Below are 72089 nucleotides of genomic sequence, written 5' to 3'. Positions count from 1 at the left end.
TAAATTTCTAAAAACTAAACTTGAAATCTAATTGAATGAAACAAAATAGTGCATAATGAAAGTAAATAGAACAATAATATAATCAATGGAAAATTAATTACACAAACTAATATAACATAACATAATTACCAATATAGAGAAAAGAAATGTATAAGAGTTAGAAAAACGATATTGAAATGTGGATTGAAAAGTAGTAAATATCTTTCACTACTACTTCTTGACAAACCTGCAGAAATGGAAATAAACAAAAACAGATGAAAATCAAATGTTAGTACACTAGACTGGTAAGAAGATAATAATAAAAGAGTACACATAGCAAACTGGTTATGTTTGTAAAAATTAAACTTCAAATCTCATTACATAAACAAACATAATGCAAAATTAAAATTACCCAAACCAAAATCTAATCAATGAAAATTAAACACACACTATAATAGAAAAAAATTATCAAAATAGACATAACGGTAGAATATAAGAGATAGAAAAACAAAACCAAAAAATATATAGAGAGGCATGAATAATGTGTGACAACTTCCTGTCGACAAACCTGCACAAACAGTATTAAAACAAAACATATGAAAATGAAATATTAGTACATTGAAGTAAGGAGAAGTGAATACCAAAGAAGATTAGTAGAAGGAAAAACTAGTTAAATTTCTAAAAACTAAACTTGAAATCTAATTGAATGAAACAAAATAGTGCATAATGAAAGTAAATAGAACAATAATATAATCAATGGAAAATTAATTACACAAACTAATATAACATAACATAATTACCAATATAGAGAAAAGAAATGTATAAGAGTTAGAAAAACGATATTGAAATGTGGATTGAAAAGTAGTAAATATCTTTCACTACTACTTCTTGACAAACCTGCAGAAATGGAAATAAACAAAAACAGATGAAAATCAAATGTTAGTACACTAGACTGGTAAGAAGATAACAATAAAAGAGTACACATAGCAAACTGGTTATGTTTGTAAAAATTAAACTTCAAATCTCATTACATAAACAAACATAATGCAAAATTAAAATTACCAAAAACAAAATCTAATTAATGAAAATTAAACACACACTATAATAGAAAAAAATTATCAAAATAGACATAACGGTAGAATATAAGAGATAGAAAAACAAAACCAAAAAATCTATAGAGAGGCATGAATAATGTGTGACAACTTCCTGTCGACAAACCTGCACAAACAGTATTAAAACAAAACATATGAAAATGAAATATTAGTACATTGAAGTAAGGAGAAGTGAATACCAAAGAAGATTAGTAGAAGGAAACACATAGAAAAACTAGTTAAATTTCTAAAAACTAAACTTGAAATCTAATTGAATGAAACAAAATAGTGCATAATGAAAGTAAATAGAACAATAATATAATCAATGGAAAATTAATTACACAAACTAATATAACATAACATAATTACCAATATAGAGAAAAGAAATGTATAAGAGTTAGAAAAACGATATTGAAATGTGGATTGAAAAGTAGTAAATATCTTTCACTACTACTTCTTGACAAACCTGCAGAAATGGAAATAAACAAAAACAGATGAAAATCAAATGTTAGTACACTAGACTGGTAAGAAGATAACAATAAAAGAGTACACATAGCAAACTGGTTATGTTTGTAAAAATTAAACTTCAAATCTCATTACATAAACAAACATAATGCAAAATTAAAATTACCAAAACCAAAATCTAATCAATGAAAATTAAACACACACTATAATAGAAAAAAATTATCAAAATAGACATAACGGTAGAATATAAGAGATAGAAAAACAAAACCAAAAAATCTATAGAGAGGCATGAATAATGTGTGACAACTTTCTGTCGACAAACCTGCACAAACAATATTAAAACAAAACAGATGAAAATGAAATATTAGTACACTGAAGTAAGGAGAAGTGAATAGCAAAGAAGATTTCTAGAAGGAAACACATAGAAAAACTAGTTAAATTTCTAAAAATTAAACTTGCAAAATAATTGAATGAAACAAAATAGTGCATAATGAAAGTAAATAGAACAATAATATAATCAATGGAAAATTAATTACACAAACTAATATAACATAACATAATTACCAATGTAGTGAAAAGAAATGTATAAGAGTTAGAAAAACGATATTGAAATGTGGATTGAAAAGTAGTAAATATCTTTCACTACTACTTCTTGACAAACCTGCAGAAATGGAAATAAACAAAAACAGATGAAAATCAAATGTTAGTACACTAGACTGGTAAGAAGATAATAATAAAAGAGTACACATAGCAAACTGGTTATGTTTGTAAAAATTAAACTTCAAATCTCATTAAATAAACAAACATAATGCAAAATGAAAATTACCAAAACCAAAATCTAATCAATGAAAATTGAACACACAAAATAATAGAAAAAAATTATCAAAATAGACATAACGGTAGAATATATGAGATAGAAAAACAAAACCAAAACAACTATAGAGAGGCATGAATAATGTGTGACAACTTCCTGTCGACAAACCTGCACAAACAGTATTAAAACAAAACATATGAAAATGAAATATTAGTACACTGAAAGAAGGAGAAGTGAATACCAAAGAAGATTAGTAGAAGGAAACACATAGAAAAACTAGTTAAATTTCTAAAAACTAAACTTGAAATCTAATTGAATGAAACAAAATAGTGCATAATGAAAACAAATAGAACAATAATATAATCAATGGAAAATTAATTACACAAACTAATATAACATAACATAATTACCAATGTAGAGAAAAGAAATGTATAAGAGTTAGAAAAACGATATTGAAATGTGGATTGAAAAGTAGTAAATATCTTTCACCACTACTTCTTGACAAACCTGCAGAAATGGAAATAAACAAAAACAGATGAAAATCAAATGTTAGTACACTAGACTGGTAAGAAGATAATAATAAAAGAGTACACATAGCAAACTGGTTATGTTTGTAAAAATTAAACTTCAAATCTCATTACATAAACAAACATAATGCAAAATTAAAATTACCAAAACCAAAATCTAATCAATGAAAATTAAACATAAACTATAATAGAAAAACATTATCAAAATAGACATAACGGTAGAATATAAGAGATAGAAAAACAAAACCAAAAAATCCATAGAGAGCCATGAATAATGTGTGACAACTTCCTCTCGACAAACCTGCACAAACAGTATAACATATGAAAATGAAATATTAGTACACTGAAAGAAGGAGAAGTGAATACCAAAGAAGATTAGTAGAAGGAAACACATAGAAAAACTAGTTAAATTTCTAAAAACTAAACTTGAAATCTAATTGAATGAAACAAAATAGTGCATAATGAAAACAAATAGAACAATAATATAATCAATGGAAAATTAATTACACAAACTAATATAACATAACATAATTACCAATGTAGAGAAAAGAAATGTATAAGAGTTAGAAAAACGATATTGAAATGTGGATTGAAAAGTAGTAAATATCTTTCACCACTACTTCTTGACAAACCTGCAGAAATGGAAATAAACAAAAACAGATGAAAATCAAATGTTAGTACACTAGACTGGTAAGAAGATAATAATAAAAGAGTACACATAGCAAACTGGTTATGTTTGTAAAAATTAAACTTCAAATCTCATTACATAAACAAACATAATGCAAAATTAAAATTACCAAAACCAAAATCTAATCAATGAAAATTAAACATAAACTATAATAGAAAAAAATTATCAAAATAGACATAACGGTAGAATATAAGAGATAGAAAAACAAAACCAAAAAATCCATAGAGAGCCATGAATAATGTGTGACAACTTCCTCTCGACAAACCTGCACAAACAGTATTAAAACAAAACATATGAAAATGAAATATTAGTACACTGAAAGAAGGAGAAGTGAATACCAAAGAAGATTAGTAGAAGGAAACACATAGAAAAACTAGTTAAATTTCTAAAAACTAAACTTGAAATCTAATTGAATGAAACAAAATAGTGCATAATGAAAGTAAATAGAACAATAATATAATCAATGGAAAATTAATTACACAAACTAATATAACATAACATAATTACCAATATAGAGAAAAGAAATGTATAAGAGTTAGAAAAACGATATTGAAATGTGGATTGAAAAGTAGTAAATATCTTTCACTACTACTTCTTGACAAACCTGCAGAAATGGAAATAAACAAAAACAGATGAAAATCAAATGTTAGTACACTAGACTGGTAAGAAGATAACAATAAAAGAGTACACATAGCAAACTGGTTATGTTTGTAAAAATTAAACTTCAAATCTCATTACATAAACAAACATAATGCAAAATTAAAATTACCAAAACCAAAATCTAATCAATGAAAATTAAACACACACTATAATAGAAAAAAATTATCAAAATAGACATAACGGTAGAATATAAGAGATAGAAAAACAAAACCAAAAAATCTATAGAGAGGCATGAATAATGTGTGACAACTTTCTGTCGACAAACCTGCACAAACAATATTAAAACAAAACAGATGAAAATGAAATATTAGTACACTGAAGTAAGGAGAAGTGAATAGCAAAGAAGATTTCTAGAAGGAAACACATAGAAAAACTAGTTAAATTTCTAAAAATTAAACTTGCAAAATAATTGAATGAAACAAAATAGTGCATAATGAAAGTAAATAGAACAATAATATAATCAATGGAAAATTAATTACACAAACTAATATAACATAACATAATTACCAATGTAGTGAAAAGAAATGTATAAGAGTTAGAAAAACGATATTGAAATGTGGATTGAAAAGTAGTAAATATCTTTCACTACTACTTCTTGACAAACCTGCAGAAATGGAAATAAACAAAAACAGATGAAAATCAAATGTTAGTACACTAGACTGGTAAGAAGATAATAATAAAAGAGTACACATAGCAAACTGGTTATGTTTGTAAAAATTAAACTTCAAATCTCATTAAATAAACAAACATAATGCAAAATGAAAATTACCAAAACCAAAATCTAATCAATGAAAATTGAACACACAAAATAATAGAAAAAAATTATCAAAATAGACATAACGGTAGAATATATGAGATAGAAAAACAAAACCAAAACAACTATAGAGAGGCATGAATAATGTGTGACAACTTCCTGTCGACAAACCTGCACAAACAGTATTAAAACAAAACATATGAAAATGAAATATTAGTACACTGAAAGAAGGAGAAGTGAATACCAAAGAAGATTAGTAGAAGGAAACACATAGAAAAACTAGTTAAATTTCTAAAAACTAAACTTGAAATCTAATTGAATGAAACAAAATAGTGCATAATGAAAACAAATAGAACAATAATATAATCAATGGAAAATTAATTACACAAACTAATATAACATAACATAATTACCAATGTAGAGAAAAGAAATGTATAAGAGTTAGAAAAACGATATTGAAATGTGGATTGAAAAGTAGTAAATATCTTTCACCACTACTTCTTGACAAACCTGCAGAAATGGAAATAAACAAAAACAGATGAAAATCAAATGTTAGTACACTAGACTGGTAAGAAGATAATAATAAAAGAGTACACATAGCAAACTGGTTATGTTTGTAAAAATTAAACTTCAAATCTCATTACATAAACAAACATAATGCAAAATTAAAATTACCAAAACCAAAATCTAATCAATGAAAATTAAACATAAACTATAATAGAAAAACATTATCAAAATAGACATAACGGTAGAATATAAGAGATAGAAAAACAAAACCAAAAAATCCATAGAGAGCCATGAATAATGTGTGACAACTTCCTCTCGACAAACCTGCACAAACAGTATAACATATGAAAATGAAATATTAGTACACTGAAAGAAGGAGAAGTGAATACCAAAGAAGATTAGTAGAAGGAAACACATAGAAAAACTAGTTAAATTTCTAAAAACTAAACTTGAAATCTAATTGAATGAAACAAAATAGTGCATAATGAAAACAAATAGAACAATAATATAATCAATGGAAAATTAATTACACAAACTAATATAACATAACATAATTACCAATGTAGAGAAAAGAAATGTATAAGAGTTAGAAAAACGATATTGAAATGTGGATTGAAAAGTAGTAAATATCTTTCACCACTACTTCTTGACAAACCTGCAGAAATGGAAATAAACAAAAACAGATGAAAATCAAATGTTAGTACACTAGACTGGTAAGAAGATAATAATAAAAGAGTACACATAGCAAACTGGTTATGTTTGTAAAAATTAAACTTCAAATCTCATTACATAAACAAACATAATGCAAAATTAAAATTACCAAAACCAAAATCTAATCAATGAAAATTAAACATAAACTATAATAGAAAAAAATTATCAAAATAGACATAACGGTAGAATATAAGAGATAGAAAAACAAAACCAAAAAATCCATAGAGAGCCATGAATAATGTGTGACAACTTCCTCTCGACAAACCTGCACAAACAGTATTAAAACAAAACATATGAAAATGAAATATTAGTACACTGAAAGAAGGAGAAGTGAATACCAAAGAAGATTAGTAGAAGGAAACACATAGAAAAACTAGTTAAATTTCTAAAAACTAAACTTGAAATCTAATTGAATGAAACAAAATAGTGCATAATGAAAGTAAATAGAACAATAATATAATCAATGGAAAATTAATTACACAAACTAATATAACATAACATAATTACCAATATAGAGAAAAGAAATGTATAAGAGTTAGAAAAACGATATTGAAATGTGGATTGAAAAGTAGTAAATATCTTTCACTACTACTTCTTGACAAACCTGCAGAAATGGAAATAAACAAAAACAGATGAAAATCAAATGTTAGTACACTAGACTGGTAAGAAGATAACAATAAAAGAGTACACATAGCAAACTGGTTATGTTTGTAAAAATTAAACTTCAAATCTCATTACATAAACAAACATAATGCAAAATTAAAATTACCAAAAACAAAATCTAATCAATGAAAATTAAACACACACTATAATAGAAAAAAATTATCAAAATAGACATAACGGTAGAATATAAGAGATAGAAAAACAAAACCAAAAAATCTATAGAGAGGCATGAATAATGTGTGACAACTTCCTGTCGACAAACCTGCACAAACAGTATTAAAACAAAACATATGAAAATGAAATATTAGTACATTGAAGTAAGGAGAAGTGAATACCAAAGAAGATTAGTAGAAGGAAACACATAGAAAAACTAGTTAAATTTCTAAAAACTAAACTTGAAATCTAATTGAATGAAACAAAATAGTGCATAATGAAAGTAAATAGAACAATAATATAATCAATGGAAAATTAATTACACAAACTAATATAACATAACATAATTACCAATATAGAGAAAAGAAATGTATAAGAGTTAGAAAAACGATATTGAAATGTGGATTGAAAAGTAGTAAATATCTTTCACTACTACTTCTTGACAAACCTGCAGAAATGGAAATAAACAAAAACAGATGAAAATCAAATGTTAGTACACTAGACTGGTAAGAAGATAATAATAAAAGAGTACACATAGCAAACTGGTTATGTTTGTAAAAATTAAACTTCAAATCTCATTACATAAACAAACATAATGCAAAATTAAAATTACCAAAACCAAAATCTAATCAATGAAAATTAAACACACACTATAATAGAAAAAAATTATCAAAATAGACATAACGGTAGAATATAAGAGATAGAAAAACAAAACCAAAAAATCTATAGAGAGGCATGAATAATGTGTGACAACTTTCTGTCGACAAACCTGCACAAACAATATTAAAACAAAACAGATGAAAATGAAATATTAGTACACTGAAGTAAGGAGAAGTGAATACCAAAGAAGATTTCTAGAAGGAAACACATAGAAAAACTAGTTAAATTTCTAAAAATTAAACTTGCAAAATAATTGAATGAAACAAAATAGTGCATAATGAAAGTAAATAGAACAATAATATAATCAATGGAAAATTAATTACACAAACTAATATAACATAACATAATTACCAATGTAGTGAAAAGAAATGTATAAGAGTTAGAAAAACGATATTGAAATGTGGATTGAAAAGTAGTAAATATCTTTCACCACTACTTCTTGACAAACCTGCAGAAATGGAAATAAACAAAAACAGATGAAAATCAAATGTTAGTACACTAGACTGGTAAGAAGATAACAATAAAAGAGTACACATAGCAAACTGGTTATGTTTGTAAAAATTAAACTTCAAATCTCATTACATAAACAAACATAATGCAAAATTAAAATTACCAAAAACAAAATCTAATCAATGAAAATTAAACACACACTATAATAGAAAAAAATTATCAAAATAGACATAACGGTAGAATATAAGAGATAGAAAAACAAAACCAAAAAATCTATAGAGAGGCATGAATAATGTGTGACAACTTCCTGTCGACAAACCTGCACAAACAGTATTAAAACAAAACATATGAAAATGAAATATTAGTACATTGAAGTAAGGAGAAGTGAATACCAAAGAAGATTAGTAGAAGGAAACACATAGAAAAACTAGTTAAATTTCTAAAAACTAAACTTGAAATCTAATTGAATGAAACAAAATAGTGCATAATGAAAGTAAATAGAACAATAATATAATCAATGGAAAATTAATTACACAAACTAATATAACATAACATAATTACCAATATAGAGAAAAGAAATGTATAAGAGTTAGAAAAACGATATTGAAATGTGGATTGAAAAGTAGTAAATATCTTTCACTACTACTTCTTGACAAACCTGCAGAAATGGAAATAAACAAAAACAGATGAAAATCAAATGTTAGTACACTAGACTGGTAAGAAGATAATAATAAAAGAGTACACATAGCAAACTGGTTATGTTTGTAAAAATTAAACTTCAAATCTCATTACATAAACAAACATAATGCAAAATTAAAATTACCAAAACCAAAATCTAATCAATGAAAATTAAACACACACTATAATAGAAAAAAATTATCAAAATAGACATAACGGTAGAATATAAGAGATAGAAAAACAAAACCAAAAAATCTATAGAGAGGCATGAATAATGTGTGACAACTTTCTGTCGACAAACCTGCACAAACAATATTAAAACAAAACAGATGAAAATGAAATATTAGTACACTGAAGTAAGGAGAAGTGAATACCAAAGAAGATTTCTAGAAGGAAACACATAGAAAAACTAGTTAAATTTCTAAAAATTAAACTTGCAAAATAATTGAATGAAACAAAATAGTGCATAATGAAAGTAAATAGAACAATAATATAATCAATGGAAAATTAATTACACAAACTAATATAACATAACATAATTACCAATGTAGTGAAAAGAAATGTATAAGAGTTAGAAAAACGATATTGAAATGTGGATTGAAAAGTAGTAAATATCTTTCACCACTACTTCTTGACAAACCTGCAGAAATGGAAATAAACAAAAACAGATGAAAATCAAATGTTAGTACACTAGACTGGTAAGAAGATAATAATAAAAGAGTACACATAGCAAACTGGTTATGTTTGTAAAAATTAAACTTCAAATCTCATTAAATAAACAAACATAATGCAAAATGAAAATTACCAAAACCAAAATCTAATCAATGAAAATTGAACACACAAAATAATAGAAAAAAATTATCAAAATAGACATAATGGTAGAATATATGAGATAGAAAAACAAAACCAAAACAACTATAGAGAGGCATGAATAATGTGTGACAACTTCCTGTCGACAAACCTGCACAAACAGTATTAAAACAAAACATATGAAAATGAAATATTAGTACACTGAATGAAGGAGAAGTGAATACCAAAGAAGATTTGTAGAAGGAAACACATAGAAAAACTAGTTAAATTTCTAAAAACTAAACTTGAAATCTAATTGAATGAAACAAAATAGTGCATAATGAAAGTAAATAGAACAATAATATAATCAATGGAAAATTAATTACACAAACTAATATAACATAACATAATTACCAATGTAGAGAAAAGAAATGTATAAGAGTTAGAAAAACGATATTGAAATGTGGATTGAAAAGTAGTAAATATCTTTCACCACTACTTCTTGACAAACCTGCAGAAATGGAAATAAACAAAAACAGATGAAAATCAAATGTTAGTACACTAGACTGGTAAGAAGATAATAATAAAAGAGTACACGTAGCAAGCTGGTTATGTTTGTAAAAATTAAACTTCAAATCTCATTACATAAACAAACATAATGCAAAATTAAAATTACCAAAAACAAAATCTAATCAATGAAAATTAAACACACACTATAATAGAAAAAAATTATCAAAATAGACATAACGGTAGAATATAAGAGATAGAAAAACAAAACCAAAAAATCTATAGAGAGGCATCAATAATGTGTGACAACTTCCTGTCGACAAACCTGCACAAACAGTATTAAAACAAAACATATGAAAATGAAATATTAGTACATTGAAGTAAGGAGAAGTGAATACCAAAGAAGATTAGTAGAAGGAAACACATAGAAAAACTAGTTAAATTTCTAAAACTAAACTTGAAATCTAATTGAATGAAACAAAATAGTGCATAATGAAAGTAAATAGAACAATAATATAATCAATGGAAAATTAATTACACAAACTAATATAACATAACATAATTACTAATATAGAGAAAAAAAATGTATAAGAGTTAGAAAAACGATATTCAAATGTGGATTGAAAAGTAGTAAATATCTTTCACTACTACTTCTTGACAAACCTGCAGAAATGGAAATAAACAAAAACAGATGAAAATCAAATGTTAGTACACTAGACTGGTAAGAAGATAATAATAAAAGAGTACACATAGCAAACTGGTTATGTTTGTAAAAATTAAACTTCAAATCTCATTAAATAAACAAACATAATGCAAAATGAAAATTACCAAAACCAAAATCTAATCAATGAAAATTGAACACACACAATAATAGAAAAAAATTATCAAAATAGACATAATGGTAGAATATATGAGATAGAAAAACAAAACCAAAACAACTATAGAGAGGCATGAATAATGTGTGACAACTTCCTGTCGACAAACCTGCACAAACAGTATTAAAACAAAACATATGAAAATGAAATATTAGTACACTGAAAGAAGGAGAAGTGAATACCAAAGAAGATTTGTAGAAGGAAACACATAGAAAAACTAGTTAAATTTCTAAAAACTAAACTTGAAATCTAATTGAATGAAACAAAATAGTGCATAATGAAAGTAAATAGAACAATAATATAATCAATGGAAAATTAATTACACAAACTAATATAACATAACATAATTACCAATGTAGAGAAAAGCAATGTATAAGAGTTAGAAAAACGATATTGAAATGTGGATTGAAAAGTAGTAAATATCTTTCACCACTACTTCTTGACAAACCTGCAGAAATGGAAATAAACAAAAACAGATGAAAATCAAATGTTAGTACACTAGACTGGTAAGAAGATAATAATAAAAGAGTACACATAGCAAACTGGTTATGTTTGTAAAAATTAAACTTCAAATCTCATTACATAAACAAACATAATGCAAAATTAAAATTACCAAAACCAAAATCTAATCAATGAAAATTAAACACACACTATAATAGAAAAAAATTATCCAAATAGACATAACGGTAGAATATAAGAGATAGAAAAACAAAACCAAAACAACTATAGAGAGGCATGAATAATGTGTGACAACTTCCTGTCGACAAACCTGCAGAAATAGTATTAAAACAAAACATATGAAAATGAAATATTAGTACATTGAAGTAAGGAGAAGTGAATACCAAAGAAGATTAGTAGAAGGAAACACATAGAAAAACTAGTTAAATTTCTAAAAACTAAACTTGAAATCTAATTGAATGAAACAAAATAGTGCATAATGAAAGTAAATAGAACAATAATATAATCAATGGAAAATTAATTACACAAACTAATATAACATAACATAATTACCAATGTAGAGAAAAGAAATGTATAAGAGTTAGAAAAACGATATTGAAATGTGGATTGAAAAGTAGTAAATATCTTTCACCACTACTTCTTGACAAACCTGCAGAAATGGAAATAAACAAAAACAGATGAAAATCAAATGTTAGTACACTAGACTGGTAAGAAGATAATAATAAAAGAGTACACATAGCAAACTGGTTATGTTTGTAAAAATTAAACTTCAAATCTCATTAAATAAACAAACATAATGCAAAATGAAAATTACCAAAACCAAAATCTAATCAATGAAAATTGAACACACAAAATAATAGAAAAAAATTATCAAAATAGACATAATGGTAGAATATATGAGATAGAAAAACAAAACCAAAACAACTATAGAGAGGCATGAATAATGTGTGACAACTTCCTGTCGACAAACCTGCACAAACAGTATTAAAACAAAACATATGAAAATGAAATATTAGTACACTGAATGAAGGAGAAGTGAATACCAAAGAAGATTTGTAGAAGGAAACACATAGAAAAACTAGTTAAATTTCTAAAAACTAAACTTGAAATCTAATTGAATGAAACAAAATAGTGCATAATGAAAGTAAATAGAACAATAATATAATCAATGGAAAATTAATTACACAAACTAATATAACATAACATAATTACCAATGTAGAGAAAAGAAATGTATAAGAGTTAGAAAAACGATATTGAAATGTGGATTGAAAAGTAGTAAATATCTTTCACCACTACTTCTTGACAAACCTGCAGAAATGGAAATAAACAAAAACAGATGAAAATCAAATGTTAGTACACTAGACTGGTAAGAAGATAATAATAAAAGAGTACACGTAGCAAACTGGTTATGTTTGTAAAAATTAAACTTCAAATCTCATTACATAAACAAACATAATGCAAAATTAAAATTACCAAAAACAAAATCTAATCAATGAAAATTAAACACACACTATAATAGAAAAAAATTATCAAAATAGACATAACGGTAGAATATAAGAGATAGAAAAACAAAACCAAAAAATCTATAGAGAGGCATGAATAATGTGTGACAACTTCCTGTCGACAAACCTGCACAAACAGTATTAAAACAAAACATATGAAAATGAAATATTAGTACATTGAAGTAAGGAGAAGTGAATACCAAAGAAGATTAGTAGAAGGAAACACATAGAAAAACTAGTTAAATTTCTAAAACTAAACTTGAAATCTAATTGAATGAAACAAAATAGTGCATAATGAAAGTAAATAGAACAATAATATAATCAATGGAAAATTAATTACACAAACTAATATAACATAACATAATTACCAATGTAGAGAAAAGAAATGTATAAGAGTTAGAAAAACGATATTGAAATGTGGATTGAAAAGTAGTAAATATCTTTCACTACTACTTCTTGACAAACCTGCAGAAATGGAAATAAACAAAAACAGATGAAAATCAAATGTTAGTACACTAGACTGGTAAGAAGATAATAATAAAAGAGTACACATAGCAAACTGGTTATGTTTGTAAAAATTAAACTTCAAATCTCATTAAATAAACAAACATAATGCAAAATGAAAATTACCAAAACCAAAATCTAATCAATGAAAATTAAACACACACTATAATAGAAAAAAATTATCAAAATAGACATAACGGTAGAATATAAGAGATAGAAAAACAAAACCAAAAAATCTATAGAGAGGCATGAATAATGTGTGACAACTTTCTATCGACAAACCTGCACAAACAATATTAAAACAAAACAGATGAAAATGAAATATTAGTACACTGAAGTAAGGAGAAGTGAATACCAAAGAAGATTTCTAGAAGGAAACACATAGAAAAACTAGTTAAATTTCTAAAAATTAAACTTGCAAAATAATTGAATGAAACAAAATAGTGCATAATGAAAGTAAATAGAACAATAATATAATCAATGGAAAATTAATTACACAAACTAATATAACATAACATAATTACCAATGTAGTGAAAAGAAATGTATAAGAGTTAGAAAAACGATATTGAAATGTGGATTGAAAAGTAGTAAATATCTTTCACCACTACTTCTTGACAAACCTGCAGAAATGGAAATAAACAAAAACAGATGAAAATCAAATGTTAGTACACTAGACTGGTAAGAAGATAATAATAAAAGAGTACACATAGCAAACTGGTTATGTTTGTAAAAATTAAACTTCAAATCTCATTAAATAAACAAACATAATGCAAAATGAAAATTACCAAAACCAAAATCTAATCAATGAAAATTAAACACACACTATAAGAGAAAAAAATTATCAAAATAGACATAACGGTAGAATATAAGAGATAGAAAAACAAAACCAAAAAATCTATAGAGAGGCATGAATAATATGTGACAACTTCCTGTCGACAAACCTGCACAAACAGTATTAAAACAAAACATATGAAAATGAAATATAAGTACACTGAAGTAAGGAGAAGTGAATACCAAAGAAGATTTGTAGAAGGAAACACATAGAAAAACTAGTTAAATTTCTAAAAACTAAACTTGAAATCTAATTGAATGAAACAAAATAGTGCATAATGAAAGTAAATAGAACAATAATATAATCAATGGAAAATTAATTACACAAACTAATATAACATAACATAATTACCAATATAGAGAAAAGAAATGTATAAGAGTTAGAAAAACGATATTGAAATGTGGATTGAAAAGTAGTAAATATCTTTCACTACTACTTCTTGACAAACCTGCAGAAATGGAAATAAACAAAAACAGATGAAAATCAAATGTTAGTACACTAGACTGGTAAGAAGATACTAATAAAAGAGTATACATAGCAAACTGGTTATGTTTGTAAAAATTAAACTTCAAATCTCATTACATAAACAAACATAATGCAAAATTAAAATTACCAAAAACAAAATCTAATCAATGAAAATTAAACACACACTATAATAGAAAAAAATTATCAAAATATACATAACGGTAGAATATAAGAGATAGAAAAACAAAACCAAAAAATCTATAGAGAGGCATGAATAATGTGTGACAACTTCCTGTCGACAAACCTGCACAAACAATATTAAAACAAAACAGATGAAAATGAAATATTAGTACACTGAAGTAAGGAGAAGTGAATACCAAAGAAGATTTCTAGAAGGAAACACATAGAAAAACTAGTTAAATTTCTAAAAACTAAACTTGCAATCTAATTGAATGAAACAAAATAGTGCATAATGAAAGTAAATAGAACAATAATATAATCAATGGAAAATGAATTACACAAACTAATATAACATTACATAATTACCAATGTAGTGAAAAGAAATGTATAAGAGTTGGAAAAACGATATTGAAATGTGGATTGAAAGGTAGTAAATATCTTTCACCACTACTTCTTGACAAACCTGCAGAAATGGAAATAAACAAAAACAGATGAAAATCAAATGTTAGTACACTAGACTAGTAAGAAGATAATAATAAAAGAGTACACATAGCAAACTGGTTATGTTTGTAAAAATTAAACTTCAAATCTCATTAAATAAACAAACATAATGCAAAATGAAAATTACCAAAACCAAAATCTAATCAATGAAAATTGAACACACACAATAATAGAAAAAAATTATCAAAATAGACATAATGGTAGAATATATGAGATAGAAAAAGAAAACCAAAACAACTATAGAGAGGCATGAATAATGTGTGACAACTTCCTGTCGACAAACCTGCACAAACAGTATTAAAACAAAACATATGAAAATGAAATATTAGTACATTGAAGTAAGGAGAAGTGAATACCAAAGAAGATTAGTAGAAGGAAACACATAGAAAAACTAGTTAAATTTCTAAAAACTAAACTTGAAATCTAATTGAATGAAACAAAATAGTGCATAATGAAAGTAAATAGAACAATAATATAATCAATGGAAAATTAATTACACAAACTAATATAACATAACATAATTACCAATGTAGAGAAAAGAAATGTATAAGAGTTAGAAAAACGATATTGAAATGTGGATTGAAAAGTAGTAAATATCTTTCACCACTACTTCTTGACAAACCTGCAGAAATGGAAATAAACCAAAACAGATGAAAATCAAATGTTAGTACACTAGACTGGTAAGAAGATAATAATAAAAGAGTACACATAGCAAACTGGTTATGTTTGTAAAAATTAAACTTCAAATCTCATTACATAAACAAACATAATGCAAAATTAAAATTACCAAAACCAAAATCTAGTCAATGAAAATTAAACACACACTATAATAGAAAAAAATTATCAAAATAGACATAACGGTAGAATATATGAGATAGAAAAACAAAACCAAAACAACTATAGACAGGCATGAATAATGTGTGACAACTTCCTGTCGACAAACCTGCACAAACAGTATTAAAACAAAACATATGAAAATGAAATATTAGTACACTGAAAGAAGGAGAAGTGAATACCAAAGAAGAGTAGTAGAAGGAAACACATAGAAAACCTAGTTAAATTTCTAAAAACTAAACTTGAAATCTAATTGAATGAAACAAAATAGTGCATCATGAAAGTAAATAGAACAATAATATAATCAATGGAAAATTAATTACACAAACTAATATAACATAACATAATTACCAATGTAGAGAAAAGAAATGTATAAGAGTTAGAAAAACGATATTGAAATGTGGATTGAAAAGTAGTAAATATGTTTCACCACTACTTCTTGACAAACCTGTAGAAATGGAAATAAACAAAAACAGATGAAAATCAAATGTTAGTACACTAGACTGGTAAGAAGATAATAATAAAAGAGTACACATAGCAAACTGGTTATGTTTGTAAAAATTAAACTTCAAATCTCATTACATAAACAAACATAATGCAAAATTAAAATTACCAAAACCAAAATCTAATCAATGAAAATTAAACACAAACTATAATAGAAAAAAATTATCAAAATAGACATAACGGTAGAATATAAGAGATAGAAAAACAAAACCAAAACAACTATAGAGAGGCATGAATAATGTGTGACAACTTCCTGTCGACAAACCTGCACAAACAGTATTAAAACAAAACATATGAAAATGAAATATTAGTACACTGAAAGAAGGAGAAGTGAATACCAAAGAAGAGTAGTAGAAGGAAACACATAGAAAACCTAGTTAAATTTCTAAAAACTAAACTTGAAATCTAATTGAATGAAACAAAATAGTGCATCATGAAAGTAAATAGAACAATAATATAATCAATGGAAAATTAATTACACAAACTAATATAACATAACATAATTACCAATGTAGAGAAAAGAAATGTATAAGAGTTAGAAAAACGATATTGAAATGTGGATTGAAAAGTAGTAAATATGTTTCACCACTACTTCTTGACAAACCTGTAGAAATGGAAATAAACAAAAACAGATGAAAATCAAATGTTAGTACACTAGACTGGTAAGAAGATAATAATAAAAGAGTACACATAGCAAACTGGTTATGTTTGTAAAAATTAAACTTCAAATCTCATTACATAAACAAACATAATGCAAAATTAAAATTACCAAAACCAAAATCTAATCAATGAAAATTAAACACAAACTATAATAGAAAAAAATTATCAAAATAGACATAACGGTAGAATATAAGAGATAGAAAAACAAAACCAAAAAATCCATAGAGAGGCATGAATAATGTGTGACAACTTCCTGTCGACATACCTGCACAAACAGTATTAAAACAAAACATATGAAAATGAAATATTAGTACACTGAAGTAAGGAGAAGTGAATACCAAAGAAGATTAGTAGATGGAAACACATAGAAAAACTAGTTAAATTTCTAAAAACTAAACTTGAAATCTAATTGAATGAAACAAAATAGTGCATAATGAAAGCAAATAGAACAATAATGTAATCAATGGAAAATTATTTACACAAACTAATATAACATAACATAATTACCAATGTAGAGAAAAGAAATGTATAAGAGTTAGAAAAACGATATTGAAATGTGGATTGAAAAGTAGTAAATATCTTTCACCACTACTTCTTGACAAACCTGCAGAAATGGAAATAAACAAAAACAGATGAAAATCAAATGTTAGTGCACTGGACTGGTAAGAAGATAATAATAAAAGAGTACACATAGCAAACTGGTTATGTTTGTAAAAATTAAACTTCAAATCTCATTAAATAAACAAACATAATGCAAAATGAAAATTACCAAAACCAAAATCTAATCAATGAAAATTGAACACACACAATAATAGAAAAAAATTATCAAAATAGACATAATGGTAAAATATATGAGATAGAAAACCAAAACCAAAACAACTATAGAGAGGCATGAATAATGTGTGACAACTTCCTGTCGACAAACCTGCACAAACAGTATTAAAACAAAACATATGAAAATGAAATATTAGTACACTGAAAGAAGGAGAAGTGAATACCAAAGAAGATTTGTAGAAGGAAACACATAGAAAAACTAGTTAAATTTCTAAAAACTAAACTTGAAATCTAATTGAATGAAACAAAATAGTGCATAATGAAAGTAAATAGAACAATAATATAATCAATGGAAAATTAATTACACAAACTAATATAACATAACATAATTACCAATGTAGAGAAAAGAAATGTATAAGAGTTAGAAAAACGATATTGAAATGTGGATTGAAAAGTAGTAAATATCTTTCACTACTATTTCTTGTCAAACCTGCAGAAGTGGAAATAAACAAAAACAGATGAAAATCAAATGTTAGTACACTAGACTGGTAAGAAGATAATAATAAAAGAGTACACATAACAAACTGGTTATGTTTGTAAAAATTAAACTTCAAATCTCATTAAATAAACAAACATAATGCAAAATGAAAATTACCAAAACCAAAATCTAATCAATGAAAATTAAACACACACTATAATAGAAAAAAATTATCACAATAGACATAACGGTAGAATATAAGAGATAGAAAAACAAAACCAAAAAATCTATAGAGAGGCATGAATAATGTGTGACAACTTCTTGTCGACAAACCTGCACAAACAGTATTAAAACAAAACATATGAAAATGAAATATAAGTACACTGAAGTAAGGAGAAGTGAATACCAAAGAAGATTTGTAGAAGGAAACACATAGAAAAACTAGTTAAATTTCTAATAACTAAACTTGAAATCTAATTGAATGAAACAAAATAGTGCATAATGAAAGTAAATAGAACAATAATATAATCAATGGAAAATTAATTACACAAACTAATATAACATAACATAATTACAATTGTAGAGAAAAGAAATGTATAAGAGTTAGAAAAACGATATCGAAATGTGGATTGAAAAGTAGTAAATATCTTTCACCACTACTTCTTGACAAACCTGCAGAAATGGAAATAAACAAAAACAGATGAAAATCAAATGTTAGTAAACTAGACTGGTAAGAAGATAATAATAAAAGAGTACACATAGCAAACTGGTTATGTTTGTAAAAGTTAAACTTCAAATCTCATTACATAAACAAACATAATGCAAAATTAAAATTACCAAAATCAAAATCTAGTCAATGAAAATTAAACACACACTATAATAGAAAAAAATTATCAAAATAAACATAACGGTAGAATATATGAGATAGACAAAAAAAACCAAAACAACTATAGAGAGGCATGAATAATGTATGACAACTTCCTATCGACAAACCTGCACAAACAGTATTAAAACAAAACATATGAAAATGAAATATTAGTACACTGAAGTAAGGAGAAGTGAATACCAAAGAAGATTAGTAAAAGGAAACACATAGAAAAACTACTTAAATTTATAAAAACTAAAGTTGAAATCTAATTGAATGAAACAAAATAGTGCATAATGAAAGTAAATAGAACAATAATATAATCAATGGAAAATTAGTTACACAAACTAATATAACATAACATAATTACCAGTGTAGAGAAAACAAATGTATAAGAGTTAGAAAAACGATATTGAAATGTGGATTGAAAAGTAGTAAATATCTTTCACTACTACTTCTTGACAAACCTGCAGAAATGGAAATAAACAAAAACAGATGAAAATCAAATGTTAGTACACTAGACTGGTAAGAAGATAATAATAAAAGAGTACACATAGCAAACTGGTTATGTTTGTAAAAATTAAACTTCAAATCTCATTAAATAAACAAACATAATGCAAAATGAAAATTACCAAAACCAAAATCTAATCAATGAAAATTGAACACACACTATAATAGAAAAAAATTATCAAAATAGACATAATGGTAGAATATATGAGATAGAAAAACAAAACCAAAACAACTATAGAGAGGCATGAATAATGTGTGACAACTTCCTGTCGACAAACCTGCACAAACAGTATTAAAACAAAACATATGAAAATGAAATATTAGTACACTGAAGTAAGGAGAAGTGAATACCAAAGAAGAATTGTAGAAGGAAACACATAGAAAAACTAGTTAAATTTCTAAAAACTAAACTTGAAATCTAATTGAATGAAACAAAATAGTGCATAATGAAAGCAAATAGAACAATAATGTAATCAATGGAAAATTAATTACACAAACTAATGTAACATAACAGAATTATCAATGTAGTGAAAAGAAATGTATAAGAGTTAGAAAAACGATATTGAAATGTGGATTGAAAAGTAGTAAATATCTTTCACTACTACTTCTTGACAAACCTGCAGAAATGGAAATAAACAAAAACAGATGAAAATCAAATGTTAGTACACTAGACTGGTAAGAAGATAATAATAAAAGAGTACACATAGCAAACTGGTTATGTTTGTAAAAATTAAACTTCAAATCTCATTACATAAACAAACATAATGCAAAATTAAAATTACCAAAATCAAAATCTAGTCAATGAAAATTAAACACACACTATAATAGAAAAAAATTATCAAAATAAACATAACGGTAGAATATATGAGATAGACAAAAAAAACCAAAACAACTATAGAGAGGCATGAATAATGTATGACAACTTCCTATCGACAAACCTGCACAAACAGTATTAAAACAAAACATATGAAAATGAAATATTAGTACACTGAAGTAAGGAGAAGTGAATACCAAAGAAGATTAGTAAAAGGAAACACATAGAAAAACTAGTTAAATTTATAAAAACTAAAGTTGAAATCTAATTGAATGAAACAAAATAGTGCATAATGAAAGTAAATAGAACAATAATATAATCAATGGAAAATTAGTTACACAAACTAATATAACATAACATAATTACCAGTGTAGAGAAAACAAATGTATAAGAGTTAGAAAAACGATATTGAAATGTGGATTGAAAAGTAGTAAATATCTTTCACTACTACTTCTTGACAAACCTGCAGAAATGGAAATAAACAAAAACAGATGAAAATCAAATGTTAGTACACTAGACTGGTAAGAAGATAATAATAAAAGAGTACACATAGCAAACTGGTTATGTTTGTAAAAATTAAACTTCAAATCTCATTAAATAAACAAACATAATGCAAAATGAAAATTACCAAAACCAAAATCTAATCAATGAAAATTGAACACACACTATAATAGAAAAAAATTATCAAAATAGACATAATGGTAGAATATATGAGATAGAAAAACAAAACCAAAACAACTATAGAGAGGCATGAATAATGTGTGACAACTTCCTGTCGACAAACCTGCACAAACAGTATTAAAACAAAACATATGAAAATGAAATATTAGTACACTGAAGTAAGGAGAAGTGAATACCAAAGAAGATTTGTAGAAGGAAACACATAGAAAAACTAGTTAAATTTCTAAAAACTAAACTTGAAATCTAATTGAATGAAACAAAATAGTGCATAATGAAAGCAAATAGAACAATAATGTAATCAATGGAAAATTAATTACACAAACTAATGTAACATAACAGAATTATCAATGTAGTGAAAAGAAATGTATAAGAGTTAGAAAAACGATATTGAAATGTGGATTCAAAAGTAGTAAATATCTTTCACTACTACTTCTTGAGAAAACCTGTAGAAATGGAAATAAACAAAAACAGATAAAAATCAAATGTTAGTACACTAGAGTGGTAAGAAGATAATAATAAAAGAGTGCACATAGCAAACTGGTTATGTTTGTAAAAGTTAAACTTCAAATCTCATTACATAAACAAACATAATGCAAAATTAAAATTACCAAAACCAAAATCTAGTCAATGAAAATTAAACACACACTATAATAGAAAAAAATTATCAAAATAGACATAACGGTAGAATATATGAGATAGAAAAAAAAAACCAAAACAACTATAGAGAGGCATGAATAATGTATGACAACTTCCTGTCGACAAACCTGCACAAACAGTATTAAAACAAAACATATGAAAATGAAATATTAGTACACTGAAGTAAGGAGAAGTGAATACCAAAGAAGATTAGTAAAAGGAAACACATAGAAAAACTAGTTAAATTTCTAAAAACTAAAGTTGAAATCTAATTGAATGAAGCAAAATAGTGCATAATGAAAGTAAATAGAACAATAATATAATCAATGGAAAATTAGTTACACAAACTAATATAACATAACATAATTACCAGTGTAGAGAAAACAAATGTATAAGAGTTTGAAAAACGATATTGAAATGTGGATTGAAAAGTAGTAAATATCTTTCACTACTACTTCTTGACAAACCTGCAGAAATGGAAATAAACAAAAACAGATGAAAATCAAATGTTAGTACACTAGACTGGTAAGAAGATAATAATAAAAGAGTACACATAGCAAACTGGTTATGTTTGTAAAAATTAAACTTCAAATCTCATTAAATAAACAAACATAATGCAAAATGAAAATTACCAAAACCAAAATCTAATCAATGAAAATTGAACACACATAATAATAGAAAAAAATTATCAAAATAGACATAATGGTAGAATATATGAGATAGAAAAACAAAACCAAAACAACTATAGAGAGGCATGAATAATGTGTGACAACTTCCTGTCGACAAACCTGCGCAAACAGTATTAAAACAAAACATATGAAAATGAAATATTAGTACACTGAAAGAAGGAGAAGTGAATACCAAAGAAGATTTGTAGAAGGAAACACATAGAAAAACTAGTTAAATTTCTAAAAACTAAACTTGAAATCTAATTGAATGAAACAAAATAGTGCATAATGAAAGCAAATAGAACAATAATGTAATCAATGGAAAATTAATTACACAAACTAATGTAACATAACAGAATTATCAATGTAGTGGAAAGAAATGTATAAGAGTTAGAAAACGATATTGAAATGTGGATTCAAAAGTAGTAAATATCTTTCACTACTACTTCTTGAGAAAACCTGTAGAAATGGAAATAAACAAAAACAGATGAAAATCAATTGTTAGTACAGTAGACTGGTAAGAAGATAAAAATAAAAGAGTACACATACCAAACTGGTTATGTTTGTAAAAATTAAACTTCATATCTCATTACATAAACAAACATAATGCAAAATTAAAATTACCAAAACCAAAATCTAGTCAATGAAAATTAAACACACACTATAATAGAAAAAAATTATCAAAATAAACGTAACGGTAGAATATATGAGATAGAAAAACAAAACCAAAACAACTATAGAGAGGCATGAATAATGTGTGACAACTTCCTGTCGACAAACCTGCACAAACAGTATTAAAACAAAACATATGAAAATGAAATATTAGTACACAGAAAGAAGGAGAAGTGAATACCAAAGAAGATTAGTAGAAGGAAACACATAGAAAAACTAGTTAAATTTCTAAAAACTAAACTTGAAATCTAATTGAATGAAACAAAATAGTGCATAATGAAAACAAATAGAACAATAATATAATCAATGGAAAATTAATTACACAAACTAATATAACATAACATAATTACCAATGTAGAGAAAAGAAATGTATAAGAGTTAGAAAAATGATATTGAAATGTGGATTGAAAAGTAGTAAATATCTTTCACCACTACTTCTTGACAAACCTGCAGAAATGGAAATAAACAAAAACAGATGAAAATCAAATGTTAGTACACTAGACTGGTAAGAAGATAATAATAAAAGAGTACACATAGCAAACTGGTTATGTTTGTAAAAATTAAACTTCAAATCTCATTAAATAAACAAACATAATGCAAAATGAAAATTACCAAAACCAAAATCTAATCAATGAAAATTAAACACACACTATAATAGAAAAAAATTATCACAATAGACATAACGGTAGAATATAAGAGATAGAAAAACAAAACCAAAAAATCTATAGAGAGGCATTAATAATGTGTGACAACTTCCTCTCGACAAACCTGCACAAACAGTATTAAAACAAAACATATGAAAATGAAATATTAGTACACTAAAGTAAGGAGAAGTGAATACCAAAGAAGATCTGTAGAAGGAAACACATAGAAAAACTAGTTAAATTTCTAAAAACTAAACTTGAAATCTAATTGAATGAAACAAAATAGTGCATAATGAAAGTAAATAGAACAATAATATAATCAATGGAAAATTATTTACACAAACTAATATAACATAACATAATTACCAATGTAGAGAAAAGAAATGTATAAGAGTTAGAAAAACGATATTGAAATGTGGATTGAAAAGTAGTAAATATCTTTCACCACTACTTCTTGACAAACCTGCAGAAATGGAAATAAACGAAAACAGATGAAAATCAAATGTTAGTACACTGGACTGGTAAGAAGATAATAATAAAAGAGTACACATAGCAAACTGGTTATGTTTGTAAAAATTAAACTTCAAATCTCATTAAATAAACAAACATAATGCAAAATGAAAATTACCAAAACCAAAATCTAATCATGAAAATTGAACACACACAATAATAGAAAAAAATTATCAAAATAGACATAATGGTAGAATATATGAGATAGAAAAACAAAACCAAAACAACTATAGAGAGGCATGAATAATGTGTGACAACTTCCTGTCGACAAACCTGCACAAACAGTATTAAAACAAAAATATGAAAATGAAATATTAGTACACTGAAGTAAGGAGAAGTGAATACCAAAGAAGATTTGTAGAAGGAAACACATAGAAAAACTAGTTAAATTTCTAAAAACTAAACTTGAAATCTAATTGAATGAAACAAAATAGTGCATAATGAAAGCAAATAGAACAATAATGTAATCAATGGAAAATAAATTACACAAACTAATGTAACATAACAGAATTATCAATGTAGTGAAAAGAAATGTATAAGAGTTAGAAAACGATATTGAAATGTGGATTCAAAAGTAGTAAATATCTTTCACTACTACTTCTTGACAAACCTGCAGAAATGGAAATAAACAAAAACAGATGAAAATCAAATGTTAGTACACTAGACTGGTAAGAAGATAATAATAAAAGAGTACACATAGCAAACTGGTTATGTTTGTAAAAATTAAACTTCAAATCTCATTAAATAAACAAACATAATGCAAAATGAAAATTACCAAAACCAAAATCTAATCAATGAAAATTGAACACACACAATAATAGAAAAAAATTATCAAAATAAACATAATGGTAGAATATATGAGATAGAAAAACAAAACCAAAACAACTAAAGAGAGGCATGAATAATGTGTGACAACTTCTTGTCGACAAACCTGCACAAACAGTATTAAAACAAAACATATGAAAATGAAATATTAGTACATTGAAGTAAGGAGAAGTGAATACCAAAGAAGATTAGTAGAAGGAAAAACTAGTTAAATTTCTAAAAACTAAACTTGAAATCTAATTGAATGAAACAAAATAGTGCATAATGAAAGTAAATAGAACAATAATATAATCAATGGAAAATTAATTACCTAAAGTAATATAACATAACATAATTACCAATATAGAGAAAAGAAATGTATAAGAGTTAGAAAAACGATATTGAAATGTGGATTGAAAAGTAGTAAATATCTTTCACCACTACTTCTTGACAAACCTGCAGAAATGGAAATAAACAAAAACAGATGAAAATCAAATGTTAGTACACTGGACTGGTAAGAAGATAATAATAAAAGAGTACACATAGCAAACTGGTTATGTTTGTAAAAATTAAACTTCAAATCTCATTAAATAAACAAACATAATGCAAAATGAAAATTACCAAAACCAAAATCTAATCATGAAAATTGAACACACACAATAATAGAAAAAAATTATCAAAATAGACATAATGGTAGAATATATGAGATAGAAAAACAAAACCAAAACAACTATAGAGAGGCATGAATAATGTGTGACAACTTCCTGTCGACAAACCTGCACAAACAGTATTAAAACAAAACATATGAAAATGAAATATTAGTACACTGAAGTAAGGAGAAGTGAATACCAAAGAAGATTTGTAGAAGGAAACACATAGAAAAACTAGTTAAATTTCTAAAAACTAAACTTGAAATCTAATTGAATGAAACAAAATAGTGCATAATGAAAGCAAATAGAACAATAATGTAATCAATGGAAAATTAATTACACAAACTAATGTAACATAACAGAATTATCAATGTAGTGAAAAGAAATGTATAAGAGTTAGAAAACGATATTGAAATGTGGATTCAAAAGTAGTAAATATCTTTCACTACTACTTCTTGAGAAAACCTGTAGAAATGGAAATAAACAAAAACAGATGAAAATCAAATGTTAGTACAGTAGACTGGTAAGAAGATAATAATAAAAGAGTACACATAGCAAACTGGTTATGTTTGTAAAAATTAAACTTCAAATCTCATTACATAAACAAACATAATGCAAAATTAAAATTACCAAAACCAAAATCTAGTCAATGAAAATTAAACACACACTATAATAGAAAAAAAATTATCAAAATAAACATAACGGTAGAATATATGAGATAGAAAAACAAAACCAAAACAACTATAGAGAGGCATGAATAATGTGTGACAACTTCCTGTCGACAAACCTGCACAAACAGTATTAAAACAAAACATATGAAAATGAAATATTAGTACACTGAAGTAAGGAGAAGTGAATACCAAAGAAGATTAGTAAAAGGAAACACATAGAAAAACTAGTTAAATTTCTAAAAACTAAAGTTGAAATCTAATTGAATGAAACAAAATAGTGCATAATGAAAGTAAATAGAACAATAATATAATCAATGGAAAATTAGTTACACAAACTAATATAACATAACATAATTACCAGTGTAGAGAAAACAAATGTATAAGAGTTAGAAAAACGATATTGAAATGTGGATTGAAAAGTAGTAAATATCTTTCACTACTACTTCTTGACAAACCTGCAGAAATGGAAATAAACAAAAACAGATGAAAATCAAATGTTAGTACACTAGACTGGTAAGAAGATAATAATAAAAGAGTACACATAGCAAACTGGTTATGTTTGTAAAAATTAAACTTCAAATCTCATTAAATAAACAAACATAATGCAAAATGAAAATTAACAAAACCAAAATCTAATCAATGAAAATTGAACACACACAATAATAGAAAAAAATTATCAAAATAAACATAATGGTAGAATATATGAGATAGAAAAACAAAACCAAAACAACTAAAGAGAGGCATGAATAATGTGTGACAACTTCTTGTCGACAAACCTGCACAAACAGTATTAAAACAAAACATATGAAAATGAAATATTAGTACACTGAAGTAAGGAGAAGTGAATACCAAAGAAGATTAGTAGAAGGAAACACATAGAAAAACTAGTTAAATTTCTAAAAACTAAAGTTGAAATCTAATTGAATGAAACAAAATAGTGCATAATGAAAACAAATAGAACAATAATATAATCAATGGAAAATTAATTACACAAACTAATATAACATAACATAATTACCAATTTAGAGAAAAGAAATGTTTAAGAGTTAGAAAAACGATATTGAAATGTGGATTGAAAAGTAGTAAATATCTTTCACCACTACTTCTTGACAAACCTGCAGAAATGGAAATAAACAAAAACAGATGAAAATCAAATGTTAGTACACTAGACTGGTAAGAAGATAATAATAAAAGAGTACACATAGCAAACTGGTTATGTTTGTAAAAATTAAACTTCAAATCTCATTACATAAACAAACATAATGCAAAATTAAAATTACCAAAACCAAAATCTAATCAATGAAAATTAAACACAAACTATAATAGAAAAAAAATTATCAAAATAGACATAACGGTAGAATATAAGAGATAGAAAAACAAAACCAAAAAATCTATAGAGGGGCATGAATAATGTGTGACAACTTCCTCTCGACAAACCTGCACAAACAGTATTAAAACAAAACATATGAAAATGAAATATTAGTACACTGAAGTAAGGAGAAGTGAATACCAAAGAAGATTTGTAGAAGGAAACACATAGAAAAACTAGTTAAATTTCTAAAAACTAAAGTTGAAATCTAATTGAATGAAACAAAATAGTGCATAATGAAAACAAATAGAACAATAATATAATCAATGGAAAATTAATTACACAAACTAATATAACATAACATAATTACCAATTTAGAGAAAAGAAATGTTTAAGAGTTAGAAAAACGATATTGAAATGTGGATTGAAAAGTAGTAAATATCTTTCACCACTACTTCTTCACAAACCTGCAGAAATGGAAATAAACAAAAACAGATGAAAATCAAATGTTAGTACACTGGACTGGTAAGAAGATAATAATAAAAGAGTACACATAGCAAACTGGTTATGTTTGTAAAAATTAAACTTCAAATCTCATTAAATAAACAAACATAATGCAAAATGAAAATTACCAAAACCAAAATCTAGTCAATGAAAATTGAACACACACAATAATAGAAAAAAATTATCAAAATAGACATAATGGTAGAATATATGAGATAGAAAAACAAAACCAAAACAACTATAGAGAGGCATGAATAATGTGTGACAAGTTGCTGTCGACAAACCTGCACAAACAGTATTAAAACAAAACATATGAAAATGAAATATTAGTACACTGAAGTAAGGAGAAGTGAATACCAAAGAAGATTAGTAAAAGGAAACACATAGAAAAACTAGTTAAATTTCTAAAAACTAAAGTTGAAATCTAATTGAATGAAGCAAAATAGTGCATAATGAAAGTAAATAGAACAATAATATAATCAATGGAAAATTAGTTACACAAACTAATATAACATAACATAATTACCAGTGTAGAGAAAACAAATGTATAAGAGTTAGAAAAACGATATTGAAATGTGGATTGAAAAGTAGTAAATATCTTTCACCACTACTTCTTGACAAACCTGCAGAAATGGAAATAAACAAAAACAGATGAAAATCAAATGTTAGTACACTAGACTGGTAAGAAGATAATAATAAAAGAGTACACATAGCAAACTGGTTATGTTTGTAAAAATTAAACTTCAAATCTCATTAAATAAACAAACATAATGCAAAATGAAAATTACCAAAACCAAAATCTAATCAATGAAAATTGAACACACACTATAATAGAAAAAAATTATCAAAATAGACATAATGGTAGAATATATGAGATAGAAAAACAAAACCAAAACAACTATAGAGAGGCATGAATAATGTGTGACAACTTCCTGTCGACAAACCTGCACAAACAGTATTAAAACAAAACATATGAAAATGAAATATTAGTACACTGAAGTAAGGAGAAGTGAATACCAAAGAAGATTTGTAGAAGGAAACACATAGAAAAACTAGTTAAATTTCTAAAAACTAAACTTGAAATCTAATTGAATGAAACAAAATAGTGCATAATGAAAGCAAATAGAACAATAATGTAATCAATGGAAAGTTAATTACACAAACTAATGTAACATAACAGAATTATCAATGTAGTGAAAAGAAATGTATAAGAGTTAGAAAAACGATATTGAAATGTGGATTCAAAAGTAGTAAATATCTTTCACTACTACTTCTTGAGAAAACCTGTAGAAATGGAAATAAACAAAAACAGATGAAAATCAAATGTTAGTACACTAGAGTGATAAGAAGATAATAATAAAAGAGTACACATAGCAAACTGGTTATGTTTGTAAAAGTTAAACTTCAAATCTCATTACATAAACAAACATAATGCAAAATTAAAATTACCAAAACCAAAATCTAGTCAATGAAAATTAAACACACACTATAATAGAAAAAAATTATCAAAATAGACATAACGGTAGAATATATGAGATAGAAAAAAAAAACCAGAACAACTATAGAGAGGCATGAATAATGTATGACAACTTCCTGTCGACAAACCTGCACAAACAGTATTAAAACAAAACATATGAAAATGAAATATTAGTACACTGAAGTAAGGAGAAGTGAATACCAAAGAAGATTTGTAGAAGGAAACACATAGAAAAACTAGTTAAATTTCTAAAAACTAAACATGAAATCTAATTGAATGAAACAAAATAGTGCATAATGAAAGTAAATAGAACAATAATATAATCAATGGAAAATTATTTACACAAACTAATATAACATAACATAATTACCAATGTAGAGAAAAGAAATGTATAAGAGTTAGAAAAACGATATTGAAATGTGGATTGAAAAGTAGTAAATATCTTTCACCACTACTTCTTGACTGCAGAAATGGAAATAAACAAAAACAGATGAAAATCAAATGTTAGTACACTAGACTGGTAAGAAGATAATAATAAAAGAGTACACATAGTAAACTAGTTATGTTTGTAAAAATTAAACTTCAAATCTCATTAAATAAACAAACATAATGCAAAATGAAAATTACCAAAACCAAAATCTAATCAATGAAAATTGAACACACACAATAATAGAAAAAAATTATCAAAATAGAAATAATGGTAGAATATATGAGATAGAAAAACAAAACCAAAACAACTATAGAGAGGCATGAATAATGTGTGACAACTTCCTGTCGACAAACCTGCACAAACAGTATTAAAACAAAACATATGAAAATGAAATATTAGTACACTGAAAGAAGGAGAAGTGAATACCAAAGAAGATTAGTAGAAGGAAACACATAGAAAAACTAGTTAAATTTCTAAAAACTAAACTTGAAATCTAATTAAATGAAACAAAATAGTGCATAATGAAAGTAAATAGAACAATAATATAATCAATGGAAAATTAATTACACAAACTAATGTAACATAACAGAATTATCAATATAGTGAAAAGAAATGTATAAGAGTTAGAAAACGATATTGAAATGTGGATTCAAAAGTAGTAAATATCTTTCACTACTACTTCTTGAGAAAACCTGTAGAAATGGAAATAAACAAAAACAGATGAAAATCAAATGTTAGTACAGTGGACTGGTAAGAAGATAATAATAAAAGAGTACACATAGCAAACTGGTTATGTTTGTAAAAATTAAACTTGAAATCTCATTACATAAACAAACATAATGCAAAATTAAAATTACCAAAACCAAAATCTAGTCAATGAAAATTAAACACACACTATAATAGAAAAAAATTATCAAAATGAACATAACGGTAGAATATATGAGATAGAAAAACAAAACCAAAACAACTATAGAAAGGCATGAATAATGTGTGACAACTTCCTGTCGACAAACCTGCACAAACAGTATTAAAACAAAACATATGAAAATGAAATATTAGTACACTGAAGTAAGGAGAAGTGAATACCAAAGAAGATTAGTAAAAGGAAACACATAGAAAAACTAGTTAAATTTATAAAAACTAAAGTTGAAATCTAATTGAATGAAACAAAATAGTGCATAATGAAAGTAAATAGAACGATAATATAATCAATGGAAAATTAGTTACACAAACTAATATAACATAACATAATTACCAGTGTAGAGAAAACAAATGTATAAGAGTTAGAAAAACGATATTGAAATGTGGATTGAAAAGTAGTAAATATCTTTCACTACTACTTCTTGACAAACCTGCAGAAATGGAAATAAACAAAAACAGATGAAAATCAAATGTTAGTACACTAGACTGGTAAGAAGATAATAATAAAAGAGTACACATAGCAAACTGGTTATGTTTGTAAAAATTAAACTTCAAATCTCATTAAATAAACAAACATAATGCAAAATTAAAATTCCCAAAACCAAAATCTAGTCAATGAAAATTAAACACACACTATAATAGAAAAAAATTATCAAAATAGACATAACGGTAGAATATATGAGATAGAAAAACAAAACCAAAACAACTATAGAGAGGCATGAATAATGTGTGACAACTTCCTGTCGACAAACCTGCACAAACAGTATTAAAACAAAACATATGAAAATGAAATATTAGTACACTGAAAGAAGGAGAAGTGAATACCAAAGAAGATTAGTAGAAGGAAACACATAGAAAAACTAGTTAAATTTCTAAAAACTAAACTTGAAATCGAATTGAATGAAACAAAATAGTGCATAATGAAAACAAATAGAACAATAATGTAATCAATGGAAAATTAATTACACAAACTAATGTAACATAACAGAATTATCAATGTAGTGAAAAGAAATGTATAAGAGTTAGAAAACGATATTGAAATGTGGATTCAAAAGTAGTGAATATCTTTCACTACTACTTCTTGAGAAAACCTGTAGAAATGGAAATAAACAAAAACAGATGAAAATCAAATGTTAGTACAGTAGACTGGTAAGAAGATAATAATAAAAGAGTACACATAGCAAACTGGTTATGTTTGTAAAAATTAAACTTCAAATCTCATTACATAAACAAACATAATGCAAAATTAAAATTACCAAAACCAAAATCTAATCAATGAAAATTAAACACAAACTATAATAGAAAAAAATTATCACAATAGACATAACGGTAGAATATAAGAGATAGAAAAACAAAACCAAAAAATCTATAGAGAGGCATGAATAATGTGTGACAACTTCCTGTCCACAAACCTGCACAAACAGTATTAAAACAAAACATATGATAATGAAATATTAGTACACTGAAGTAAGGAGAAGTGAATACCAAAGAAGATTTGTAGAAGGAAACACATAGAAAAACTAGTTAAATTTCTAAAAACTAAACTTGAAATCTAATTGAATGAAACAAAATAGTGCATAATGAAAGTAAATAGAACAATAATATAATCAATGGAAAATTATTTACACAAACTAATATAACATAACATAATTACCAATGTAGAAAAAAAGAAATGTATAAGAGTTAGAAATACGATATTGAAATGTGGATTGAAAAGTAGTAAATATCTTTCACCACTACTTCTTGACAAACCTGCAGAAATGGAAATAAACAAAAACAGATGAAAATCAAATGTTAGTACACTAGACTGGTAAGAAGATAATAATAAAAGAGTACACATAGCAAACTGGTTATGTTTGTAAAATTTAAACTTCAAATCTCATTAAATAAACAAACATAATGCAAAATTAAAATTCCCAAAACCAAAATCTAGTCAATGAAAATTAAACACACACTATAATAGAAAAAAATTATCAAAATAGACATAACGGTAGAATATATGAGATAGAAAAACAAAACCAAAACAACTATAGAGAGGCATGAATAATGTGTGACAACTTCCTGTCGACAAACCTGCACAAACAGTATTAAAACAAAACATATGAAAATGAAATATTAGTACACTGAAAGAAGGAGAAGTGAATACCAAAGAAGATTAGTAGAAGAAAACACATAGAAAATCTAGTTAAATATCTAAAAACTAAACTTGAAATCTAATTGAATGAAACAAAATAGTGCATAATGAAAACAAATAGAACAATAATGTAATCAATGGAAAATTAATTACACAAACTAATGTAACATAACAGAATTATCAATGTAGTGAAAAGAAATGTATAAGAGTTAGAAAACGATATTGAAATGTGGATTCAAAAGTAGTAAATATCTTTCACTACTACTTCTTGAGAAAACCTGTATAAATGGAAATAAACAAAAACAGATGAAAATCAAATGTTAGTACAGTAGACTGGTAAGAAGATAATAATAAAAGAGTACACATAGCAAACTGGTTATGTTTGTAAAAATTAAACTTCAAATCTCATTACATAAACAAACATAATGCAAAATTAAAATTACCAAAACCAAAATCTAATCAATGAAATTTAAACACAAACTATAATAGAAAAAAATTATCAAAATAGACATAACGGTAGAATATAAGAGATAGAAAAACAAAACCAAAAAATCTATAGAGAGGCATGAATAATGTGTGACAACTTCCTGTCGACAAACCTGGACAAACAGTATTAAAACAAAACATATGAAAATGAAATATTAGTACACTGAAGTAAGGAGAAGTGAATACCAAAGAAGATTTGTAGAAGGAAACACATAGAAAAACTAGTTAAATTTCTAAAAACTAAACTTGAAATCTAATTGAATGAAACAAAATAGTGCATAATGAAAGTAAATAGAACAATAATATAATCAATGGAAAATTATTTACACAAACTAATATAACATAACATAATTACCAATGTAGAAAAAAAGAAATGTATAAGAGTTAGAAAAACGATATTGAAATGTGGATTGAAAAGTAGTAAATATCTTTCACCACTACTTCTTGACAAACCTGCAGAAATGGAAATAAACAAAAACAGATGAAAATCAAATGTTAGTACATTGGACTGGTAAGAAGATAATAATAAAAGAGTACACATAGCAAACTGGTTATGTTTGTAAAAATTAAACTTCAAATCTCATTAAATAAACAAACATAATGCAAAATGAAAATTACCAAAACCAAAATCTAATCAATGAAAATTGAACACACACTATAATAGAAAAAAATTATCAAAATAGACATAATGGTAGAATATATGAGATAGAAAAACAAAACCAAAACAACTATAGAGAGGCATGAATAATGTGTGACAACTTCCTGTCGACAAACCTGCACAAACAGTATTAAAACAAAACATATGAAAATGAATATTAGTACACTGAAGTAAGGAGAAGTGAATACCAAAGAAGATTTGTAGAAGGAAACACATAGAAAAACTAGTTAAATTTCTAAAAACTAAACTTGAAATCTAATTGAATGAAACAAAATAGTGCATAATGAAAGCAAATAGAACAATAATGTAATCAATGGAAAGTTAATTACACAAACTAATGTAACATAACAGAATTATCAATGTAGTGAAAAGAAATGTATAAGAGTTAGAAAAACGATATTGAAATGTGGATTCAAAAGTAGTAAATATCTTTCACTACTACTTCTTGACAAACCTGCAGAAATGGAAATAAACAAAAACAGATGAAAATTAAATGTTAGTACACTAGAGTGGTAAGAAGATAATAATAAAAGAGTACACATAGCAAACTGGTTATGTTTGTAAAAGTTAAACTTCAAATCTCATTACATAAACAAACATAATGCAAAATTAAAATTACCAAAACCAAAATCTAGTCAATGAAAATTAAACACACACTATAATAGAAAAAAATTATCAAAATAGACATAACGGTAGAATATATGAGATAGAAAAAAAAAACCAGAACAACTATAGAGAGGCATGAATAATGTATGACAACTTCCTGTCGACAAACCTGCACAAACAGTATTAAAACAAAACATATGAAAATGAAATATTAGTACACTGAAGTAAGGAGAAGTGAATACCAAAGAAGATTTGTAGAAGGAAACACATAGAAAAACTAGTTAAATTTCTAAAAACTAAACATGAAATCTAATTGAATGAAACAAAATAGTGCATAATGAAAGTAAATAGAACAATAATATAATCAATGGAAAATTATTTACACAAACTAATATAACATAACATAATTACCAATGTAGAGAAAAGAAATGTATAAGAGTTAGAAAAACGATATTGAAATGTGGATTGAAAAGTAGTAAATATCTTTCACCACTACTTCTTGACAAACCTGCAGAAATGGAAATAAACAAAAACAGATGAAAATCAAATGTTAGTACACTAGACTGGTAAGAAGATAATAATAAAAGAGTACACATAGTAAACTGGTTATGTTTGTAAAAATTAAACTTCAAATCTCATTAAATAAACAAACATAATGCAAAATGAAAATTACCAAAACCAAAATCTAATCAATGAAAATTGAACACACACAATAATAGAAAAAAATTATCAAAATAGAAATAATGGTAGAATATATGAGATAGAAAAACAAAACCAAAACAACTATAGAGAGGCATGAATAATGTGTGACAACTTCCTTTCGACAAACCTGCACAAACAGTATTAAAACAAAACATATGAAAATGAAATATTAGTACACTGAAAGAAGGAGAAGTGAATACCAAAGAAGATTAGTAGAAGGAAACACATAGAAAAACTAGTTAAATTTCTAAAAACTAAACTTGAAATCTAATTAAATGAAACAAAATAGTGCATAATGAAAGTAAATAGAACAATAATATAATCAATGGAAAATTAATTACACAAACTAATGTAACATAACAGAATTATCAATATAGTGAAAAGAAATGTATAAGAGTTAGAAAACGATATTGAAATGTGGATTCAAAAGTAGTAAATATCTTTCACTACTACTTCTTGAGAAAACCTGTAGAAATGGAAATAAACAAAAACAGATGAAAATCAAATGTTAGTACAGTGGACTGGTAAGAAGATAATAATAAAAGAGTACACATAGCAAACTGGTTATGTTTGTAAAAATTAAACTTGAAATCTCATTACATAAACAAACATAATGCAAAATTAAAATTACCAAAACCAAAATCTAGTCAATGAAAATTAAACACACACTATAATAGAAAAAAATTATCAAAATGAACATAACGGTAGAATATATGAGATAGAAAAACAAAACCAAAACAACTATAGAAAGGCATGAATAGTGTGTGACAACTTCCTGTCGACAAACCTGCACAAACAGTATTAAAACAAAACATATGAAAATGAAATATTAGTACACTGAAGTAAGGAGAAGTGAATACCAAAGAAGATTAGTAAAAGGAAACACATAGAAAAACTAGTTAAATTTATAAAAACTAAAGTTGAAATCTAATTGAATGAAACAAAATAGTGCATAATGAAAGTAAATAGAGCAATAATATAATCAATGGAAAATTAGTTACACAAACTAATATAACATAACATAATTACCAGTGTAGAGAAAACAAATGTATAAGAGTTAGAAAAACGATATTGAAATGTGGATTGAAAAGTAGTAAATATCTTTCACTACTACTTCTTGACAAACCTGCAGAAATGGAAATAAACAAAAACAGATGAAAATCAAATGTTAGTACACTAGACTGGTAAGAAGATAATAATAAAAGAGTACACATAGCAAACTGGTTATGTTTGTAAAAATTAAACTTCAAATCTCATTAAATAAACAAACATAATGCAAAATTAAAATTCCCAAAACCAAAATCTAGTCAATGAAAATTAAACACACACTATAATAGAAAAAAATTATCAAAATAGACATAACGGTAGAATATATGAGATAGAAAAACAAAACCAAAACAATTATAGAGAGGCATGAATAATGTGTGACAACTTCCTGTCGACAAACCTGCACAAACAGTATTAAAACAAAACATATGAAAATGAAATATTAGTACACTGAAAGAAGGAGAAGTGAATACCAAAGAAGATTAGTAGAAGGAAACACATAGAAAAACTAGTTAAATTTCTAAAAACTAAACTTGAAATCTAATTGAATGAAACAAAATAGTGCATAATGAAAACAAATAGAACAATAATGTAATCAATGGAAAATTAATTACACAAACTAATGTAACATAACAGAATTATCAATGTAGTGAAAAGAAATGTATAAGAGTTAGAAAACGATATTGAAATGTGGATTCAAAAGTAGTGAATATCTTTCACTACTACTTCTTGAGAAAACCTGTAGAAATGGAAATAAACAAAAACAGATGAAAATCAAATGTTAGTACAGTAGACTGGTAAGAAGATAATAATAAAAGAGTACACATAGCAAACTGGTTATGTTTGTAAAAATTAAACTTCAAATCTCATTACATAAACAAACATAATGCAAAATTAAAATTACCAAAACCAAAATCTAATCAATGAAAATTAAACACAAACTATAATAGAAAAAAATTATCAAAATAGACATAACGGTAGAATATAAGAGATAGAAAAACAAAACCAAAAAATCTATAGAGAGGCATGAATAATGTGTGACAACTTCCTGTCCACAAACCTGCACAAACAGTATTAAAACAAAACATATGATAATGAAATATTAGTACACTGAAGTAAGGAGAAGTGAATACCAAAGAAGATTTGTAGAAGGAAACACATAGAAAAACTAGTTAAATTTCTAAAAACTAAACTTGAAATCTAATTGAATGAAACAAAATAGTGCATAATGAAAGTAAATAGAACAATAATATAATCAATGGAAAATTAATTGCACAAACTAATATAACATAACATAATTACCAATGTAGAGAAAAGAAATGTATAAGAGTTAGAAAAACGATATTGAAATGTGGATTGAAAAGTAGTAAATATCTTTCACCACTACTTCTTGACAAACCTGCAGAAATGGAAATAAACAAAAACAGATGAAAATCAAATGTTAGTACACTAGACTGCTAAGAAGATAATAATAAAAGAGTACACATAGCAATCTGGTTATGTTTGTAAAAATTAAACTTCAAATCTCATTACATAAACAAATATAATGCAAAATTAAAATTACCAAAAACAAAATCTAATCAATGAAAATTAAACACACACTATAATAGGAAAAAATTATCAAAATAGACATAACGGTAGAATATAAGAGATAGAAAAACAAAACCAAAATATCTATAGAGAGGCATGAATAATGTGTGACAACTTCCTGTCGACAAACCTGCACAAACAGTATTAAAACAAAACATATGAAAATGAAATATTAGTACACTGAAAGAAGGAGAAGTGAATACCAAAGAAGATTAGTAGAAGGAAACACATAGAAAATCTAGTTAAATATCTAAAAACTAAACTTGAAATCTAATTGAATGAAACAAAATAGTGCATAATGAAAACAAATAGAACAATAATGTAATCAATGGAAAATTAATTACACAAACTAATGTAACATAACAGAATTATCAATGTAGTGAAAAGAAATGTATAAGAGTTAGAAAACGATATTGAAATGTGGATTCAAAAGTAGTAAATATCTTTCACTACTACTTCTTGACAAACCTGCAGAAATGGAAATAAACAAAAACAGATGAAAATCAAATGTTAGTACAGTAGACTGGTAAGAAGATAATAATAAAAGAGTACACATAGCAAACTGGTTATGTTTGTAAAAATTAAACTTCAAATCTCATTACATAAACAAACATAATGCAAAATTAAAATTACCAAAACCAAAATCTAATCAATGAAATTTAAACACAAACTATAATAGAAAAAAATTATCAAAATAGACATAACGGTAGAATATAAGAGATAGAAAAACAAAACCAAAAAATCTATAGAGAGGCATGAATAATGTGTGACAACTTCCTGTCGACAAACCTGGACAAACAGTATTAAAACAAAACATATGAAAATGAAATATTAGTACACTGAAGTAAGGAGAAGTGAATACCAAAGAAGATTTGTAGAAGGAAACACATAGAAAAACTAGTTAAATTTCTAAAAACTAAACTTGAAATCTAATTGAATGAAACAAAATAGTGCATAATGAAAGTAAATAGAACAATAATATAATCAATGGAAAATTATTTACACAAACTAATATAACATAACATAATTACCAATGTAGAAAAAAAGAAATGTATAAGAGTTAGAAAAACGATATTGAAATGTGGATTGAAAAGTAGTAAATATCTTTCACCACTACTTCTTGACAAACCTGCAGAAATGGAAATAAACAAAAACAGATGAAAATCAAATGTTAGTACATTGGACTGGTAAGAAGATAATAATAAAAGAGTACAGATAGCAAACTGGTTATGTTTGTAAAAATTAAACTTCAAATCTCATTAAATAAACAAACATAATGCAAAATGAAAATTACCAAAACCAAAATCTAATCAATGAAAATTGAACACACACAATAATAGAAAAAAATTATCAAAATAGAAATAATGGTAGAATATATGAGATAGAAAAACAAAACCAAAACAACTATAGAGAGGCATGAATAATGTGTGACAACTTCCTGTCGACAAACCTGCACAAACAGTATTAAAACAAAACATATGAAAATGAAATATTAGTACACTGAAAGAAGGAGAAGTGAATACCAAAGAAGATTAGTAGAAGGAAACACATAGAAAAACTAGTTAAATTTCTAAAAACTAAACTTGAAATCTAATTAAATGAAACAAAATAGTGCATAATGAAAGTAAATAGAACAATAATATAATCAATGGAAAATTAATTACACAAACTAATATAACATAACATAATTACCAATGTAGAGAAAAGAAATGTATAAGAGTTAGAAAAACGATATTGAAATGTGGATTGAAAAGTAGTAAATATCTTTCACCACTACTTCTTGAGAAAACCTGTAGAAATGGAAATAAACAAAAACAGATGAAAATCAAATGTTAGTACGGTAGACTGGTAAGAAGATAATAATAAAAGAGTACACATAGCAAACTGGTTATGTTTGTAAAAATTAAACTTCAAATCTCATTACATAAACAAACATAACGCAAAATTTAAATTACCAAAACCAAAATCTAGTCAATGAAAATTAGACACACACTATAATAGTAAAAAATTATCAAAATAGACATAACGGTAGAATATATGAGATAGAAAAACAAAACCAAAACAACTATATAGAGGCATGAATAATGTGTGACAACTTCTTGTCGACAAACCTGCACAAACAGTATTAAAACAAAACATATGAAAATGAAATATTAGTACACTGAAGTAAGGAGAAGTGAATACGAAAGAAGATTTGTAGAAGGAAACACATACAAAAACTAGTTAAATTTCTAAAAACTAAAGTTGAAATCTAATTGAATGAAACAAAATAGTGCATAATGAAAGTAAATAGAACAATAATATAATCAATGGAAAATTAGTTACACAAACTAATATAACATAACATAATTACCAGTGTAGAGAAAACCAATGTATAAGAGTTAGAAAAACGATATTGAAATGTGGATTGAAAAGTAGTAAATATCTTTCACTACTACTTCTTGACAAACCTGCAGAAATGCAAATAAACAAAAACAGATGAAAATCAAATGTTAGTACACTAGACTGGTAAGAAGATAATAATAAAAGAGTACACATAGCAAACTGGTTATGTTTGTAAAAATTAAACTTCAAATCTCATTAAATAAACAAACATAATGCAAAATGAAAATTACCAAAACCAAAATCTAATCAATGAAAATTGAACACACACAATAATAGAAAAAAATTATCAAAATAGACATAATCGTAGAATATATGAGATAGAAAAACAAAACCAAAACAACTATAGAGAGGCATGAATAATGTGTGACAACTTCCTATCGACAAACCTGCACAAACAGTATTAAAACAAAACTTATGAAAATGAAATATTAGTACACTGAAAGAAGGAAAAGTGAATACCAAAGAAGATTAGTAGAAGGAAACACATAGAAAAACTAGTTAAATTTCTAAAAACTAAACTTGAAATCTAATTGAATGAAACAAAATAGTGCATAATGAAAGCAAATAGAACAATAATGTAATCAATGGAAAATTAATTACACAAACTAATGTAACATAACAGAATTATCAATGTAGTGAAAAGAAATGTATAAGAGTTAGAAAACGATATTGAAATGTGGATTCAAAAGTAGTAAATATCTTTCACTACTACTTCTTGAGAAAACCTGTAGAAATGGAAATAAACAAAAACAGATGAAAATCAAATGTTAGTACAGTAGACTGGTAAGAAGATAATAATAAAAGAGTACACATAGCAAACTGGTTATGTTTGTAAAAATTAAACTTCAAATCTCATTACATAAACAAACATAACGCAAAATTTAAATTACCAAAACCAAAATCTAGTCAATGAAAATTAAACACACACTATAATAGAAAAAAATTATCAAAATAGACATAACGGTAGAATATATGAGATAGAAAAACAAAACCAAAACAACTATAGAGAGGCATGAATAATGTGTGACAACTTCCTGTCGACAAACCTGCACAAACAGTATTAAAACAAAACTTATGAAAATGAAATATTAGTACACTGAAAGAAGGAGAAGTGAATACCAAAGAAGATTAGTAGAAGGAAACACATAGAAAAACTAGTTAAATTTCTAAAAACTAAACTTGAAATCTAATTGAATGAAACAAAATAGTGCATAATGAAAGCAAATAGAACAATAATGTAATCAATGGAAAATTAATTACACAAACTAATGTAACATAACAGAATTATCAATGTAGTGAAAAGAAATGTATAAGAGTTAGAAAACGATATTGAAATGTGGATTCAAAAGTAGTAAATATCTTTCACTACTACTTCTTGAGAAAACCTGTAGAAACGGAAATAAACAAAAACAGATGAAAATCAAATGTTAGTACAGTAGACTGGTTAGAAGATAATAATAAAAGAGTACACATAGCAAACTGGTTATGTTTGTAAAAATTAAACTTCAAATCTCATTACATAAACAAACATAACGCAAAATTTAAATTACCAAAACCAAAATCTAGTCAATGAAAATTAAACACACACTATAATAGAAAAAAATTATCAAAATAGACATAACGGTAGAATATATGAGATAGAAAAACAAAACCAAAACAACTATATAGAGACATGAATAATGTGTGACAACTTCCTGTCGACAAACCTGCACAAACAGTATTAAAACAAAACATATGAAAATGAAATATTAGTACATTGAAAGAAGGAGAAGTGAATACCAAAGAAGATTAGTAGAAGGAAACACATAGAAAAACTAGTTAAATTTCTAAAAACTAAACTTGAAATCTAATTGAATGAAACAAAATAGTGCATAATGAAAACAAATAGAACAATAATGTAATCAATGGAAAATTAATTACACAAACTAATGTAACATAACCGAATTATCAATGTAGTGAAAAGAAATGTACAAGAGTTAGAAAAACGATATTGAAATGTGGATTCAAAAGTAGTAAATATCATTCACTACTACTTCTTGACAAACCTTTAGAAATGGAAATAAACAAAAACAGATGAAAATCAAATGTTAGTACACTAGACTGGTAAGAAGATAATCATAAAAGAGTACACATAGCAAACTGGTTATGTTTGTAATAATTAAACTTCAAATCTCATTAAATAAACAAACATAATGCAAAATTAAAATTACCAAAACCAAAATCTAATCAATGAAAATTAAACACACACTATAATAGAAAAAAATTATCAAAATAGACATAACGGTAGAATATATGAGATAGAAAAACAAAACCAAAACAACTATAGAGAGGCATGAATAATGTATGACAACTTCCTGTCAACAAACGTGCACAAACAGTATTAAAACAAAACATATGAAAATGAAATATTAGTACACTGAAGTAAGGAGAAGTGAATACCAAAGAAGATTAGTAAAAGGAAACACATAGAAAAACTAGTTAAATTTCTAAAAACTAAAGTTGAAATCTAATTGAATGAAACAAAATAGTGCATAATGAAAGTAAATAGAACAATAATATAATCAATGGAAAATTAGTTACACAAACTAATATAACATAACATAATTACCAGTGTAGAGAAAACAAATGTATAAGAGTTAGAAAAACGATATTGAAATGTGGATTGAAAAGTAGTAAATATCTTTCACTACTACTTCTTGACAAACCTGCAGAAATGGAAATAAACAAAAACAGATGAAAATCAAATGTTAGTACACTAGACTGGTAAGAAGATAATAATAAAAGAGTACACATAGCAAACTGGTTATGTTTGTAAAAATTAAACTTCAAATCTCATTAAATAAACAAACATAATGCAAAATGAAAATTACCAAAACCAAAATCTAATCAATGAAAATTGAACACACACAATAATAGAAAAAAATTATCAAAATAGACATAATGGTAGAATATATGAGATAGAAAAACAAAACCAAAACAACTATAGAGAGGCATGAATAATGTGTGACAACTTCCTGTCGACAAACCTGCACAAACAGTATTAAAACAAAACATATGAAAATGAAATATTAGTACACTGAAAGAAGGAGAAGTGAATACCAAAGAAGATTAGTAGAAGGAAACACATAGAAAAACTAGTTAAATTTCTAAAAACTAAACTTGAAATCTAATTAAATGAAACAAAATAGTGCATAATGAAAGCAAATAGAACAATAATGTAATCAATGGAAAATTAATTACACAAACTAATGTAACATAACAGAATTATCAATGTAGTGAAAAGAAATGTATAAGAGTTAGAAAACGATATTGAAATGTGGATTCAAAAGTAGTAAATATCTTTCACTACTACTTCTTGAGAAAACCTGTAGAAATGGAAATAAACAAAAACAGATGAAAATCAAATGTTAGTACAGTAGACTGGTAAGAAGATAATAATAAAAGAGTACACATAGCAAACTGGTTATGTTTGTAAAAATTAAACTTCAAATCTCATTACATAAACAAACATAACGCAAAATTTAAATTACCAAAACCAAAATCTAGTCAATGAAAATTAGACACACACTATAATAGTAAAAAATTATCAAAATAGACATAACGGTAGAATATATGAGATAGAAAAACAAAACCAAAACAACTATATAGAGGCATGAATAATGTGTGACAACTTCCTGTCGACAAACCTGCACAAACAGTATTAAAACAAAACATATGAAAATGAAATATTAGTACACTGAAGTAAGGAGAAGTGAATACGAAAGAAGATTTGTAGAAGGAAACACATACAAAAACTAGTTAAATTTCTAAAAACTAAAGTTGAAATCTAATTGAATGAAACAAAATAGTGCATAATGAAAGTAAATAGAACAATAATATAATCAATGGAAAATTAGTTACACAAACTAATATAACATAACATAATTACCAGTGTAGAGAAAACCAATGTATAAGAGTTAGAAAAACGATATTGAAATGTGGATTGAAAAGTAGTAAATATCTTTCACTACTACTTCTTGACAAACCTGCAGAAATGCAAATAAACAAAAACAGATGAAAATCAAATGTTAGTACACTAGACTGGTAAGAAGATAATAATAAAAGAGTACACATAGCAAACTGGTTATGTTTGTAAAAATTAAACTTCAAATCTCATTAAATAAACAAACATAATGCAAAATGAAAATTACCAAAACCAAAATCTAATCAATGAAAATTGAACACACACAATAATAGAAAAAAATTATCAAAATAGACATAATGGTAGAATATATGAGATAGAAAAACAAAACCAAAACAACTATAGAGAGGCATGAATAATGTGTGACAACTTCCTATCGACAAACCTGCACAAACAGTATTAAAACAAAACTTATGAAAATGAAATATTAGTACACTGAAAGAAGGAGAAGTGAATACCAAAGAAGATTAGTAGAAGGAAACACATAGAAAAACTAGTTAAATTTCTAAAAACTAAACTTGAAATCTAATTGAATGAAAAAAAATAGTGCATAATGAAAGCAAATAGAACAATAATGTAATCAATGGAAAATTAATTACACAAACTAATGTAACATAGCAGAATTATCAATGTAGTGAAAAGAAATGTATAAGAGTTAGAAAATGATATTGAAATGTGGATTCAAAAGTAGTAAATATCTTTCACTACAACTTCTTGAGAAAACCTGTAGAAATGGAAATAAACAAAAACAGATGAAAATCAAATTGTAGTACAGTACACTGGTAAGAAGATAAAAATAAAAGAGTACACATAGCAAACTGGTTATGTTTGTAAAAATTAAACTACAAATCTCATTACATAAACAAACATAATGCAAAATTAAAATTACCAAAACCAAAATCTAGTCAATGAAAATTAAACACACACTATAATAGAAAAAAATTATCAAAATAGACATAACGGTAGAATATATGAGATAGAAAAACAAAACCAAAACAACTATAGAGAGGCATGAATAATGTGTGACAACTTGCTGTCGACAAACCTGCACAAACAGTATTAAAACAAAACATATGAAAATGAAATATTAGTACACTGAAAGAAGGAGAAGTGAATACCAAAGAAGATTAGTAGAAGGAAACACATAGAAAAACTAGTTAAATTTCTAAAAACTAAAGTTGAAATCTAATTGAATGAAACAAAATAGTGCATAACGAAAGTAAATAGAACAATAATATAATCAATGGAAAATTAGTTACACAAACTAATATAACATAACATAATTACCACTGTAGAGAAAACCAATGTATAAGAGTTAGAAAAACGATATTGAAATGTGGATTGAAAAGTAGTAAATATCTTTCACTACTACTTCTTGACAAACCTGCAGAAATGAAAATAAACAAAAATAGATGAAAATCAAATGTTAGTACACTAGACGAGTAAGAAGATAATAATAAAAGAGTACACATAGCAAACTGGTTATGTTTGTAAAAATTAAACTTCAAATCTCATTACATAAACAAACATAATGCAAAATTAAAATTACCAAAACCAAAATCTACTCAATGAATATTAAACCAACACTATAATGGAAAAAAATTATCAAAATAGACATAACGGTAGAATATATGAGATAGAAAAACAAAACCAAAACAACTATAGAGAGGCATGAATAATGTGTGACAACTTCCTGTCGACAAACCCGCACAAACAGTATTAAAACAAAACATATGAAAATGAAATATTAGTACACTGAAAGAAGGAGAAGTGAATACCAAAGAAGATTAGTAGAAGGAAACACATAGAAAAACTAGTTAAATTTCTAAAAACTAAACTTGAAATCTAATTGAAAGAAACAAAATAGTGCATAATGAAAGCAAATAGAACAATAATGTAATCAATGGAAAATTAATTACACAAACTAATGTAACATAACAGAATTATCAATGTAGTGAAAAGAAATGTATAAGAGTTAGAAAACGATATTGAAATGTGGATTCAAAAGTAGTAAATATCTCTCACTACTACTTCTTGAGAAAACCTGTAGAAATGGAAATAAACAAAAACAGATGAAAATCAAATTGTAGTACAGTAGACTGGTAAGAAGATAATAATAAAAGAGTACACATAGCAAACTGGTTATGTTTGTAAAAATTAAACTTCAAATCTCATTACATAAACAAACATAATGCAAAATTAAAATTACCAAAACCAAAATCTAGTCAATGAAAATTAAACACACACTATAATAGAAAAAAATTATCAAAATAGACATAACGGTAGAATATATGAGATAGAAAAACAAAATCAAAACAACTATAGAGAGGCATGAATAATGTGTGGCAACTTCCTGTCGACAAACCTGCACAAACAGTATTAAATCAAAACATATGAAAATGAAAAATTAGTACACTGAAGTAAGGAGATGTGAATAACAAATAAGATTAGTAGAAGGAAACACATAGAAAAACTAGTTAAGTTTCTAATAACATAATTTGAAATCTAATTGAATGAAACAAAATAGTGCATAAAGAAAGTAAATAGAACAATAATATAATCAATGCAAAATTAATTACACAAACTAATATAACATAACATAATTACCAATGTAGAGAAAAGAAGTGTATAACAATTACAAAAATGTTATTGAAATGTTGATACCAAAGTAGTAACAATCTTTCACTACTACTTGTTGACAAAGCTGCTGAAATGGAATTAAACAAAAATAGATAAAAATCAAATGTCAGAACACTAGAGTGGGTAAGAAGATAATAATAAACGAGAAGACATAGCACAACTGGTTATGTTTGTAATAATTAAACTTCAAATCTGATTAAATAAACAAACATAATGCAAAATGAAAATTACCAAAACCAAAATCTAATCAATGAAAATTAAACACACACTGTAATAGAAATAAATTATCAAAATAGGCATAACGATAGAATATAAGAGATAGAAAAACAAAACCAAAACATGTATGGAGAGGCATGAATAATGTGTGACAACTTCATGTTGACAAACCTGCACAAACAGTATTAAAACAAAACATATTAAAATGAAATATTAGTACACTGAAGTAAGGAGATGTGAATAACAAATAAGATTAGTAGAAGGAAACACATAGAAAAACTAGTTAAGTTTCAAAAAACATAATTTGAAATCCAATTGAATGAAACAATGGAAAACTAATTACACAAACTAATGTAACATAACATAATTATCAATGTAGTGAAAAGAAATGTATTAGAGGTAGAAAAACGATATTGAAATGTGGATTCAAAAGTAGTAAATATCTTTCACTACTACTTCTTGAAAAACCTGTAGAAATGGAAATAAACAAAAACAGATGAAAATCAAATGTTTGTACACTAGAGTGGGTAAAAAGATATTAACAAAAGAGAAGACATAGCACAATTGGTTATGTTTGTAATATTTAAACTTCAAATCTGATTAAATAAACAAACATAATGCAAAAAGAAAATTACCAAAACCAAAATCTAATCATTGAAAATTAAACACACACTATAATAGAAAAAAATTATCAAAATAGACATAACGGTAGAATATAAGAGAGAGAAAAACAAAACCAAAACATCTATAGAGAGGCATGAATAATGTGTGACAACTTCCTGTTGACAAACATGTACAAACAGTATTAAAACAAAACATATGAAAATGAAATATTGGTACACTGAAGTGAGGAGATGTGAATAACAAAGAAGATTAGTAAAAGGAAACAAATAGAATAACTAGTTAAGTTTCTAAACACATAATTTGAAATCTAATTGAATGAAACAAAATAGTGCATAATGAAAGCAAATAGAACAATAATGTAATCAATGGAAAATTAATTACACAAACTAATGTAACATAACATAATTACCAGTGTAGAGAAAACCAATGTATAAGAGTTAGAAAAACGATATTGAAATGTGGATTGAAAAGTAGTAAATATCTTTCACTACTACTTCTTGACAAACCTGCAGAAATTGAAATAAACAAAAACAGATGAAAATCAAATGTTAGTACACTAGACTGGTAAGAAGATAATAATAAAAGAGTACACATAGCAAACTGGTTATGTTTGTAAAAATTAAACTTCAAATCTCATTAAATAAACAAACATAATGTAAAATGAAAATTACCAAAACCAAAATCTAATCAATGAAAATTGAACACACACAATAATAGAAAAAAATTATCAAAATAGACATAACGGTAGAATATAAGAGATAGAAAAACAAAACCAAAAAATCTATAGAGAGGCATGAATAATGTGTGACAACTTCCTGTCGACAAACCTGCACAAACAGTATTAAAACAAAACATATGAAAATGAAATATTAGTACACTGAAGTAACGAGATGTAAATACCAAAGAAGATTAGTAGAAGGAAACACAGAAAAACTAGTTAAGTTTCTAAAAACATAATTTGAAATCTAATTGAATAAAACAAAATAGTGCATAATGAAATTAAATAGAACAATAATGTAATCAATGGAAAATTAATTACACAAACTAATGTAACATAACATAATTATCAATGTAGTGAAAAAAAATGTATTAGAGTTAGAAAAACGATATTGAAAAGTGGATTCAGAAGTAGTAAATATCTTTCACTACTACTTCTTGACAAACCTGTAGAAATGGAAATAAACAAAAACAGATGAAAATCAAATGTTAGTACACTAGATCGGTAGGAAGATAATAATAAAAGAGAACACATAGCAAACTGGTTATGTTTGTAAAAATTAAACTTCAAATCTTATTAAATAAACAAACGTAATGCAAAATGAAAATTACCCAAACCAAAATCTAATCAGTAAAAATTAAACACACACTATAATAGAAAAAAATTATCAAAATAGACATGACGGTAGAATATATGAGATAGAAAAACAAAACCAAAACAAATATAGAGAGACATGAATAATGTTTGACAACTTCCTGTCGACAAACCTGCACAAACAGTATTAAAACAAAACATATGAAAATGAAATGTTAGTATACTGAAGTAAGGAGAAGTGAATACCAAAGAAGATTAATAGAAGGAAACACATAGAAAAACTAGTTAAATTTCTAAAAACATAATTTGAAATCTAATTGAATGAAACAAAATAGTGCATAATGAAAGTAAATAGAACAATAATATAATCAATGAAAAATTAATTACACAAACTAATATAACATAACATAATTACCAATGTAGAGAAAAGAAATGTATAACAATTAGAAAAATGTTATTGAAATGTTGATACCAAGTAGTAACAATCTTTCACTACTACTTGTTGACAAAGTTGCTGAAATGGAATTAAACAAAAACAGATGAAAATCAAATGTCAGAACACTAGAGTGGGTAAGAAGATAATAATAAACGAGAAGGCATAGCACAACTGGTTATGTTTGTAATAATTAAACTTCAAATCTGATTAAATAAACAAACATAATGCAAAATGAAAATTACCAAAACCAAAATCTAATCAATGAAAAAATTAAACACACACTATAATAGAAAAAAATTATCAAAATAGGCATAACGATAGAATATAAGAGATAGAAAAATAAAACCAAAACATCTATAGAGAGGCATGAATAATGTGTGACAACTTCATGTTGACAAACCTGCACAAACAGTATTAAAACAAAACATATGAAAATGAAATCTTACTACACTGAAGTAAGGAGATGTGAATAACAAATAAGATTAGTAGAAGGAAACACATAGAAAAACTAGTTAAGTTTCAAAAAACATAATTTGAAATCCAATTGAATGAAACAATGGAAAATTAATTACACAAACTAATGTAACATAACATAATTATCAATGTAGTGAAAAGAAATGTATAAGAGGTAGAAAAACGATATTGAAATGTGGATTCAAAAGTAGTAAATATCTTTCACTACGACTTCTTGAAAATCCTGTAGAAATGGAAATAAATAAAAACAGATGAAAATCAAATGTTTGTACACTAGAGTGGGTAAAAAGATATTAATAAAAGAGAAGACATAGCACAACTGGTTGTGTTTGTAATATTTAAACTTCAAATCTGATTAAATAAACAAACATAATGCAAAAAGAAAATTACCAAAACCAAAATCTAAACAATGAAAATTAAACACATACTACAATAGGAAACAATTATCAAAATAGACATAACGGTAGAATATATGAGATAGAAAAACAAAACCAAAACGTCTATAGAGAGGCATGAATAATATGTGAAAACCTCCTGTTGACAAACCCGCACAAACCATTTTAAAACAACACATATGAAAATGAAATATTAGTACATTGAAGTAAGGACATGTGAATAACAGAGAAGATTAGTAGAAGGAATCCCATAGAAAAACTAGTTAAATTTCTAAAAACTAAAGTTGAAATCTAATTGAATGAAAATAAATAGAACAATAATGTAATAAATGAAATGTTAAATACACAAAATATTGTAACATAACATAATTATCAATGTTGAGAAAAGAAATGTATGAGCGTTAGAAAAATGAAATTGAAATGTTCATACAAAAGTAGTAACAATCTTTCACTACTACTTGTAGACAAACTTGTAGAAATGGAATTAAACAATAACAGATGAAAATAAAATTTAGTACACTAGAGTGGGTAAGAAGATATTAATAAAATAGAACACATAAGAAAAAAGGATATGTTAGTAAAAATTAAATTTAAAATTTGATTAAATGACACAAAATTGAGCAGAATGAAAATAACTAGAACAATAATCTAATTAATGAAAATGAACTACTCCATATAACATATCAAAATAATTAGATTAAAATATGTCTATGGTCCCGATTTTCGTTCAAAATAATGGATTTGGTCCTTCTATTTTATAAGCCTCAATTAGGTCCATATTTTCAAGAAATGATATCAATCATTCCCTTTCTGTAAAATTGGGTTAAACGACTAAGAGGACAGTGAATAGGTATGGATTTGTCTAATTAAACAGTGATTAGGCAAATCAAATTACTGATGTCGATTATTCTTTTTTAATAATTAACATATACTGCAAATTAGGATTTTTCTAAGAAGGTGGAATAGACATTAGCATTTTGCAAAATTGAGATTTTCTTTTTGAAGGGAAATGGGATTAATGAATAATAAAATATTTAGGTATTCGGTGAATATCATCATCTCTGCGAACGTGTTAGATGGAATCACGATTTCGTTGCAGTTGAAGGTTGAGGTGAGTAGATATTGTGGTCTCGATCTCCCATGGTGGACGATTTGCTTCTTGTTCATGGACCTCGACTCTTCTTCCAAAAGCTTTGGACTTTGCAATGAATTACCTAAGGGGCTGTTTAAATAGGGTTGCATAGATGATGCGCTCCTCGTGCTTGACTAAATGCTTGAAAAGGATTTTGATTCCTCATGATGATTTCACGGTTGAAGTTGTTTTTGGAGTACTAGGGAAGAAGGAGCGCCATCGAAGAAGCTTTGTTGATAAAGAAATTGAGGGGTTGGTTACCATGATGTGTGAGCATGGGGTTTTCCTTAATGTGTTTAAGCTAACCCAAATGATAACAAAGATGTGCCGGCACTGAAACAATGGTGTGGCGTGGCAGGTTTTGTAGATTGGGTAGTGCAATTGCGGTTAAAGTTGCGTCCTATAAAGCACTGTTAGTTGGGTTGGGAAGGGAGAGGCACACTCAGTGAATGAATAAACTGATGGCGGATAAAGCCTAGTGTTGTGACCATTGGGATTATTGTTAATCAGTTGTGCAAAGCTAGGAAGATTTATGAGGCAATGAAGATGTTTGATAAGTTGAGAGCCAAAGCAGAAAGTAATTTCTAATATACGTTAATTATCAAAAAACAATAATGCACATTAGTAATTTATTTGTCTGTTCATTGTTTAATGAGATAAAATCATGCCTATTCATTGTTCCTTTACTAACCTAATTTAATAGCAAGGGCATGATTGATACAAATTTTTGATATTAGGGATCGAACTGAGACTTACAAAAATAGAAGGACCAAATCAATATTTTTGAACGAAAATGGGAACCAAAGACATAATTTAACGAAAAGTAGAGAAGAATAAATAAAAGAGTTAGAAAAACAAAACCACAACATTTGTAGAGAGACACCAATAATGTGTGACAACTACTTCTTAGCAAACCTGCATAAACATAATTAAGCCAAAAAAGATTAAAATGTAATGTTAGTACTTTGGTGTAAATTAGGAGATGTCAATAGAAGAGAAAATTAGCGGAAGGAAACATATGGAAAAATTAGTTAAGTTTGTAAAACAGTACCTAATAAAAATAACTGGAACAATAATGTCATCATAAAATAATTGATTACACAAATTGTTGCAACAAAATGAAATTATGAATGTAGAGAAAAGAACAGTAGAAGACTTAGAAAAAAAAAAGCAAGACATATGTACAGAGACAATAGTAATCTTTCACCACTTCTTGTTAACACACTTTGGAAGAGAAAATTAGTAGAAGTACACACTTCAAAAAACTAAAGTTAAAATATAATTGAATGAAACAAAATAGTGTTGAAGGAAAATGAATAGAACAATGATGTAATCAATGAAAATTAATTATACAAACTATCGTAACAGAAAAAAAATTATCAAACCAGAGAAAAGAAAAGTACAAGAGTTAGAAAAAATAAAATGAAAGTAGTCTTATAAAAAGCAATAACAATCTTTTACTATTGCTTCTCGACAAACATGCTAAAATGGAATTAAGCCAAAGTAGATAAAAAATGCAATGTTAGTTCACTAGGGTGAGTAAGGAGTTGTTAATAAAAGAGAAAAGTAGTAAAAGGAAACGCATAGCAATTTGTATAAACTAAAGTTAAAATCCGATTAAATAACACAAAAATAATTCAAAATGAAAATAACTTGAACAATAATCTGATTAATGAAAATAAAGTACTCACAAAACAGAGAAAAATAATAAATGTAGAGAAAAATAAAATAGAAGAGTTAGAAAAACAAAACCACAACCATTGTAGAGAGGCAACGATAATGTATGACAATTACTTCTTAACAAACCTCCAGAAACATAGTTAAGCCAAAACAAATGATAATTCAACATTAGTACTTTGGTGTAAGTAAGATGTTAATATAAGATAAAATTAGCAGAAAAAAACGCATAGAAAAGTTGGTTAAATTTGTAAAAATAATGCAGAATTAAAATAAATGGAACAATAATGTAAGCAATGAATAATTAATTATACAAACTATTGCAACTGAATGGAAAAACCAGTTAAGTTTGTAAAAACTGAAGTTAAAATCCAATTAAATGACATGATATAATGCAAAACGAAAATAAATAGAATAATAATGTAATCAATGAAAATTTAGTTACACAAACTATTACAACAGAATGAAATATTATCAATGTAGAGAAAAGAACCGTATAAAAATTAGAAAAACGAAAGCAATAACAATCTTTCACATTTGCTTGTTAACGAATTTACAGAAATAAAATTCAACCAAAATAGATGAAAAATGCAACATTGCTACACTAGAGTAAGTGAGGAGATGTTAGTATAAGTAAACATGTAGCATAACTAGTTATGTTTGTAAAAACTAAATTTCAAATTTGATTACAAAACACAAGATAGTGCGAAATGAAAATAACTACAACATTAATCTAATCAATGAAAATTAATTACAAACTACAATAGATCAAAATTATCAATGCATAAAAGTATAAGAGTTAGAAAAACAAAATTAAAGTGTGGGTACAAAAGCAGTAACAATAATTTGCTATTACTTGTTGTCAAACCAACAAAAACGAAATTAAATCAAAACAACTGAAAAATGCAACGTTTGTACACTAAAATGAGTAAGGACATGTTAATAAAAGAGAAAAGTGGTAAAAGGAAACACACAAAAGAATCGGTTAAGTTTGTCAAAAAAGTGCAGAATGAAAATAATTGAAAAAATAATCTAATCAATGAATAATTAATTACACAAACTATTGCAACAGAAGAAGATTATCAATATAGAGAAAGGAACAGTAGAAGAGTTAAAAAAACAAAAGCAAGGGATTTATACAGAGACAATAATAATCTTTCGTTACTACTTCTTAATAAACCTGCAGAAATCTAATATAATCCTAATATATCTAGAATCAAATTATAACTCTAATTAATGAAATCGGTCACAAAATTATAGAAAAGTTAGGCTTTAGTTTAAGGTTAGGTTTATGGCTAGGGTTAGGTTTATGGTTTACTATTACTGTTATGTTTAGGGTTAGAGTTTAGGTTTATGGTTAGGGTGGTTATTGTTAGGTTAGGTTGGGGTTATGTTAGGGTTTGTGGTTAGAGATTTGGGTTTGGGATAGGGTTAGTGTTAGGATTTAGTGTTTGGAGTTTATTGTTAGGGTTTAAGGGTTAGGGTTATGGTAAGGATTTAGAGGTTAGGGTTTTGGTAGGGTTATGGGTATGGATGTCACAAGGGAGTTGATCATGGTAAATATCTAATTATTACAAGAGAGGATCACGATAGAAATGTTCAAGGTCCAAGACAAATTGGGTAAGTGGTAGAGTGCAGGGCTACCAAAAATTGGTTACATGTGCGGAATATATTCTACATGTATGTGTAAATAGCATATGAATAGGAAACGAAAATTATTAACTAAGATTCATCGAAGTTAATCCATGTAATCAAAACCGAAAAACAAACTTATCAATGATTCTCATCGTCACTTCCAAATTTTGTCAAACTTCAGCCTAGAAGACGTAATTTTGTTTTTTTGTGAGGAAATATATTGTAGAAGAAACACAAAGGTAATCATTGATGTCAAAATTCATGTCTCAAATATCAGGTTAAAGTGTTTAGCTTACTGCAACTTGAGCTGAAAGGTAATTTGAACGAAGTATGTTCTGTCCATATACTTTGGTCTTAGTGTTCTTAAGCACTTGCACAACTTCTTCCACCTTAGCTGAAAGAGCATTCGATGATTCCAGGAGAACCAACAGTTCTCAATTTTCCATCTCCAAAGCATACCTGTTATTTTTGCTGCTATGCTAGGCTGTTCAAAGATATCACAGTAAGCACACGATAAGAATTGAAAAACTTAACCTTCAACAACAAAAAGAAAAATAGAATAGTAGATTGTTATGCCTTTAGTTCATGAACAAGCATGTAAAGATGCTCTCCGAGTATCTCTTTTTGCTGCACAGGAGCAGCCCCAGCAAGCAAGCTGTGCAGCATTTCTGGCCCATGGGACCCTCTACCAAATCCTTTTTCCAATTCACACTGGCGTCCACTGGTTATATACTTATGTTGATGGTTCTCTTCAAAAGATAGAAACTTGAGAAATGAGAACATTCAACACATGTAAAGAAAGGATTGACTTGTATTGGAATGAAATCCAACTATTTTCAATTGTTTTATATTAAAAACTAAACAAACAAAAATTATTTTACTAATCCGGTCTCAAGTTCAATTTCTAAAAATAAGTGGCACTAACACCACTGTATTTGTTTTGAGTATGTTCCCTGAAATGAAATTTACTACAGGAAAGTAAACATAAAAAGGAAGCTCAAAACAAACAAAAAGAAAGGGCAAACCTGCTGAATTGCAAAGAAGTACCAGACTGACTATTTTCCTGTTTTGCCTACACTGCTTATCATTGTTAGAAACCTGTGAAAGACATATGTATTCTAGTCATTGCAGCTTTCATCGAGACAAGACCAGTTTTCCAAGTAAAACAAATGTGCAATTTAGTTCCTTCATGCTAAAAGATCTTGATGCATTCTAAAAAGTCATGAAGAATTCTTGGGTTCCAAAACAAAGCTTTTACTCATTACGGAATAGATGGCTGTTGAAAAGATATAGCAGGGGTGCAAAGTCATGAAGAAAAAATATAGTAATTATATACTAGTTCAAACATTAATTGAATATTTTCTAAACAAATAAAATAAAATAAAAATTAAACTACGAAAAATTTCGTACAGGAAAATGAAAATAAAAAATAAAATAACAGTTACATCAGTGCAAATAATAATTGTTTTTTTACGAAATAAAAAAAAATCACTAAATATAACAAAAATAAATTGATTTAAACAGTAATTGGTTAAGGAAATAAAAAATCTATATGGCATTGTAAAATTCTAATATATATAATATTATTAAAAGTAAACAAAGAATCGACATTCCTCCCTCTCACCTCTTCTCCGCCACTTTCACTGTGCCTAACGATTACTTCCTCGTATCAGTATCGCGACGTGACCACATCACTCTCATAATTTTCCCATTCAACAACGTATGATCTTAGTTTTGATTGCACGAATTGCTATTACAAACACCATTTCAGTAACACGATCTCAAAGATCTGGATCAACACACCTTTATCGTTCTCTTTCATTCAAGCAACGTGTTTATATATAATGTCATAACAAGAAATTAATTAAGTTAGAAATATACGAAGATCAAGATTTCAAGAAAAGAAAATAGAGCACAATTGCGTCAAACCTAAACGAAGAAAACATGAATGGAGACGAAACGCACAGGAGGACAAACAAAGTTGACCTAACCATAACAGAGGGATTTACCGGTGGAGGAGTCTTTGCGGACGCGGACGCGGACGCAGTTAAGGCTCTTGAACTCAGAATGCATCAATTAGGAGGCTGTCGGAGACGCGCCAGAATGGAGGTCGCCAACGCGTAGGGCACGCCGGAGAGGCGGCGACCGACGGAGGAACCGCCGTGGATAAATTTGTCGATTGAAAGAGTAAGGAAAGAGAAGGTGCCACCTTAAGGGATTGTTCTTGTGTTCTGTGAAACGGAACAAGAAAACGTTAGTGGTGAGGTGAGTGAGAGAGGAAAGAAGAGGGAAAGAGTGTGATACCATTTGAGACCAAGACAGAGAATCGGAGAGACAAAGAGACAGAGAGTGATGTTGGTGTGTTTGTGCGTACGAGAGTCATTGAGTGTAAGAGGATTCCGCATGCTAGCCGTTAGGTACTAATAAACCATCATCTCCATCCCACACGCGCCTTGCTTGAGTGTCTCCCACACTCTTCATCTCTTTGCAATTTTCCATCATTTGTTATTTAGGGAAATTCGCGCCTCATCAACCAAACTCAATGCCTTTTGGATAAGTTTACCTCATTATTTTTTTAAAATAAAATATTCAAACTATACATAAATCTATTTACTGCAAACTTTGCACAGGTTTTATCTTATTGTTGGTAGAATATGTGACCGTTGGACTGTTAGGGATTATTATCTCTACTTCGTAATTAACTATTACCGTGTCAAATAGATAGTTATATAGTTTTCCTTTATATTATTTTACCAAACATATTTAATCAGTGAGTTTCATACGAGAAGAAACAAACATAACATTTTGATTTTGGTAATGATGATTAATGGAGTGCATTTAGAAAATAATGGTTATTAATAATGGTAGTAGTAGATACGTAGTTATGTGTCTGTAGTTAGAAATATAGTATATTTTTAGGTTAAGGAAGAAAGAGTTACCTTGGACGAAGCATCTCAACAATGCATTAAAATGTATTGTATTTGAATTGTTTGTAATTAAATTCTCTTCATTTTCTAAATAACTTGTTTGGATAAAGAAATTAAAATACCTTACATTTTAATTTTTTGTTTGGATAAAATAATTGAATTTCTTGTAAGATAAAATTTCATTTTAACAACATTTATTTTAGGCTTGATGTAACGTCCCATTTAAATTATAATATAATTAAATGAAACATTACACAAAATAGTACTAGAAACAAGGTCCTGGAGTAAAGCCGCTACTCCTTATAGTTAACCAACGAAAAAATAATTGAACTAGGGCACACCACGATGCAAATAGACCAGTAAAGAAAAGAGTCAATAGTAATTCAAAATATAACCCAAAAGTAAGACGCTACATGGGTCATAGCCCTAGAGAAAAGCCCAAACAAACGAAAATCCAGTACGAGCAAACTATGCAGCGAAATCATCCCTTCCCTGTTGACCTCGAGTACCTCTCGTATCTGCTCACATCAATAAATTGATGATCATCGCAAAGGTAGAAGAACCACATACAAAGCAACCAAACAAGCAAACAGGGTAAGCTAGAGTAGAAATAGTTTATCATGCAGTCACATGCTATTACACAATCCAAGCAGTATTTATCAACCAATCATGTTATGACTTCTCAAGCAATACACTAGACTCAGACTCGACTCATCCGGATTACATATAATCTAGTCGGATGCAGCGGATGCTTGCACTTGTAGTGGATTATCCTGCTCACCCCCGAGCTGCTCACCCTCAAGCGAAGTGTTATAAGTGTTACAATGTCTCAAACCCCCACGCACAAGGTTAGCCCTTAATGAGTTTCGGGCCTCCTACTACTCTCACCACAAGATTCAGTTCGCTCTATGTGAGACTAACTGACTCCTTAGAGCGTCAGGATGCAACCTTACCTTGAATCCTTACCAAATTATATAGATGGGGCACCACCATGAACTCCCACTAACAGGGATCATAGAATTACCTCCCAACCACTGAAGCACGACCATGAGGTCTCACCTAGAGGCCCATGGAATTACGCACTGAGTTTGGCTTCTGAGCGAAAGGTGGTCTCGCCCAGGTGACTAAGGCTCGCACAAGCGAGGGTTCGAGGTGGTTTTTGTGCGAAGTGCTCGCTCAGGTGAGGTAACCTAGCTAAGCGAGATGAACTTGAGAGCTTAGGTGAAAACTGGAAGCTTAAGCTAGGGATGGACGTATTGGGTGATTAAAGTCAATCGATTATGCTGTATTGGTTTGATTGGGGGTTAAATTGTGATGCGTGGTCTATAAGGCTTTGGTGATACATTAAAGGTAGGTTTTGGTTGTGTTCCTTGAGTTGTGGCTTGGAATGTATCCATTGAGTTGTGGCTCGGGATAGGGGTTAAGCACGTGGCATTCTCTGAGTTGTGGCTCAGAATGACGTCCCTTGAGTTGTGGCTTAGGATAGCGGATGAACACGAGGAACTCTTGAGTTGTGGCTCGGGTTGGCGAGTGTTGCCGGTGTGAGTGTGCTGGTTGTGGCCAGTACGGATGGGTCCAAATGGATTGCCCTCCTCAATTTTTTAGCTGACGAGTTTTGTAATCTTGGGATGCTACGAACTATGTTCGTATTGGGAATTCCACCTGGCGTTACGGTGTGTGATCCATAGCATGGTTTCCCGCACGTGCTCTATTGGTTGTGGCCGATAGGTATGACAAGTGACATCTTGAGGTACTCACTAGAGGATGTAGAATACGGTTAACATGGTTGTGGCCATGTGGAAGAAAAGGATGAGGTTCCTTTGAGGCGAAATGATATCAAACATGGTTGTGGCAATGTAGGATGAAAGAAGGGTTTTCTTTTGATGTGTTTTGTTATATGTATATTTGATATATATGTGGTTATTATATTAGCTCACCCTATTTGCTTGTGTTTGGCGATGATCGTGTACACGGTGCACGTGAGCAGAGGATATTGTAGGTGGAGCTGGTGAGACTTAGAGCCGGAGCGGGGCTAGTCGAGGATGAAAAGATTTATCTGCAGTTGTTAATGTTTTTTGTAAGACCCGTAGAATTTAATTAATTAAATAAATAATTAATTAATAAATACGGGAGGGGTAATAATTATGACATTAAATTATGGTTGGTATGACGTGGAAAAGTGCTAGTTCATGTGGTTGAGAGCACTTTGATTGTGCGAGAGGACTTGGGTTCGAGTCCTATGTATGCTAACTTTTGATGTTATGGTTTTGTTATTTAAATTTATGAAAACATGTTCTTATATATTATGATAATTGAATTGTGATTCCTAGCAAGAAATATGAATTGGTTAAATGGTTTGATATAGACTTGGTGATTACATGGTTGTGGGTTCGAACCTTGGAGAACTTACATTAAACTATATTTTTGGCATTTTGGCCTTGAATTGAATATGAAAGGTTGGGAAGAACCCTAGATAGTTGAGAGGCAGCCTTGGGTAGCTGGAAAACAGATCATAAAGGTCAATTAAATGATAATTAACAGTACCAATAGGTAAATTCCGTTTTAGGTAATTAAACCCTACTAAAAGCCAAGTTTAAAAGGGTAAAAAGTGGCCATAGGGAAGGTTTTGGCAAGCTGGAATAGCAACCTAAATTAGAGCACGAAAATCAGAGAGATTGGTGAGGTTTGAGTGAGGTTCTGGTGAGGTTTGAGTGACCACATCAAGAAGGGGAAGACGTAGTGATCATTGGAATATCTCAAACAACTCAATTTAAGCAAAGGAAATTCCAGGTTAGGGGAGCTGGACTCCGTAATTTTGTGCATATGATTATAAATGTGTAACTGTATGGTATATTGGTTGTTTGTGTACTGTTAAAGCCTTCATAATTCTGCGTTTCTGGAATTTTCCAGAAACCGCCTGGCGGGTGATGAACCACCGCCAGGCGACTCATGCGAATTGGTGTGTTCTGGGTTCCTGGAAGAGGAACGCCTGGCGGCATATTCCCGGCCGCCAGGCGACGCAAGCGTCTTAGCTATTTTCTGGGTTTGCTGATGAGGAGCCTGGCGGGACTGGTTGAACCGCCAGGCGGTGCGAGTTATTTTGACTCGTTTTTGGGTTTCCTGGAATTCTGGGTGAAATCTGATCGGGGCAAAAGGCAGTGGTGATTCTTATAGAGAGGTAATGATGATCAACAGTAGGTATAACCACCTAACCGAAGGATTAAATGAATGGAACAGTGAATATGAGTTAGGGTTGAGCGTATGTTATCAAAAATCACGACTTAGAATGTGTTACTGTGAATTGGACATAGGAATTGGTGATCAATAAATTAAATTGTTATGATTGTGCTGGGATTAGTTTTGTGTGTACTCTTAAAGATGGAAAAATGGCTGAGCATTAGGTGCAGGAAGAATCTGGGAAGTTCCAGAACTGACGCACCGCCTGGCGGCGCGAAGCTGGCCGCCAGGCGACGTAGGTGACAGTGCAGAGGGAGTGCTTGTTGTGATTGAGCGAGTGTTGAGTGTCAGTAAGAGCTTGGTGTAAAAAAATGAGTATAGTAGAAATAAGTATAAAATATAGTGAGATGAACTTGTATATCTAAGTAGGTTATAAAAAGGGGGAAGAAAAGAGGACAAGTATGGTAGGAGCATGAGTACTGTTTGGGGAAAAGGGTGAGTTATACTAAAATTATAAAAAAAAAAAAATATGTGAACCTAGACTAGGAAAACGGTTTCAAGTAAGGTACTTCCATTGATGCAAGGGTATTGTCAATAGTTAAGCCTAAGGGACTTGTTATGAGATAGTTAGTGGGAATAGCATTGGAAGCTAGAAGCAGTGAACCATGAAAACTCGTGACAGGGAACTCAAGTGGAGTGCTGCTGTACTGATACAACGCCTGGTGGTGGGAATGGGTAGCGCCAGGCGATGGCAAGGACTCAGTGGTGTTCTGGACTGGATGGCGCCTGGCGGTTGGATAGGCTCCGCCAGGCGGCGGCGACACGAACAGTGGCTCCTGGAACAGCGTCTGCCTGGCGATGTGGACTGTCCCGCCAGGCGGTAGTTGCAGATTTTGTGAGTTTGAGGCGCTTGGCGCCTGGCGGTACGTGTCCCCCGCCAGGCGGTCTGGAAGCTGGCAGCGCCTGGCGGCACGTGTCCCCCGCCAGGCGATTCGTACTACTGCAACTTTGAATTTGGATTGTGTATGTGTGATCTATGTGGCGTCTAATGGTACTTTAAAGGTGGGATTGCTGGAGTTCCTTGAGTTGTGGCTTGGAACGTATCCCTTGAGTTGTGGCTCGGGATAGGGGTTAAGCACGTGGTATTCCTGGAGTTGTGGCTCAGAATAGCATCTCTTGAGTTGTGGCTCGGGATGGCGGATGAACACGAGAAACCCTGGAGTTGTGGCTCGGGTTGGCGAGTGTTGCCGGTATGAGTGTGCTGGTTGTGGCCAGTACGGATGGGTCCAGAGAGATTGCCCTCCTCAGTTGTTGGCTGACGAGTTTGTATACGGGAACTCTACCTGGCGTTGCGGTGTATGATCTGTAGCATGTTTTCCCGCACGTGCTCTATCGGTTGTGGCCGATAGGTATGGCAGCAAGTCACCTTGAAGTAATCATCAGACGAGGTAGCACACGAATAACCGTATTGGGGATCGGATTGCGGAAATAAAAATATAGGGCAATGTGGAAAGTTAAGTTAAGTGATGTTATGTGTATGTATACTGATATATATATATATATATATATATATATATATATATATATATATATATATATATATATATATATATATGTTATAGCTTTGTATATATATGTGATTTATCTGCTAAGCTCACCCTATCTGCGTGTGTGTGGCGATGATCGTGTACGCGGTACACGAGAGCAGATGTTGGTGATGGAGGTGGCTCTGGCGCAGCTTAGTCGCGAAGAGGGGATTGACTTGGGAAACTTTTACTTGTATTACTTTGTTTTGGAAACATTTGTAAACCCAGATGGGTGACTAAATAACATTGTGGTTTTAATTATGTAATTGACGTTTTAAAATTTATCCGCTTAATTAATAAAGTTTTAAATTTTCCCGCGTTTTGGGAAAATGAGGTATTATTAAATGCGCTGTTTTATTTATTCCATTTATTTATTTATAAATTAGTAATATCCTGACGGGATGTTACATTTGGTATCAGAGCAATGGTTTTCAAAATGATTTTTGGGGTCTATGGGGAGTGAGCATACCGTGTTACGTTTGCGTGACTAATTGTCTGTATTATTAGTTATTTCTGGATATGAAATCCTAATATGGGCTGTGTGTGTGAACCAGTTATAATATGTGGCGTGCACGAGCTATGGCTAACAGGAGGAGGAGGAACACCGTTGGAGCTGATGACATAGCTCAGGCGATCCACCGTACGGTGGACGCGATGCAGCCCATAGCGGCGCCACCCAGAGCTGTAGTGGCACCTACCCGACCAGTATCTATGGAGGATTTCATGAAACACCGGCCGGCCAAGTTCTCTGGCAAGGCCACCCCTAATGAGGCAGATGCCTGGATGCGAGAATGCGAGAAGGTCTGTAGAGTGCTGGGGTGCACGGATGAGCAGAGGCTGTTGTTTGTCACATTTCTCTTAGTGGCAGACGCAGAGTATTGGTGGCAGGGGATGGAGCAGTTGATGCAGACCCGTGAGGAGCAGGTGACATAGACTGCCTTCAGGACGAGGTTCCTGGAGAAATACTTTCCCGACAGTGCGAGGCACGAGCGGGAGGCAGAGTTCCTTACTCTTCAGCAGGGGACCATGACTGTGGCGGCATACATAGAGAGGTTCGAATATCTGGCGCGTTTTTACACTCCAGCAGTCACCGAGGAGTGGAGGTGTAGGAAGTTCGAGGGCGGTCTAAAACATGAGCTACGCCGTTTCCTGGTGCCGCTTCGGATTAGAGAGTTTCCAGTTTTGGTCGAGCAGGCCAAGACTGTGGAGCAGTTGGAGACCGGGTCGAGTAGTGGAGGGAAACAGCAGAGGACTACCCCAGATGTCAGACCTCAGAGGAAACCTTATAGCAGACCGCCGACTACCTGGGGAAGATTACGGTGTTATAACTGTGGCGGGGAACACTTGAGGAGGGATTGTACTAAACCTGCCAGCAGTACAGGTGGAGGCAGTAGTACTGGTAGGTGCTACGTATGTCAGCAGACAGGGCACTTTGCACGTCAGTGTCCTAACAGAAGACGAGCTGGTGGTGCGCCAGCTACGAGGCCCGTAGGAGATCGACCCAGAGCACCGGGGCGTGTGTTCGCCTTGACGACCACGGAGGCGAAACAGTCAGGTAACCTTTTACAGTTTCTATGTTTGTTGTGTGACCACGAGGTGGTGGTGTTGTTCGACTCGGGAGCCACTCATTCGTTTGTGTCTAATGAATGTGTGAGGAGGCTCGGGCTTACGATGCGAGAGCTGGGGTGCGAGCTTTTAATTGCGACGCCAGCATCTGGAGAAGTATCCACCACTTCTATGTGCGTGGGGTGCCCTATGGAGGTGGCAGGCCGTAGGTTCAGGTTGAATCTCATTTGTTTGCCGATGGAGGGTCTAGACGTGATTCTGGGCATGGATTGGTTGTCAAGTAACCATGTCGTCATTGATTGCGGGCAGCGCAAGATAGTGTTTCCTGATACGGTGGGGTTAGAACTTATCTCGTCTAATCAGGCAGTGAGGGAGATTGAGGCTGGAGCTACATGTTACATGATTGTGGCTCAGGCGGAGAAGATGAGCACGACCGAGAAGATCAGCAGAATTCCGGTAGTAGATGAATACCCAGATGTATTTCCGGATGAGATTCCAGAACTCCCGCCTCTCAGGGATGTAGATTTCTGCATTGATCTCATCCCTGGCGCGGGGCCAATTTCTATGGCACCGTATCGAATGGCACCTGCTGAGTTAGCTAAGTTAAAGAAACAGATTGAGGATCTGCTTGAGAAGAAGTTCATCCGATCGAGTGCATCACCGTGGGGAGCACCAGTTCTGTTAGTGAAAAAGAAAGATGGTAGCTCTCGGTTGTGTGTTGATTACCGGCAGCTGAATAAGCTAACGATAAAGAATAAGTACCCTTTGCCGAGGATTGACGATCTATTGGATCAGTTGAGGGGAGCTGCGGTGTTCTCAAAAATAGACCTGAGATCTGGGTATCATCAGATCCTTGTCAGGCTGGAGGATGTCCAGAAGACAGCTTTTCGATCACGGTATGGTCACTACGAGTATGTAGTGATGCCATTTGGGGTGACTAATGCGCCGGCTATATTCATGGATTACATGAATAGGATTTTCAGGCCATATCTGGATCAGTTTGTAGTAGTGTTTATCGATGACATTCTGATCTACTCCGAGAGCAGGGAAGAACACGCAGATCATCTGAGAGTAGTATTGGGGATTCTCAAAGAGCACCAGTTGTATGGGAAATTGTCGAAATGTGAATTCTGGTTGGAAGAGGTACAATTCCTGGGTCATGTGATCTCAGCCCAAGGAATAGCCGTTGATCCGGCAAAGATAGAGACTGTGGTGAAGTGGGAGAGGCCCCAAACAGTTTCAGAGGTGTGGAGTTTTCTGGGTTTGGCAGGGTATTATCGACGGTTTGTGGAGGGTTTCTCCAAGATGGTGAGCCCTCTTACACAACTTACGAGAAAGGACCAGCCTTTCTCGTGGACAGACGAGTGTGAAGCTTGCTTCGAGGATATGAAGAGAAGACTGACCACCGCACCGATATTGGCAATCCCTGACACGACTAAAACATTTGAGGTGTATTGTGATGCCTCGTATCAGGGGTTAGGCTGTGTGCTGATGCAGGATAAACGACCTGTAGCTTATGCATCGAGACAGTTGAAGGTGCATGAGAAGAATTACCCGACACACGACTTGGAGTTAGCGGCAGTCGTGTTTGCCCTCAAGACATGGAGGCATTACCTGTATGGAGCGCAGTTCCAGGTATTCAGCGATCATAAAAGCTTGAAATACTTGTTTGATCAGAAAGAGCTGAATATGAGACAGAGGCATTGGATGGAGTATTTAAAGGACTACGACTTTGAACTATTGTACCACCCTGGTAAAGCTAATGTCGTAGCGGATGCCTTGAGTAGGAAGCGAATTCATGTATCAGCTATGATGATTAGAGAGTTGGAGCTGATAGAACAGTTGAGGGACATGAATCTGGGGTTGGATATGGGGCCTGGACAGATGCGATGCAGTATGTTGAGGATAACAAATGAGTTTCTATATGAGCTCCGGGTGGAACAGGGGAAGGATTAGGAACTGCAGCTGATAATTGGTGAGTTGGGCACTGAGAAGAGGAAGGATTTCCGAATGGGCAGAGATGGGATTCTACGATTCAGGGAGAGAGTGTGTGTTCCAAACAGCAGGGTTCTGAGGAAGATGCTCCTAGATGAGGGGCATAAGAGTCGTCTTAGCATACATCCGGGTATGACTAAGATGTACAAAGATTTGAAAGCCTCTTTCTGGTGGACGGGTATGAAGACGGATGTGGCTGATTACGTCGCTTCTTGCTTGGTATGTCAGAAAGCGAAGATAGAACACCAGAGACCGGGTGGTATGTTAGAACCTCTGGACATTCCACAGTGGAAATGGGACATCATTTCCATGGATTTCATCACTCACCTGCCGAGATCAGTGAGAGGGCACAACTCAATCTGGGTAATAGTAGACAGGTTGACGAAGTGTGCTCATTTTCTGCCGATTAATCAGAAGATGAATATGGATAGGTTGGCGGATCTGTATGTGCGAGAGATTGTTAGATTACATGGAGTACCAGCGAGTATTGTATCCGACAGAGACCCGAGGTTCACATCGAGGTTCTGGCAGTCGTTGCAGAATGCTTTGGGTACTCAGCTCAGGATGAGCTCCGCCTATCATCCTCAGACAGATGGACAGTCTGAGCGGACTATACAGTCGTTGGAGGACCTGTTGAGGACCTGTGTTTTAGACCATCTGGGTACATGGAGTGATGTGTTGCCATTGGTAGAATTCACGTATAATAACAGTTATCATACCAGTATTGGAATGGCTCCCTACGAGGCTCTGTATGGTAGGAGATGTAGGACGCCATTGTGTTGGCAGCAGGATGGCGAGGCAGTGGTTCTTGGACCAGAGTTCTTACAGCAGACCACCGAGAAGGTGAGGGTGATTCAGGATCGGATGCGCGTGACTCAGAGCAGGCAGAAGTCGTATGCGGACAAGAGGAGGAGGCCGCTTGAGTTTGAGGCAGGGGATCACGTATTTCTCAGAATTACCCCTACTCCAGGTATTGGCAGGGCACTTAAATCGAGGAAGTTGACACCTCGATTCATCGGACCATATCAGATCATGAGGAGGCTTGGTCCTGCAGCGTACGAGATGGCGTTGCCACCACACTTGGGACTGACGCTTAGAACTGACGCACCGCCAGGCGACGTAGGTGACAATGCAGAGGGAGTGCTTGTTGTGATTGAGCGAGTGTTGAGTGTCAGTAAGAGCTTGGTGTAAAAAAATGAGTATAGTAGAAATAGGTATAAAATATAGTGAGATGAACTTGTATATCTAAGTAGGTTATAAAAAGGGGGAAGAAAAGAGGACAAGTATGGTAGGAGCATGAGTACTGTTTGGGGAAAAGGGTGAGTTATACTAAAATTATAAAAAAAAAAAAATATGTGAACCTAGACTAGGAAAACGGTTTCAAGTAAGTTACTTCCATTGATGCAAGGGTATTGTGAATAGTTAAGCCTAAGGGACTTGTTATGAGTCAGTTAGTGGGAATAACATTGGAAGCTAGAAGCAGTGAACCATGAAAACTCGTGACAGGGAACTCAAGTGGAGTGCTGCTGTACTGATACAACGCCTGGCGGTGGGAATGGGTAGCGCCAGGCGATGGCAAGGACTCAGTGGTGTTCTGGACTGGATGGCGCCTGGCGGTTGGATAGGCTCCGCCAAGCGGCGGCGACACGAAGAGTGGCTTCTGGAACAGCGTCTGCCTGGCGGTGTGGACTGTCCCGCCAGGCGGTAGTTGCAGATTTTGTGAGTTTGAGGCACTTGGCGCCTGGCGGTACGTGTCCCCCGCCAGGCGGTCTGGAAGCTGGCAGCGCCTGGCGCCACGTGTCCCCCGCCAGGCGATTCGTACTACTGCAGCTTTGAATTTGGATTGTGTATGTGTGATCTATGTGGCGTCTAATGGTACTTTAAAGGTGGGATTGCTGGAGTTCCTTGAGTTGTGGCTCGGAACGTATCCCTTGAGTTGTGGCTCGGGATAGGGGTTAAGCACGTGGTATTCCTGGAGTTGTGGCTCAGAATAGCATCTCTTGAGTTGTGGCTCGGGATGGCGGATGAACACGAGAAACCCTAGAGTTGTGGCTCGGGTTGGCGAGTGTTGCCGGTATGAGTGTGCTGGTTGTGGCCAGTACGGATGGGTCCAGAGAGATTGCCCTCCTCAGTTGTTGGCTGACGAGTTTGGTAGTCTTGGGACAATACGGACTATGTTCGTATACGGGAACTCTACCTGGCGTTGCGGTGTATGATCTGTAGCATGTTTTCCCGCACGTGCTCTATCGGTTGTGGCCGATAGGTATGGCAGCAAGTCACCTTGAAGTAATCATCAGACGAGGTAGCACACGAATAACCGTATTGGGGATCAGATTGCGAAAATAAAAATATAGGGCAATGTGGAAAGTTAGGTTAAGTGATGTTATGTGTATATATACTGATTTATATATATATATATATATATATATATATATATATATATATATATATATATGTTATAGCTTTGTATATATATGTGATTTATCTGCTAAGCTCACCCTATCTGCGTGTGTGTGGCGATGATCGTGTACGCGGTACACGGGAGCAGATGTTGGTGATGCAGGTGGCTCTGGCGCAGCTTAGTCGCGGAGAGGGGATTGACTTGGGAAACTTTTACTTGTATTACTTTGTTTTGGAAACATTTGTAAACCCGGATGGGTGACTAAATAACATTGTGGTTTTAATTATGTAATTGACGTTTTAAAATTTATCCGCTTAATTAATAAAGTTTTAAATTTTCCCGCGTTTTGGGAAAATGAGGTATTATTAAATGCGCTGTTTTATTTATTCCATTTATTTATTTATAAATTAGTAATATCCTGACGGGATGTTACATTTTTGGTTTTCAGTGATTTGTAAATTCTCACTTTATCAGATTTTGGTTATTTATTGGAGTTTATAATTATAATTATGAACTGAGGTATTTCATTAAGTGCGTATTAAAGTTTTAAATTTCCATTTTTTTTTTTTGGGAAATGAGGTTATTTATATTTTCTTTATAATATTATTTAAAATCATAATATCCGGTCGGGATGTTACATTTGGTATCAGAGCTTTGTTTTCAAAATGATTTTATGGGATCTATGGGGAGTGAGTTTATCGTGTTTCGCTTGCAAGACAATTTTGAGTTATGATTGTTAACTACTTTTGTGTAAGTCTTAACCGAAGCTGTTTGATGTGAACAGTGTATATGTGGCGTGCTCAAGCTATTGTAAACAGGCGGAGGAGGAGTAATGTCGGGGCTGATGAGATGCAGCCCATTGCAGCGCAACCTAGAGCCGTGGTAGCACCCACTCGGCTAGTGACGATGGAGGACTTCATGAGGCACAAGCCCTCAAAATTTACGGGCAAATCCACTCTTGATGAGGCAGATGCTTCGCTTAGAGAGTGTGAGAAGATCTGTAGGGTGATAGAATGCACTGATGCACAGAAACTGCCTTTCGTCACCTTCCTGCTGGTGGCAGATGTAGAATACTGGTGGGTGGGCATGCAACAGCTGATGCAGACCTGGGCAGAGGAGGTTACCTGGACTTCCTTTAAGACGAGGTTCCTAGAAAAATACTTTCCCGACAGTGCGAGGCATGAAAGGGAAGCATAATTCCTCACATTTCAACAGGGGAACCTGATTGTGCAGACATACATAGACATGTTTGAGTACCTAACGAGGTTCTATTTGCCCTCTGTCACCGAGGAGTGGAGGTGCAGAAAATATGAGGGCGGACTGAAACATGAGTTGCGCTGATTCATAGTACCACAACGGATCAGGGAGTTTCCTGTCTAGGCGGAGCAGGCCAAGGCAGTTGAGCAGTTGGAGTGGGGCCCAGTAGAGTGGCTCGACCTCAGAAGAACACCATCGAATCACGACAGCAGAAGAAGTCGTATAACAGACCACAGTCTTCGGCTAGGAAACTACAATGTTATAACTGTGGTGGGGAGCACCTCATGAGGGATTGTCCAAAACCCTCTAGCGGCTTGGGTGGTGGTAGTAGCATTGGCAAGTGCTATCTTTGTGATCAGACGGGGCATTTTGCACGTCACTACCCTAACAAGAAACCAGTTGGAGGTGTGCCAGCCAAGAAACCAGTAGGAGATCGGCCTAGAGCACAGAGTCGTGTTTTTGCCCTAACGACCACCGAGGCTACTCAGTCAGGTAATTTGTGTAGTCTACTTGTTTATTGTTTAATCACGAGGTTGTTGTGTTGTATGACTCAGGAGCTACTGATGAAGGATTATCTTGTTCCTTTTTAAGATTATTGAATATGGTGTGAGTTGATTAAGAAAGCTAAGTGAAATCCCCACTGGACATTAAGATAGCAAGCTATCTAGATGTGAAGGTTCCTTTCACAAAGCTCAAGAGAAGAAGATGATGGATTGATTCAAAACAAAAAGGAAATGGAAAGCACATAAACCATAAAAAACCAAGAAAAATTAAAGGAAGAAGAAAACATAAAATGAAAAGGAAAGAAATGGTAAAAATGTGAGAAGCACGCCACTACAAGGCTAGGCTAGAAGCCATGGCAACCTTGAAGATGAGTGGATGTGTGCCGCCACTTGCTATGCAAGATAAGGCTTAAAAGTATTCACTTCCAAGGGAGGAAACTCTCACAAATGGTTGAGACACAAGAGTGTTTTTACTTCAAAATCTTCAACCCTTTTACATGTTTAGGAGCACCCCTTATATAGAAGAGTTTAGGGGCCTCTAAGCAAATAAAAGATACCTAAGGATGTCTCTACAAAAACCTAACCCTAGCTTCTAGAAACTAGGTCAAATAAGGTTACAAAAAATGAGAGACAAAAGAGCTAACTATGGTGTGTGCAAGACTAATTTCGTTCTAGCACAAAAGGAGACAAAGAATGTGTCTCATATGTCTCCAAAAAGTGGCCAAAGTGTGCTAAAAACAAAGGAGACCAAAGGTACATAGGTACACTTGCTTAATGCCTTTTACTTTATGCTTTATGCCTTTGCTTTACTCTCTCCTCCACATCATTTATGCTCCCCAATCACCATGCGCCACCTAGCATTGCTTTCTTACTCCTAATTAACCTACAAAGCAAATAAACATAGATTAGCATGTTGGCTTAAGTCAAGTCAACTATAGTCAACAAGTCAAACCTAGTCAAAGGTCAACAAGTCAACTAAATTTGATTCAACTAAGTCAACTTTGGGAATCAAAAATAACAAACACAAATGAAAGAGATGAAGGATTAGTGAACTTCCTTTCTAAACATGCTTAGTCTTCTTAAGCATGTGCCTCCATCCTTGGTTGCAGTCAATCCTTCATCATCCAATGAATGT

The 72089-nt window shown here is 29.9% G+C and overlaps 1 protein-coding gene and 1 long non-coding RNA gene across 2 annotated transcripts in view; one reads left to right on the top strand and one right to left on the bottom strand.

The window, feature by feature from the left end:
• Positions 1-51631: 51631 nt before the first annotated feature.
• On the bottom strand, positions 51632-57937 carry LOC146882431 (uncharacterized). The gene is made up of 3 exons (XR_014984961.1): positions 57847-57937; positions 57167-57773; positions 51632-53145 (listed from the first exon to the last, which is right to left on the bottom strand). It is a non-coding gene; the product is annotated as an uncharacterized LOC146882431 (long non-coding RNA).
• Positions 57938-70735: 12798 nt separating this feature from the next.
• Positions 70736-72089, top strand: part of LOC114165410 (uncharacterized) — a 1794-nt gene continuing 440 nt past the window's right edge. The window contains exon 1 of the mRNA XM_085667404.1: positions 70736-70943. Coding sequence (XP_085523530.1) covers positions 70736-70943 — 208 coding nt within the window. The remainder of the gene's footprint in view (positions 70944-72089) is intronic.

The sequence above is a fragment of the Vigna unguiculata genome, chromosome 10 (assembly GCF_037176805.1).
Source record: "Vigna unguiculata cultivar grain cowpea cultivar isolate G323 ecotype 2 chromosome 10, ASM3717680v1, whole genome shotgun sequence".
Taxonomy (NCBI): Eukaryota; Viridiplantae; Streptophyta; class Magnoliopsida; order Fabales; family Fabaceae; genus Vigna; species Vigna unguiculata.
The sequence above is the reverse complement of the archived record's forward strand: the minus strand, read 5'-3'. Positions and strand labels throughout refer to the sequence as shown.